Source organism: Hyaena hyaena, unplaced genomic scaffold (assembly GCF_003009895.1).
Source record: "Hyaena hyaena isolate Hyena2069 unplaced genomic scaffold, ASM300989v1 scaffold_165, whole genome shotgun sequence".
Lineage (NCBI taxonomy): Eukaryota > Metazoa > Chordata > Mammalia > Carnivora > Hyaenidae > Hyaena > Hyaena hyaena.
This window is the reverse complement of record NW_024080797.1, coordinates 280343-345516: the sequence shown is the minus strand read 5'-3', so window position 1 is coordinate 345516 and position 65174 is coordinate 280343. Positions and strand designations below refer to the sequence as shown.

The following is a 65174-nucleotide window of genomic DNA, read 5'->3' as shown; positions in this document are numbered from 1 at the left end:
CTTCAGCTCCAGTCATGATCTCATAGTTTGTGGATTTGAGGCCCACGTCAGGCTCTGTGCTGACAGTTGGGGGCCTGCTTGGGATTCTCTCTCCCTCTCTCTCTGTCCCTCCCCCGCTGGTTTTCTCTCTCTCTCTCTCCCTCTCTTCTTCACTTGAAATAAATTAATAAACTTTAAAACAACAACAACTAAAAACAACTTTTAAAAAAATGCTGGGAACAGAAAGGTAAACAAAGCATAGCATCTACCCTAACTTTCCTGGAATCTCCATATCATTTACCTGGTAACACAAACAGTACTTCTCATCTGCATTATCTGTTCTTCCTCTTAGTGTTACTAGTGTTCCACGGTCTCCCTTTGATGGCAAAACGTGGCCTGCGATCCCCACCGGCCTGCACTGGCCAGTCTACCTTGTGTTGCCATTTTCTCTTGCTTCAGAGGGGCATCTGATGGCCCCAGGCCAACTACTGAATTAGCTGGTGACAGTGCACCTCCTATTGGTAAAACTTCAAAAAGTTGCACTCGGGCGTGCCTGGGGGCTCAGGTGGTTAAACGTCCTACTTCGGCTCAGGTTATGATCTCATGGTTTGTAGGTTTGAACCCCGCATCGGGCTCTGTGCTGACAGCTCAGAGCCTGGAGTCTGCTCTGTATTCTGTGTCTCCCTCTCTCTGTTCCTCCCCTGCTCATGCTCTCGCACTCTCAAAAATAAATAAACATAAAAAAATTTTCTTAAAGGTGCATGCAGTTTACAAGTAATGTCCTGACATACGCTCCCAAGTGGCCCCCTATGTCGGCGCTGTGACGTCAGAGCAGCCAAGTCGGTGAAGAGGCTCCGCGAAGTCCCATCTGGGTCCCCCGCCAGCTGGGGCCCTGAGGCAGGCTGGCCAACAGCTCTGAGCCTCTCCCGGGTGACAGGGACTGTGGAGGGTCCCCACACAGCCATCGCGGGGTTCGTGGAAGCTTTCACTGAGCCATGGAATACAAATGTCCCGTGTACTACCTGACACACTGGGAGGGCTCAGCATTGCCGAGAGGGGTCATGACTCCTGCACTAAGGTGACAGTTTTGATACTGCTCTTTTAAAAAACAATTTAAGTTTATTTATTTTGAGAGAGAGCACGTGCACAGGCAGGAGAGGGGCAGAGAGAGAAGGAGAGAGAGACAATACCAAGAGGTGACGAGGGGCTCGAACCCACAAACTCTGAGATCATGACCTGAGCCGAAATCAAGAGTTGGATGCTCAACTGACTGAGCCACCCTGGTTTCCCTAAATTATTTTAAAATGTAAAGCTATCTTAACCATAAAATCCCACATAAGTAAAACGGAGCATGTGCTCAGGGTAAGGACCTTGAGCAAATCACCTTAACCCAAGAGTATTTTTCTCATGCCCAGAATGACGTGGTTGGGCTAAAAAGTCTACAGACTCCCAAGAGACAAAATAAGCACACGCGATGGGTGACCTTAATCAGATCCATGCTAAAAAACAAACAAACAAACAGACACATATCAGCGCGGCTGATAGGACTATCCACTAGATACTGTGGAATTATTACTGGTTTTCTTAGGTAGGGTTCGCGGCCCGTAGAGGAATGTTGTTACTCGTAGGAAATACACACTGAAGTATCAGGTCTGCAAATGTCTCAGGAAAAGAATATCTGAGGGGGTGTGTGTGTGCAGCTGTGCGTGTCCATATGTGTGTGTGCATGTGTGTACACGCATGTGGTGTGTGCACGCACGTGTGTGTACAGAGACAGAGATCGAGTTAAAGAAATAGAGCAAATACATTGTGTTTTTTAAAAAAATAATCTCTGAAATGCCATCATTTCAAATTTTTAAGAATGCACCAAACCCCATGACCAAATATTGAAAATTATTATTTTCTAAATCAACAGTTAGTCTAGCCGAACTAAAAAAAAAAAAACCCGTTTTTAAATCTTCTTTCTTACCTTTCGAGCTCTAATTTTGGCCTTTAAAATCTAAATATTCCGTCCCATCTGCCTCATCATAATAAAGTCCCCAAAACTTGAGCACTCTATTGTTATCTTCAAAAAACTCTTTTCTTCAGTATCATGTATCTGAATTTTTAATCAGCATTTTGACTTCCTTCCCTTCCCTCCACGGTCCTTCAGCCTTCAGGCTTTGATTCGGACCTGCCTTGCCTTTTCTCTTTAGATTTTACGCTGTGTGTGTGTGTGTGTGTGTGTGTGTGTGTGTGTCTCCCCGCTCCATCTCTGTCCTCATTTACATAGATGCCCCTCCTTCTTCCTCCCTGACAGTATCTCCCTGTAGATTTGTCTCCTGTTCTGTGCCGTAATTTAGCTCGCTGATTTGCCCTGTCTACACCGCACTTACTACCTCTCCATCTTTTTCATTATCTCCTCCGGCCCTAGACTCCGTGGAAGGAGGGGGGCCCTGGAAAGGGGGGCCGCGGGGAGCGCAGCCCTACCCCCTGCCTTCCTTTGTTCCACGCAGCCCTCCGAACGCCTTTTCTCAACAAGCGCGGTTTTGTGTAAAACGGAAGTGTGTGTGTGTTCACACGTCTCTGTGCACGTGCGTACGGGTGTGTATACGTGCAGTTCCTACATGTTGACACGTCCACATCTAGCACTTACACACTTTTTTTTTTTTTTTTTTGCCAACAGGAAAAACGGCAAGGCCACGCAGAAGGAATTTTCTGTGCAAGGGGGAGAAGGCAGCCGGCCCGCCTTGGCTCCCCCACCGTCCCCTCCAGCCTGGTCTTTTTCTAGGAGCCAATGTGGTCGGTGAGGCGCTTGGAGAGAAGCCGGCGGGCCCACCGCACCCGGCTTACCCGAGGCCGCCCGCCCGCCGGACCCCGGCTGCAAGCTGCACCTCCCGGCGGAGCTCCGCTCTCCGCCCCGCCCCCGCCCCCGGCCGCGCCCCGCCCCCGGCCACGCCCCGGCCCCGGCCACGCCCCGGCCCCGGCCGCGCCCCCGCCCCCGGCCGCGCCACGCCCCCGGCCACGCCACGCCCCCGGCCCCGGCCGCGCCCCCGCCCCTGGCCACGCCACGCCCCCGGCCACGCCCAGGGCTTCCGGGCATGTCACCTTCTCTTCGGTTCACAGAACCCTTGAACGATAATCCGCTTTTATTTGCCTGAACTTCTGAACTCCTCCGGCGTCTTTTTCCCTCTGGTCCCTGGCCATCGGCCTTGGAGTCCTTCGCGTGCCCTTGGCCTGGCCGAAACTTTTGCCCACAGAGAGTTAAAAATGACCAGTTTGGGGGCGCCTGGGTGGCTGAGTCGGTTAAGCGTCCGACTTCGGCTTGGGTCATGATCGCACGGTTTGTGGGTTCGAGCCCCGCGTCGGGCTCTGTGCTGACAGCTCAGAGCTGCTTCAGATTCTGTGTGTGTGTCTCTCTCTGACCCTCCCTGCTCACGCTCTCTCTCTCTCATAAATAAATAAAACATTAAATATTAAAAAAAAAAAAAAAAGAATGGCCAGTTTTCACTGATTCCGACCTCTGGCCACCATGACAGGCCACGCTGCGGATTTCGTTCCCCCTTTCTGCTCCTTCCTTTGTAGCTGACCAGACTTTCCCTGTCTGTGTCTGCACTCCTGATAGTGTTCTCTCCCCGCCCCCTGCGGGCCCCCCACGTCCCCCTCTTCCAGGCTGACCCTGGGCAAACTGACTGCAGGGACCTTTTGCCCACCCCGCCGGAGGACTACCCTACAGCCTGCATAGCCCAGCTGGTCAGCCTCGGGCTCTGCAGTAACGGGTCGCTGCTCTGCTCTCAAAGGGAAGGACTGTCCATCATCTCCCTGCCCTGTGCCGCTGGCCGTTCCTCTGTCCAGGCCCAGTGTGCCTCCGATTTTACGTGGCTGGCACAGTAGTGGCTTGCTAGCCATACTAAAATAGCAACCTTCTTAACCAGGTTATTTCTCACGTGAGACGTAAATGCGTTTGTTTCTTGTCCTGTCTGGTATGACGCAACGGGAAAGTTAAATCAGAAGCTCCTATTGTGACCCTTAAGTGTTTCTTTAAAAATTTTTTTAATGTTTTTTCTTTATTTCTGAGAGAGAGAGAGACAGCGTGAGCAGGGGAGGGTCAGAGAGAGAAAGGGAGACACAGAATCCAAAGACAGGCTCCAGGCTCTGAGGTAGCTGTCAGCACAGAGCCCGACGCGGGGCTCGAACCCATGAATGGTGAGATCATGACCTGAGCTGAAGTCCGACGCTTAACCGACTGAGCCACCCAGGCGCCCCGACCCAAATATTTTTAAAGATGAGTCCTGTGTTGCCCTTCTCCGGAGGCTCAACAACACTTATTCCAAGAGACTAAATTTCACCAACGTGTCTTTTGAGATTATAGTCAAGAAACTTTGTAATCTCCATTCTTGAAACAAAATTCCTGCCTTGGAATATTTTTCCGATGACGGACATCCTTTCTAAATGACTGGGTGGTCAATTCTTTTCACATCAGCCTGCAGTGTGTGCTCAGCCCCTATTACCATTGGTGAGTTGCCTTTTTATTATGGAAAATGACAGGAACTAACAACATTACCACTATGTGCCTCTGGTCCTTGTCAGCAAATACAAGTTTTCCTCTCTGCTTCCAAGCCCCCCTTACCATCTGACTGTTTTCTACTCCCCTTTCCATTGTGAGTCTGTGACTACAACTCATTAGAAGAGGGCTGTTCCCTGCTAATTCCAGTTACCATGTCCTTAGTCAATCAGTCAACAGGTATTTACCAAACAATTCTACTGGACAGCCATCACAAAAATAGCTTTGGCAAATTCCTACTGTGCCAAGGCATAGAATCAAGCTGTGAGGAGGCCCCCTCATCTCCAATGGCAAAATGCAGAGCACCCTTCAGAGTCGTTCACCCATGTTGTCTGGTGTATGATGTGAGGGAGGAAAAAGTTTACTTCTACACTCTTAAGTTTGTCAATGAGGGCCTGCAAACTAAACTAACAAAAGACACATTAACAAGAGAAAAGGCACACAAGGGTTATTAATATATCCTTTGATGAGAACTCACAGAAAGAAGTTAAACTCAAAGAGACAGATTTGGGGGCTTCTATACCATTTTAACAAAGGAAAAGTGGTTCAGGCTTCAATGGATGAATAATAACTTGCAGAGAAGTGACTAGGACATATATGGGGGAACGTATGCAAGGTAAGAGTTATTTTAGTAATATCTGTTTATGCAGACTCATATCTCAGTACTGACTCTGTCTCTAGTGATAAGTTGCTCTCCTCTTCCTGGACAAGAGAAGACATTGTCACAAAAGGAAATTTATGCCCTGCTTTTCAGCAGATTAAGGGCAGGCTAGAGAACTCTTCTTGCAGTTGCTGCTCCTCAATTGCCTTCAACTCAAAATAATGCTTGTGCCAAAGAAGTATGGTTTGGAGAGGCGTATCCTGGTCTCCTTCAAGGACATCACCAATACATACAACCGGTACTGACATTTTCTCCCGCCACGTTACCGTGGGGAGGGCTGGGTTGTTTCTTTTTTTTAATTGAAATATAATTAACATGTACTATTAAATGAATTTCAGGTATATAACCTAGTGGTTCAACAATTATATACATTGCAAAAGCCTCACGCCAGTATGGGTGTCCTGGTGGTCAGAATGGCAAGTATCCGAAAGACAAGAAATAACAAGTGTTGGCGTGGATGTCGAGAAAAGGGAACCCTTGTGCATTATTGGTGGGGAATATAAATTGGTGCAGCCACATGGACAACAGTATGAAGTTTCCTTAAAAAAAAAAGAAGAAGAAGAAGAAAAAAACAACAAAAAAAACCTAAGGAGCACCTGCCTGGGTGGCTCAGTCCGTCAAGCGTCCAACTCGGTTTCTGCTCAGGTCATGATCTCCTAGCTTTTGAGTTCAAACTCCACCCAGGGCTCTGTGTGGATGGTGCAGAGCCTGCTTGGGATTCTCTCTCTCTCTCTGCCCCTCCTGCTCTCTCTCTCTCTCTCAAATAAATAAAGGAGCACCTGACTTCAGCTCAGGTCATGATGTCACAGTGTGTGGATTCAAGTCCCACATCGGGCTCTGTGCTGGCAGCTCAAAGCCTGGAACCTGCTTCAGATTTTCTGTGTCTCTCTCTGCTCCTCCCCCGCTCACGCTCTGTCTCTCTCTATCTCTCAAAAATAAATAAGCGTTTATTTTTTTTAAAGCGTTTATTTAAAAAATATTTTAAACAAAATAAACAAACTTAACAAAACAAACAAAAACAAAAACCTAAAAGTAGCTCAAGCACCTGGCTGGCACAGTCAGTAGAGTATGCGACTCTTGATCCTGGAGTTTCTTGATTCCGGAGTTGTGAGTTCAAGCCCCACATTGGGGATAGAGTTTATTTTAAAAATTGGGGCACTTGGGTGGCTCAGTCGGTTAAGCATCCGACTTTGGCTCAGGTCATGATCTCCTGCTTCATGGGTTCGAGCCAACAGCTCAGGGCCTAGAGCCTGCTTCAGATTCTGTGTCTCCCTCTCTCTCTGCCCCTCCCCGCCTCGTGCTCTGTCTCTCTCTCAAAAATAAACATTAAATAAATAAAAATAAACAGGCCATTTTTTAAAAACCTAAGATAGAAGTACCATGGTATCCAGTAATTTCACTGCTGGACATCTACCTCAAGAAAATAAAAACACTAATTCAGAGAGATACATGCATCCCTATGTTTATAGCAGCGTTATTTACAATAGGCAAGTTATGGACGCAGCCCAGGTGTCCATCCACAGACGAACGGACAAAGAAGATGTGGTGTAAATATACAACGAAATATCCCTCAGCCATAAAAAGAATGAAATCTTGCCATTTGCGACAACAAATGGACACAGAGGACCCTCTGAACTAAGCCAGACAAAGCCAAATAGCCTTTGATTTCGCTTGTAAGTGGGAAGTGCTTTTTTATTATTGTTCGCATTTTTCAATTGAGTAAACTGTGGCTTTGAGAGCCTTTGTACATTTCCTTCTCTAACGTGATCTCCAAAGGACTCAGTTCAACCACCTCGTGCACTTCCATAGCCTCAGCCTTCTTCCCTACTCACCGTATTCATGCCACTGCTTTAAAACAGCTGTTCTGCCCCTTCCTTCCCAATGAAGGCCCCCTGGTTTCTCCCACAATTCCTGAGAAAGAATAAAAGAAATGGAAGGAGAGACCCAAAGAAAGCTCAGCTCTTGCAGCCGGTCACGAGAACCCATTCCCATGCCTCTCCGATCCCCGTATCCAGGGGCTTCAACGACAAGCCAGCTTCCATGACCGTCTGTTCCAGGTGTCAAGCATTCCTCGGAATCTAAACCCCTTCCTCACTGTCCTGAGTGGGTCCCCCCCTTCACAATGTTCCAGCCAACTTGTCGCATACACTCAAAGTTTCCCCCAAAGGTAGGGGCGCCTGGACAGTTAGTCAAGCGTCCAACTTGAGCTCAGGTCATGATCTCCCAGTTCGTGAGCTTGAGCCCTGCATTGGGCTCTGTGCTGTCAGCGCAGAGCCTGCTTCAGATCCTTAGTCCCCCGCTGTCTCTCTCTACCCCTCCCCCCTCAAGAAATTAAATTTAAATTTAAAAAAATTTAAACGTTTTCCCCAAATGTTCCTATGTGAAGAAATTTGAGCACTCGTGGGCAGCAGGAAACTAAGGACCCACTTTTTGGAATCGTGTATTTTTAGAGCTGGGATACCTTAGGGCAGAGTGCTCCTCCCCCCTGACTGCAGGCGTGGGAGTGTTCTCACTGGCGGAGGGTGGGCATGACGGCTGTGCACTATGACATGCCTCAAACAGGAATCCAACCCATTCAGAGGCTTTGATCATATTTATCTGTCTTCTTCTGCCAATAATCCCTGATAGTGCCCAGATGTCATGATGTTATTTGAGTGGAATTACATTGGAACGGCTTACATGATCTGATTAATTAGAGTCACTTTGAGTACAGTGACTAATAGGTCCAATCCTGTTAGTGCAGCCTTCTGCCCGGCAGGCTGTGGTTACGTAACGCTGGTGAAGGGCTGCCAGAGCCTGTTGGTCTGTTTCTGGGCAGTACTTAACTCTTATTTTGCTTAAAAAATATTAGCAGGGCAGGACGATGGAATATTACTCGGCCGTGAAAAGGAGTGGGGACCTGATACATCCTACCACATGGGTGAACCTCAGAGCATTATGCTGAGTGAAAAGAAGTCAGATACAAAGTCCCATGTTGTATAACTCCATTTACAGGAAATGTCCAGAATAGGGAAGCCCATAGAGGAGGCCAGGAGATGGGTGCTCGCCAGGGGCTGAGGGAGTGGGGGAAGGGAGAGTGACTGGTTAATGGGTGTGGGGGGGTCTTTTCAGGGTGATGAAAATGTTTTGGAATGAAAGGTAGTGTTTGCACAACATTGAGCATGTCTTGGCTGTCACAGAATTGTTTACTCTAAAACGGTTAGCATTATGTTACATGAATTTTCCTTTGATTAATATACATAGAGAGAGGGGCGCTTGGGCAGCTAAATCAGTTAAGCGTTCGACTCTTGATTTCAGCTCAGGTCACAATCTCACGGTTTGTGAGTTCGAGCCCCGCACTAGGCTCTCTGCTGTCAGTGCAGAGCGTGCTTCAGATTCTCCCTCACTCCCTCTCCTTCTGTCCCTCCCCTGCTCACGATCTCTCTCTCTCAAAAATAAATTAAAACTTTAAAAATAATAAATCTTTTGTTTAATTTTTTAGTGTTTTATTTATTTTTGAGAGAGAGAGAGAGACAGCACGAGCAGGGGAGGGTCAGAGAGAGAGGGAGACACAGAATCCGAAGACAGGCTCCAGGCTCTGAGCTAGCTGTCAGCATGGAGCCCAACACAGGGCTCAAACCCACTAACCGTGAGATCATGACCTGAGCCGAAGTCAGACGCTTAACTGACTGAGCCACTCAGGTGCCCCTAAAAATAATAAATCTTAAAAAAAATACACAGAGACACAGACAGACACACAGAGAGAGGAAGCAAGAGCAAATCTCCAGGTTCATGGTTTACATTCAGTCTGTGATCCACATGCCCAAAGTTAGGGGTCTACACCCAATCCCACATGCCATTACTAAGGAGGGGTGTGAGGGCTGGAGAGTATATATCCCAGCCAGGGTCACACAACCGAGCTTGGAGCCCTGGGCTCCCAGTGTCAGGGCTTGTCCCTTTCCACTACTTGAACCGAAATAATTGTTTTTCAGTTTTTGACGTCGTCTTCAGTAACTACTTACTGAGGGCTGACTACACGCCAGACGCCGCAAGCCAGTTCACCTGAGATCGTGGTCTCCCTGCTGGTACGGTTATCACGCTGGACCCGGTAACAGCCTGTTCTAATTGTGATCTGCAGTTTGTGTTAGCTTTCTAGCAGCTCCAACTGGCTTACGATTTGAAACTGTTGCCATATGATTTAAAAGCGTTTTGTGTGCCTGCCTATTTTTTTTAATAATCAGGAGGCGAGAGTAAACGCGTCTTTGACAAAAGTGTCAAGTGTATACGATCACCAAATGTTACACAAAGTGGCTCTAAACTCTGAGCCGCTCAGCAGACGACGTTTGGGTCAAGGCCACAAATACTAACGAGAACCCACAGTGTCCAAGGCCCCCGCCCAATGTTAACAGGGAGGCACAGATGACCCTGTCCCCCCCCCCACCCAGAGATGACATTCTCCAGGAGGGTGTGGGCACAGAAGGGCACAGGATGCAGTAAGTATGCAAACAAAGAATGTAAACACAGTCCCACCAAGAGTGTGGGCTTCAAGGGCCCTTTGCAGGCCGCGTGGGGAGGCAGGTGGGAGGACCCTTCGGAAAGGCTCCGGAGCAGGAGGCATGATCCATGTGGGGGATGGGGGAGCCCGGTGCAGGACGCGCCCTCCAGTCGGCCTGGGAAAGACCGGAGTTGCGTGAATGCTACAGGGGTGACAAGTGGGATTTTCAGTCTCAATTTCTACTCTAGTCTGTCAGTCCACTTTCTGTTTGGTCCTGTTGCACATTCGTCAGCCCCGGAGCAATGCCGATTTGCATGTACACACACACACACACACACACACACACACACACACGGGTGGCCGAGCTTAGGACAACACGGGTTTGAACTGCACGGGTCACTTAACGTGGATTTTTTCCAATAAATACAGTGCAGTACTGTAAGTCAGTGTTCTCTGCCTTATGATTTTCTTCCTTTCTTTCTTTCTTTTTTCAGTTTATTTATTTGTTTTGCGAGAGAAAGAGAGCTTGCACACAAGTTGGGGTGGGACAGAGAGGTGGGGAGAGAGAATCCCAAGAAGGCTGCGCACTGTCAGCAGAGCCAGATGTGGGGCTCAAACCCACAACCCGTGCGCTCATGACCTGATTCTAAGTTGGTGGCTGAGCCACCCAGGTGCCCCTGTCTTAAGATTTTTTTTTTATGTCATTTTCTTTTCTCTGGCTTACCTTAGCAAAAGAATACAGTATCTAATACACATAACACAAAATATGCGTGAATTCATTATTTATGATATTGATAAGGCTTCTGGCATCAGTAGGCTGTTAGCAGTTAAGTTCTGAAGGTGTCAAAAATTATACACAGATTTCTGACTGTGTGGAGGCACCTCCCCACCCCCTGTGATGTTCAAGGGTTGCCTGTACTAAGGTACCTATCTGACCACTGCTGTGATCCAGTGTTTTCTATCGTGCAGGTACTTTGGCTGCTCCCCCTGCTCCTCAAAATCTTTGCTGACTTGATCCTATCGCTTACAGGACTTTGACTGGAGAACCAGACTGTCATTCTATAAGTAAAGCTAAGATCTAAAACGTAAGTACTCTAAAAGAGGCAATGTAGCTTAAAAATACCCTAAACACAGGCAACCAAATAAAATATAGATAATGCAGGCTTCCTCAAAATTAAAAACTTTTCTGCTTCAAAGGATGCCATCAGGAAAGCAAAAAGGTAATTTGTAGAATGGGAAGAAGGGTCTACAAATCGTACAGTCTGATAAGGGTCTATCCGGAAAACACGAAGAACTCTTAACAACACAACAATGACAAGGCAAATAACCCAACTCAGAAATGAGCCAGAGATTTGAAGAGACTTTTCTCCAAAGAAGATGTTTCAATGCAACAGACACAAGAAAGGATGTTCAACGTCATGAGTTAGGGCGGAAATGCAAAGGGCAACCATGGGGGATATAGGCCTTCCCACCCATGAGGACGTCCATAACCCAGGGACAGACAATGATCAGGGTTGGTGAGGATGTGGAGAAACTGGAACGCTCAGACATTGTGGGTGGAAATGTAAAACGGGGCGGCCCCCTTCGGAGAAGAGAGCGTTACCATAGGACCCAGAAATGCCATACCGAAGTATATAACCAAGAGAAACGAAAACACAGGTCCACACAGCAACCTGTACAGGAAGAAACGTTTACAACAGCAAGGAAGAGTGACGGCTAATGTGCACAGAGTTTCCTTCTGAAGTGATGAAAATATTCTGGAACTACACAGAGTTGATGGTGGTACCATCTTGGAATGTACTACAAAAAGCACCTTAAAGAATTGAATTTTAGGATATGTGTATTATATCTAAAAAAGAAAAGGGGCGCCTGGGTGGATTAATCAGTTAAGTGTCCGACTTTAGGTCAGGTCACGATCTTGAGGTTTGTGGGTTTGAGCCCCGTATGGGGCTCTGTGCTGATGGCTCAGAGCCTGGAGACTGTTTCAGATTCTGTGTCTCCCTCTCTCTCTGACCCTCTCCCACTTGCTCTCTCTTTCTCTCTCAAAAATGAAAAGAATTGTTAAAAGGGGTGCCTGGGTGGCTCATCGGTTAAGTGTCCCACGTCAGCTCAGGTCTTGATCTCACAGTCTGTGGGTTTGAGCCCAACGTCGGACTCTGTGCTGACAGCTCAGAGCCTGGAGCCTGCTTCAGATTGTGTGTGTGTGTGTGTGTGTGTGTGTGTGTGTGTGTGTGTGTCTTTCTCTGCCCCTCCCCCGCTCTTGCTCTGTCTCTCTCTCAAAAAATAAATAAGCATTAAAAAAAATTTTTTAAACCTTTTTTTTTTAACGTTTTATTTATTTCTAGGAGAGAGAGAGAGAGACAGCATGAGCAGGGGAGGGTCAGAGAGAGAGGGAGACACAGAATCTGAAGCAGGCTCCAGGCTCTGAGCTGGCAGTCAGCACAGAGCCCGACGCGGGGCTCGAACCCACGAACTGCGAGATCATGACCTAAGCGAAAGTCGGCCGCTTAACCGACTAAGCCACCCAGGCGCCCCTAAAAAAATTTTTTTAAAGAAAAAAAATCCCAAGGTACAAATGACCTTTATCAGCTTTTGAGAGCAAACTGTCACTTGGTGTGGGGGGGGGAGGGTAAGGCTGGAACCGCAGAGAGTCCCAGTTAATGGCGCAAAGAGGCCAGGACAGGAGCAGGGGTGGGGGGGGGTATCTTGCCCCTAACCTACTCCCCCTCTTTCTCTGTGGGCCATTTTTTCCTGCCCACCTTTCTGTCCCCACTGTAGAAGAAAAGTAACTTCACCCCACATGAGGGAACGTCACCAAAACCAACGTCCTTTGCTGCGAAAGTTGTTTCAGACACCAAAAAACAGACAAGTGACTCTCCAAAAGTGCAATCGGCAAAACATGGATGTGTTTTTCTCAACAGCTACGAGAGGGAGAGGATAATGAGGAATCCTGGCTGCAGGAAGTGCTCACTTGCCAAAAAAATTATCCAGAGCATGTGGTCCTAACTCACTTGCCTGGATCCGCGCACCAGTCACAAGCTGACGGAGCTAAGCTGTGCGTGTTTGCATAACACAGGTTCCCCTGAGCCTGGCAGATGTTTGCTGCTTTCCAAGAGGGGCAAGCGTAGAGGGGGCATAGCTTCGTGGCACTGCCTGCTCGAGAAAGGGACGCGGGAAGTCAGTGCTTAAAGGAGCATCCTAGGGCGAGCTGCTGGCTTGGATCGGGTGTCTGAGCCTGGTCGGAATAATTACACACCTTCTTTCATAACAAAAGGAGATACCCATTCAGTAACCCTAGAGGAGGATTTGGCTCTTAAATTGTTAACAGACCGTGGATCAAGCCAAGTACCCGAGAAGGAAAAGCAAATATCCTTTGGATGAGTTTCAAGATAGGGTTGACGTTCTCTGAAAAGACTCCTCGTCTCTGATTCTACTGCCGTGTTCCTCCCACACAACAGTATCCACAGCAATCCCAGAGAGCTTTAGAGAAGGTCTTTTTTGTTTTTCAAGTTTATTTATTTATTCTGAGAGAGAGAAGGCAAGAGCAAGCAAGCACAAGCACCAGAAAGGCAGAGAGAGAGAGAGGGAGGGAGGGAGAGAGAATCCCAAGCAGGCTCTGTGCTGTCAGCTCAGAGCCCTACACGGGGCTGGAACTCACAAACCGTGAGATCACGACCTGAGCCAAAACCAAGAGTCGGGCGCTTAATCCACTGAGCCGCCCAGGCGCCTCTAGAGAAGGTCTTTTCACTCATGATCGCGGTTCATGGTACAATTATGCAGCCCCGATAAAGAACCACAGTGATTAATAGGTGGAATCATAAAATGCTTTTACAGAGCCATGTGAGAGGAAGTATCAGAGCAGGTCGGGAGGGGACCAAATACTTCAGGTGTGTCGCTTTTTCTGTCTGGGGGACCCTGACCCACAGATGAGACAAAGCAGGGGGCAGCAGTCGAGATGGGGAGAGAAGAGAATGTCTGCACGCACACACAGTGGAGAGTGTAGGCACCAGAAAACTGGGAAGAGACGGGGAAGTTAGCTCCCGTTGCTAAAGAGGTTGAGAAGTAGTTGTCCTAATTATACATGATCTGCAGATTGAAAAAAAAAAATGCCCAATACCTCACAGCCTCAACCTGTCGACACCCAGAAGCAGAAAAACACAAGATTAAACTAGAATCCCAAGCAGCGAACACAAGACCGTACAGCCTCCTGGCCTCGACCACAAGCACCGGCCTCATCTCTGCCTGAGGAATCATGGGAGATGCAGTTACAGGGCAAGAGTGTTTCATGTTAATTTAAGTCACTGGCATTTAAGTCTTTTCCTGGACAGGCTCTCTTCTAAGATCATGGCTTTTAAATTAACCTAAATTAACCTAAATGTGCCTTCGATTCTTTTCCGTTCTTTTCCCTGTAACTTCTCCGTGTGATGTTTCAGGTTTTACTTGGGATTCCCTCCAGGCGCAGAGCTTTAGAGAAGGTCTTTTTTGTTTTTTAAGTTTATTTATTTATTTTGAGAGAGAGAAGGACCCTGGGGCCCTCGGAACCCGGCGTGAACAACATGGTAGTCACCGGCCACATGTGGCCACGGAACCTTGAAGACTGAGATGTGGCTAATCCAAAGTGAGGTGTGATCTAGGTGTAAGATACACACCCCATTCCAAAGACTAAGTAAGATGCTTTAATTTTTAAAACCTTGGTTACACACTGAACTCATTCTGAGTATATTGGGTTCAATAAAATATGTTACTAAAATTAATTTCATATGTGGGGCACCTGGGTGGCTCAGTTGGTTAAGAGTCCAGCTTCGGCCCAGGTCATGATCTCACTGTTTATAAGTTCGAGCCTCACATCAGGCTCTCTGCTGTCAGCACAGAGCCCACTTCAGATCCTCTACCCACCCCTGCCCCTTCCCCATTCACATACACACACACACTCTCTCTCTCTCAAAAATCATTAAAATTAAAAAAAATTTTTTTAATTGATTTCATCATTCTTTTTTACTCTTTTAATACAGTTTATTTATTTATTTTGAGAGAGAGAGAGCGAGCGAGCATGTGTGCACATGAGCAGGGGAGGGGCAGAGAGAGAGGAAGAGAGGATCCCAAGCAGGCTCCGTGCTGTCAGCCCGGAGCCTGATGTGGGGCTCGAACTCACAAACTGTGAGATCACAAGAACTGTGAGATTTACTTTTTTAATATGGTTTGCTAGAAGATTTAAAACTACATCTGTGGCTCATATTCTATTTCTGCTGGGCAGAGCTACCCTGAGTTTTTAGCACACTAAAGTGCATGAATCTCTAAGGCAGGTTTCCAAACACATACACGACCGCACAGCCATTTTTCACATACCATAATTATTCTAGTTATTTATGTATTCTCCCTCCTGCTTTTCCATGTTTTCTACCTATAGGTGGAAGTTTGCTGAGATGTTTATTTTAGTTTAGTTACATCTACGATACCAGAGATCCACCAGGTGTCTTTCCAGAACTTTACATTCTACGTCTACTGTGAATTACATACCAGTTTCCATTTTCAGAAATGAGAACAAGACTCACTTGTAAAAAGCTTTGAGCTTTTCAGATTTCAGGGCCGAGGCAGAGCACCCCCACAGCATTTGATGCTTTGAAGATGTTGGCTATTAGTTAATTCCTACCTTTTCCAGGATACAGAGAAGAGAATATAAGCACAGAACTCACAGCTCCCCTTTTCCTGGGCCAGAGCTCAGACTCCGCCAACAGGGAGCCAGACGCAGAACATTAGGTTGTGCTGCCCTCTACTGGCCGCAACGAGACACTGCACAAAACCCACAGGCGGAAAACAATTCTATTTCAGTGCTTCATTGATGGACTCTTTTTTTTAAGGGAGAAAAATCTCTTTTAAATATATCTGCAGTCTGCAGATTGAAAAACACCATTCTAAACGATGCAAATGAAGAAGTTCAAACAGCAACAAAGCCTTAGAGCTCCATTCTTATAGAAGAACATACTCTTACCCTGGCTTCTGTGAAACTGAACTCAATTCTCTTCTTTGTCCCATATACCTTTCTGTTCACCGCCTCCCCCCACCTCCCCCCAAAATAGGGGAAGACGTCTGTGCCTGGTCTCAGCATTCCTCACTGACAGGCTCCAGTATCACCTTCTCGCTGAACTCTGCCCACCTCCATCCCTGCACCTCTTCCCAAACTGACTCAGTCTCTGTCCCTCAGCAAGCACACCGCCCAGTCAGCTCTGTCTCTCACCCTCCAGAACTCCAGCAATTTGAGGACAGACCGCGTCTTAGACATTGTTGAATAATACCTTATTTACACCTCTTGAACTTGAAAATAGGCTCAGCGTTACTAAAGGCTTTCACGTGACTGAGATATTTGAATAAAAGGTTTATGACCTAATAAGACGTATATGTAAACTGGAAAACCAGATGGAATGTGAGAGATAAATGGCAGGCTACAAAAGCTGATAAAACCCTCTACTAGGTGAACACAAAGGAAGAAGCCATTGCCTTTAGCCAGAGCAGGAGGAAATGGCATTTGAGACTGATCTGAAATGATAAGCTGGGGGGGGTGGAGTCCTAATACATGGAAACCCTTCCAGACAGAAGAAATACGAATACAAATGAAATCAAAACAAAATACAATACAATACAATATAAAATAAAATAAAGTAAAATTTAAAATACAATAAAATTTAAAATAAAGTAAAATTTAAAATACAATAAAACAAAATACAAGCCTCTGAGACAGACAGAAAAGTGTGAGTGTCTTCTCTGAGCAAGCACTGCTGTTTCTCCAGAGCCTATGGTGCTTTCACCGGAAAAAGAAAGGCAGATGGGGCCAGAGCTGTGAGGGTCTTAAAGGCCAAGCTAAGGAGGATGGAAGGGTAATTTGATCAGGCAGGAACTGGTGGGAAGGGGGAGTGGGGGTGGAGCACAGACCCCCCCCATCCAGTTTTCCTGCAGTATCCCACTTTTCTGTGGGAGCTGTAACACTTCGGGGAAACTTCTGGATGGACCCCTCCCTGGCTAGGATGGGGTGCTGAAAGGAGGCAGCGTTCTCCTCATTACAGAAGAGATCCTCCGATTGCCAAGTTTGTCCAAGTTTGTCCGTGCACCGGAATCACCCGGGGGGGTTCATCAAAGCACAGATTGCTGAGCCCCAGCGCCGCCCCAACTAACCCCTGCCGTGCCCTCCCATCCCCTGCCATGCACCAGGACTTACCGGGTCTCGGGGCCAGGTCCCCCAAATCTGCATTCCCAGTAAGTTCACTGGTGACATCAGCTTTTGAAAACCATTATCCAAGGTTTCTAGAAGGAAAACAGTAAGTGGTAAGTAGAAAGCCATTGCTCGTTCAAAACAAAGTACCCGGCACCTAGCAAAGTGCCTGAGGCATAAAACGCCCTTCAGAAATATAAAAACAGCTTTTAATGAACAACTGCACAGCCAGATAGCATGTCAGATAAAGCCCCACGTTACACGCATTCACAGGAGGGAGGGATTGCTCGGAGTTTCAGACAGAACGGTACACAGGCTAGTGCCACCTCCGCAGACTTTCCTCCTCTCTCCCTCCCAGAAGCCAGCATGTCTCAGACCTGCTGATTCCTTCTCCTTTCTTCATGTATTTACGCTTTATATGTATACGCATATCCGGTACGTATGTAGTAGTTGTACTTAATATTCTTAAATGTCACGAATGCATCCCATAACGCATCCCATGACACACCTGTTCTGTTCGTTACAGGTGTTTTGGTGTTGTGGGAAAATGTATGTAACATACAATTTACTACTAAACCATTTTAAGTGCACAGTTCAGTGGCATTAACCACATTTACGTTGCTGTCCAAACACCTCCACCCTTCATCTCCAGAACTTTATTTCATCTTTCTGAAACGAAACTCCCTTAACATTGTTTCAAAACACCTTCCATTAGAATTGTTTTAATCATTTTAACTGCTGTATAGTATTCCACGAAACAGTATGCCACATTTATTTTTCCACTCCCTTCTTGATGGAAATGTAACTTATTTCCAACTTTTGGCTCTCACAAGTACCTTCGCATGTGTCTCTTTGTGCGTATACCCACCTACGAGAGGAACTAATGAGTCAGAAGATAATATGCACCTCAGCTTTCCTACAGAGCACCCAATTGCTCTCCAAAATGGCTTTACTAATTTCTGTTCCAGCAGATCGGGATCCCAGACAGCCCCAGCTCCCCCACATTCCTGACCACATGTGGCCTTGCTAATTTTTACCAATGTAGCGACTATAAAATACTATCTTGCTTTCATTTGCATTCTCCTTACCGGTGAAGGTGAACGTCTTCTCAAGTACTGGCAACTCAGATGCCTCTTTTGTGAACTCCCCATTCAGATCTTTACCATTTTTGTTCTTTTGTATTTTTTTCTTCTTATTGATTTGCATGAATTCTTTACATATTCTGCAAAGTGTTCTTTTGTTGATTACTAGTTACAAATATGTACTCCCAGTCCCTGGCTAGTCTTTAACTTGGTTTACAGTACATTTTTTAATTAAACAAATGTGACTTAAGTCGGTTAAGCATCCAATTTCAGTTCAGGTCATGATCTCACAGTTCATGGGTTCGAGCCCCACGTTGCACTTTGTGCTGACAGCTCAGAGCCTAGAGCCTGTTTTGGAGTCTGTGTCTCCCTATCTCTGCCCCCTCTCCCGCTCATGCTCTGTCTCTCTTTCTCTCAAAAATAAACGTGAAAAAAAAAAAGAAAGAAATCCTTCTTGGGGTGCAGTCAGTAGAGCACGCACTCTTGATCTCAGGGTTGTGAGTTTGAGTCCCACATTGGGTATAGAGATTACCTAAAAATAAAATCTTTAACAACAACAGAAAAGAAATCCTTCTTCCTCAGAGGACATAAACTCTTAAACTTTCTTTTATAAGTGTAAAGATTTACTTTTCCTCAATAAAACATCTAATAGTCTTGCAACTTGCACAATTACATTGCACTGATTTTCTGTCTGTACCAAAAGCATTAATTTGTTAAATATATACATTTCAACTCTCTCACTTCTACTTACAATTTTTAGCATTTAAAATATATTTCTTCTGGGGTGCTTGGGTGGCTTAGTCAGCTAAGCGTCTGACTTTCGCTTAGGTCATGATCTCACGGTTCGTGGGTTCGAGCCCCGCGTCGGGCTCTGTGCCGACTGCCAGCTCAGAGCCTGGAGCCTGTTTCAGTCTGTGACTCCCTCTCTCTCTGACCCTCCCCTGCTCACGCTGTCTCTCTCTCTCCTAGAAATAAATAAAACATTAAAAAAAATTTTTTTTAAATACATAAAATATATTTCTTTTGTTTTTTAAAGTTTATTTTTGAGAGAGAGAGTGTGGGAGTAAGAGAGGCACAGAGAGAGAGGGGAATAGAGGATTCAAAGAGGGCCCTGCACTGACAGCAGTGAGCCCGATCCAAGGGCTCGAACCCGTGAACCGTGAGATCATGACCTGAGCTGAAGTCGGAGGCTCAACCGACTGAGTCCCCCAGGTACCCCGGCATATTTAATTTTTTAAGTTAAAACGCAAGCAATGGAAGACACGCTGGCCGCTATGCTCTCCTGACTTGCTCAGGTCTCCGGGACCTCCCTTCCACATTTCATGAGTGAGGACCAGTGCAGTGACACTGCAGGATGAGCCACAGTGGGAACAGTGATGGCTTGATTTGGGGGACAGAGAAGCACCTGGACATTTCCAGGAATTTCAGAGAGGAAGGCATCTTCTCTGAGGAGGACTTCCTTTATCAGGTGGGTGGGCTTTTAGCATTTTGACACTGAGTGTGGGTAATAATGGCACCGCTGAGGGCGCCTGGGTAGCCCAGCTGGTTAAACATCCGACTTCAGCTCGGGTCATGATCTCGCGGTTCGTGAGATCAAGCCCTGCATCCGGCTCTGCGCTGACAGCTGGGAGCCAGGAGCCTGCTTCAGATCCTGTGTCTCCCTCTCTCTCTGCCCCTCTCGGGCTCGCACTCTCTCTCTCTCTCTCAAAAATAAATAAACATTAAAAAAAATTTTTTTTTAAATAATGGGGCTGCTAAGTCCCTCACCACAGCTCAAGCATGGCTACTTGGATTAAAAGATGTGGACCTGGGGGCACCTGGGTGGCTTAGTCGGTTAAGCGTCCGACTTTTGTTTAGGTCATGATCTCGCGGTTCGTGGGTTCGAGCCCCGTGTCGGGCTCTGTGCTGACAGCCAGTTCAGAGCCTGGAGCCTGTTTCAGTCTGTGACTCCCTCTCTCTCTGACCCTCCCCTGCTCACACTGTCTCTCTCTCTCTCTCCTAGAAATAAATTAAAAAAAAAAAACATTAAAAAAAAAAGATGTGGACCTGACTCCACAGGCAGTGGGGGGCCCTCTAGGGTTTCAGGTTGGGATGTGGCCTTACCTGTGGCTGTGGACAGAAGTGGGAGATGTATTAGAAGGTGGAGACAAGAGTGTGGAAGCCTAGAGACGTGGTCAGCTCCGGTGGCTTTAACAAAATGCCACAGGCTGATGGGCTTTCACAGGAAACATCTCTCAATTCCAGAGGCTGGGAGTCCAACATCAAGACACCAGCACACAGGGCGCCTGGGTGGCTCAGGCGGTTAAGTGTCTGACGCCTGGGCTCTGGTCATGATCTCAAAGATTCACAGGTTCGAGCCCCGCATCCAGCTCTGTGCTGACAGTGTGAAATTTACTTGGGATTCTCTCTCTTTTTCTGCCCCTCCCCTGCTGTCTCTCTTCTCTCTCTCTCAAAATAAATGAACATTTAAAAAACAGACGAAAGAACAAGGGCACTAACCTCATCGTGGACCCCACCCTCCTCACTTCGTCTGAACCAAATTAAGACCCTCCCAAAGGCCCCACCCTCTACGCCCTTCGCACAGGGGTGAACCTGGACAGGTAACAAAGACCCAGTCCGTAGCCAGAGACCAGTGGGAGTCATCCAGGCAAACGCAAGGTGAATTTACGAAGAATCAGTAGAGAATCACAAAAGGGAACAGGTTTGAGTGATATTCAGAGCAGCAGAATCCACTGGGAGGAGGAAATCACCACCAACAAACTGCAGCGCCCCCTTCAGACGCTCATCTGGCACAACCACCCACGTGTTACATCCCCGCTTGCTGAACCTCGAAATGGAAACATTCTAGCTCTCTCTCTTTGAAGATCAGAACACCACAAAGGACAGAGGATTGGCTCTGCTCAGGGAAATTCGAGCCAAGGAGGGGCCAAACCTGAACAACAGCCAAAACCAGACATGGTCCCTGTATTCCAGATGTGGGTGCTCTGAGGGAGCTAAAATAAAAAACAATGTTTGCCTCCGCCTTTATTTATTGATTACTCTTCATCTTGTACCCTGTCTAATCTCTCATCTGGAGGCCCCAAAGCCATGTCAAAGCCGTGTCCGCTCAGCACAGCGCTGAGACAGAGTGCCAAGGAAGGACCTGTCGGTGGGAGGAACTTGATTTGTAATTATTCCCAAGCAGCCTCTGACCGGAGGAGATGATTAAGGAAGATGGTGCATTTGGGGGCAAAGGGTAAAGTCCACCATGGATTGAGCAGTGGGAACAAAGACTGTGAATAAATACCCACTCCTCTGCTTGGAGAACAATGAATTCTAGTTCGTTTAGGATTGAGCCCTGGGGCCAATTTTAACTGAACAAATTCGGAGAACAAGAAGTAGACAGTAAAGCCTGAGACATCCATCCACACATACATGGCTCCTCAACTTGGCTTCTCCACATCTCTCTCTTCCTTCCCTGCCCCCACCAAATTCTCAGGAGAATCTGGCTTCTAACAACCAGCATTCATTACAATCTGATCATGACTGGAGGAGAGAGGAGAGCCAGTTACATGGAAATCAGAAAAATGGGAAGGGATGTGCCCACACCAAGGTAATCAAGACTCTTCTTTTATTACATTGCACAATCCCCTCGGGACAGGAAGCTGGAAGTGCTGGAAATGGTTGGGATCGGCTACCTTTTTTTTTTTCCTTAAGTAATCTCGACACATAACGTAGGTCTCCAACTCACACCCCCAAAATCTAGAGTCCCCTGCTCTATTGACTGGGCCAGCCAGGCGCCCCAACAGCAGCTTTTTGTTCTTTCTTTTTAATGTTTATTTACGTATTTTGATGGGGGGGGGGGGGCAGGTGGAGAGAGAGAGGAAGAGAGAGAATCCCAGACAGGCTCCATGATGTGGGGTTCGATCCCACAACCCTGGGAGAATGATTTGAGCGGAAATCAAGAGTTGAAAGCTCAACTGACTGAGCCACCCAGGCTCCCCAGAGCAACTTTTCTTAGAGAACTGAATGTCTGACTGAAGAACTGAATAAGTAATCAAGAGGGGATGGCTACAAGGTCTCGGGACTTAGGACGGGTGGGGGAGGGGTCTCTGCATTTTTCGAAATCATATGCAAAACATCACTCCTCTGAATCCGTGGAGGCAGGAAGGGTGAAGGACAGAAAATGCAATAAAAGAAAATAACCCATTTCCCCCCCAGTGTTATCTTTTATCTTTCATGCATCAAAAGACAAAGGGAGACACTTAATGATGTCGCAGCCTTAGATACTCTCTGGGTGCAAACAATAAAATCTTCACTTTACAGCACCAAATTAATCACCTTTGTGCTCAGGAAAAACAGGATTTGCAGGGGAGAATACCAAGGCATGGGCGGATCTTGTGGGATGTGGCTACATTTGGGGAGGTGCAGAACGAGAACGTTGTAAAAACTGCCTTATTGTTAATTGCATTTCAGTGGAGAGTGCCCCCTGACCGATCACACTGGGGACAGCGTTTCTGTCCATCTTCGTCAGATAGATGCCCCCGTGCGTTGGTGCGTAGACTGAGTCAGAATTCTTCATCCTGCCACCAATCTGTCACCTCGAAATGGTTGCATGAGCCTTCCTGAGTCCAGCCACAGAGCCACACACAATGTGGGGGCTAGGCTGCTGGGGGAGGAGGTCTCAGGAGTCCCCAGCTCGGTGGGGAAAGGCACATGATGGGGGGGGCAGGTCTGGAGGGGGCTTCTCAACTTAGACTGACTCTATTAAGCGTCCTTCATTTAGAAATGATCGATTCACTGTTTCTGAAGTCAAACACAGAAGTGCCAAGGGCATGACTTAAATTTCTTGTGACCTTTTATTTCTTGCCAAAAAAACTATGGCTTTTACTGCAGATTATAAAAGACCACTGATGACAGTGAATGATGATTATTGAAATTACTGTAGCATTAACGAATTGTTGGAATAATAAAGTACTCCCCATATTCCAACTTGCCCCTCCAAATTCAAATTCTGCTCTCCCATAGCACCTGCCACCATATTACTCAATTTTGGGGTCAGAGACCTCTCTGAAGAGCTGGTGAAAGCTAGGCTCGCTTTTCCCAGAAATGCACAAGTAGACACAAATTTGCACATAAATCCAGGAAGCTTATAGATTCCCCCTCCAAAAACCAACAGAACTGTTAGGAGACCTCCACCTCGCTCTTGGGATTACACTAATTCTTTCATTGGGATTTTGACCTGTTCTTAGGGTCCCAATGCTGAGCACAGTGCCCCGTACACCAGTAACTGCTCAACGGTAAGACTTACTGGTAACCCACTTTTTAAGGCAAAGAATGGTGGAATGAGAGAAAGGATATTTAGACGTAGGGAGAACATGTATTTATGTTGTGGAGAAAAAATATTTTATTGGTCTTTCAGCTATTTCCATTTTTTATTGGGATTGGATCGCTAGGAAATTTCATAGCATGAAGGGAAAGAGCCAGATTGTTATACAGAGAGGGATCCAGAGCCTAAGGCCTTGGGAAAACTGATCGGGAAGAATGTATAGTTATCAGAATAAGCCTACGCTGGGGCCTCGGGGAAGACAGAGGGAACCCCCAAAAGATCAAAGTGCAGCCTTAAAGTCTGTTTTAGGGGGCTTGTTCCTTTCGGGAGTCCCGCCACCGGGCAATGCTGGCTGCAAGCACACCCACAATGAGTGATTCCAGCCACAGACTCATCGCTTTCCGACCTGACCTGCTAAGGCCTCATCTTGCCTTCCTAGGTTCTGGATCTGAACGTCTGCCTCCCCCACAGAACCCCACCTTCAGTAGGGTGCAGACTCTTGCCCTGACTGTAGGCCCTGCTATCAGACGATTCTAGGGCTGTGGAGCCAATCTGGCATGGGGTGACGTGCAAGGAATATTCCTGTAACCCGCTGGGAAGCAAGGGATGGCCTAGCGAACCCCAGTTCTGGCCTCAGTCCAGATGCAGGAGGAGGGGGGACGGGGTGTCTGGGAAGGTGTCATCCTAATGGAGCTGAGGGTGTGGGGTCCTACCTCTGGCTGGAGGTGAAGGGATAAGATCTCAGGCATCTCTGCCATGTCATCCCCGGTCCAGAAGAAGACAGCTGGACCTTCCGCCGAAGCCTCATCCGTGAGGGGACAGTGCTGATGGCCCCACTCGCGGGGAGGAGGGAAGAGAGACGCAGGAGAGCAAACTCATCCTGCTACTTCCTGGGTGGCATGAGAAGCTGGCGCCCTTCCCCATTCACTTGACAGTGACTTCCTGAGTGGCTCCATCTGCGAATGTGGACTTGGGGAAGAGGGCCTGGGTTCAAAGCCAAGTCCTCTACTTTCTGCCTTTGTGACCTCGGGCAAGCTACTTACCATCCCTGTGCCTTGATTTCCTCATCTATAAAATGGGGATAATACTGGTACCTACTTCATAGGATTGTCACGAGAACTGAATCAATTAATACAGGCTGAGCTCCAAGAGGAAGGCAGGCACCCAGCAAGCAATTTTAAGCGTCAATTGTTTTAACTGTGTCGAACACATAGCCATGATCCCTATGGAACTTAGAGTCTAGCGAGGAAAGCAGAAACTATTGTACAATCCACTGCCCAAAGTTGGCTCCCAGAGCGCCATGCTCGCTTCCTCTCCTGCCTCCATCCACGCCAGAATTCCTCTCCTGCTCCCTGCCGTTAGGATCTTATTCTACGAGCTACCCTCCTCATTCTCCTATTCGCAGTCTCTTCTGCTTTGACTGCTTCCGTTTGGCTCACGTGCCTGTCCAAAGGCTGTCAGGCTCTAAAACCCAAACCTCTCCTCCCCCCTCTCAAATGAATGCCCTCCTTCTTCCCCTTCTGCAACGTTCTTCTTAAAAGAGGTATCTAAACTCACTGTCTCCACAGCACACTCCACCCGCCTCCGACTCTGGCCCCAGCATGTAAGTATCTCCCGCCAAGGCCACCAGGGACCTCTTAAATCCAATGAGCTATTTCAGTCCTTATCTCACCTCGATTTTCTGTAGCCCTTGACAATGTCAACTCCTCCTGCCTTCTTAAAATTCTTTGTCTTCCAATTCCTCCACCGCTCTCCTGTCGTTCCACGCAGGCCAGGGAACGCGCTAGGCACTGGGAGGCAAAGATACTCAAGACAGTCGCCATGAGGAACTCAGGCCTGGGGGACGGGAGCGAGATTAGGTATATGAAGTAATTGCAAATCAGCAGGATAGGTTCCAAGATCAGGACCACAATGGGTGACTTGGCAAGGCTGTGTTCCTTCTGGAGGCTCTAGGGAAAAATCAACTTCCTTGCCTCCGGCAGCTTCTAGAAGCTTGTGGTCCCAGACCATTCTGACCCCAGTGGTTGCACTGGTCCATCCAGATAACCCAGGATAAGATCCTCATCAAAAAAAATCCTTGGGGCGCCTGGGTGGCTTAGTCGGTTAAGCGTCCGACTTTCGCTTAGGTCATGATCTCGCGGTTCGTGGGTTCGAGCCCCGCGTCGGGCCCTGTGCTGACTGCCAGCTCGGAGCCTGGAGCCTGTTTCAGTCTGTGACTCCCTCTCTCTCTGACCCTCCCCTGCTCACGCTGTCTCTCTCTCTCTCCTAGAAATAAATAAAAAGACATTAAAAAAAAATCCTTAACTGGGGCGCCTGGGTGGCTCAGTCAGTTGAGGATCCAACTTTGGCTCAGGTCATGATCCCACGGTATGTGGGTTCGAGCCCCACGTCAGGCTCTGTGCTGACAGCTGAGAGCCTGGAGTCTGCTTCAGATTCTGTGTCTCCCTCTCTCTCTGCCCCTCCCCGCTCGGGTGCTGTCTCTCTCTCAAAAATAAAATAAACATTAAAAATTTAAAAACCAAAACAAAAACTTAGGGACGCCTGGGTGACTCGGTTGGTTGAGCATCTGACTCTTGGTTTCGGCTCAGATGATTTCGCAGTTCACGAGTTCGGGCCCCAAGTTGGGCTCTGTGATGACAGTGGGGAACGGGCTTAGGATTTTTCTCTCTCCCTCTCTCTCTCTAAGAGGGGCGCCTGGGCGGCTCAGTCAGTTAAGCATCCGACTTCAACTCAGGTCATGATTTCACAGTTTGTGAGTTCGAGTCCCAAATCAGGCTCTGGGCTGGCAGCTGAGAGCCTGGAGCCTGCTTTGGATTCCGTGTCTCCCTTTCCCTCTGCCCCTCCTCTGCTTGTGCTCTCAAATAAATACATGTTAAAAAATAATGATAATAAACAAATAAAAACATAAAAAAAGAAAGATTAAGAAGTGGCCAAAGAGGTTAGGAGAATGAGGGAAGAGCTAACATTAACCCCCTGAGAATTTCAAGAAAAGGACTATGTACTTGCTGGCCTCAAACGCTGCATGGGATGCCCTCAGTGCCAGGCGTGTGGACTCCAGACTTAGCCCCAGTTTGAATCCTGGCTTGACTGCCCCCAGCTGGGTGCTGGGCAGAGGCTGTAGATGCCATCCACGCCCGGCCCACCTCAGAGCCCTCCTGTAGCCACGAGGACAGCGTCCAACCCCCGGACATCACACCCCCTCAGTCACCTGCCTACCCCACACCGCTGGGCTCTTCGCCAAGCTATAGGGGACCCACTGCCCACAGGGACAACCCGGAGCCAGTGAAGGGGGAGAGTCACTGGAGAAATGTGTCAGCCTCCCCTTCTGCCAGTGGAGTGATTTTTAGACAGTGTATTTGGGGGCACCTGGGTGGCTCAGTCGGTTAAGTGTCTGACGTCGGCTCAGGTCATGATCTCACAGTCCATGAGTTCGAGCCCTGCATCAGGCTCTGTGCTGACAGCCAGGAGCCTGGAACCTGCTTTCAGATTCTGTGTCTTGTTCTCTCTGCCCCGCCCCCACTCAGGATATCTCAGGATCTCTCTCTCTCTCTCTCTCAGGATATCTCAGGATCTCTCTCGCTCTCGCTCTCTCTCGCTCTCAAAAATAAATAAACATTAAAATAAAAATAAGAGGGTGTATTTGTTTTCTACTGCTGCTGTCACAAATTACACACACACATTTGTGATCTCACGGTTCTGAGGATAAGTTTGGCAAGGACCTTACTGAGCAAAGGTCACAGTGTCCGGCGAGGAGGGGCTTTCCGTTCTGAGGCTCTAGAGGAGACTGTCGTCTCCTTGCCTTTCCAGCTGCCAAAAGGCTCCTGTTTTCCCTCATTTGTGGTCCCTTCCTCTGTCATCACACCTGACAACACAGGGCTGAATCCTTGTCACAACGCCACGTCTCTGGGTCTCTCTTGATTCTTTCTTCCGCTTTTAAGGACCGGTAACTATATTAGAGCCACGCGGGTGATGCAGGATAACCTCCCTAAGGTCACACTTGATTCCATGTGCAGCCTGATTGCCCCTTTACCTGGTAACATAATGTGCCCAGTTTCCAGGGCCTGGGACACACACATCTTTGGGGGAGGGGCACTTGTCTGCCTACTGGGGGCGGTTCCATTCGGTTTCTCAGATAGATGCCAACAATGCTGAGCCCATGGGGGTAACCCGCTCACTTACATTCTTTATGGCTTTCTCTTCCTGCCCTCTTTCTGCCCATGCCTTGCCTTGTGCTCCCTGAGATCACCTTCGAAATAAACTCTCTTCCCCCAAATCCTCATCTCAAGATCTGCCTCAGAGGAACCTAAAGTTAGACAGGGATCTTGGGCCAGTTAGTCATTCAGTCTAAGCCCCGCTCACTTTTCCTTTTTTCCTTCCTTCCTTCCTTCCTTCCTTCCTTCCTTCCTTCCTTCCTTCCTTCCTTCCTTCCCTCCCTCCCCCTGGAGCGTACAGGGAATGCTCTTTCTATTTATTTATTTTGAGAGACAGAGATAGAGAGCAATCAAGGGAGGGGCAGAGAGAAAGAGGGAGAGAATCCCAAGCAGGCTCCACAGAGCCCGATGCGGGGCTCGATCTCATGAACCAGGAGGTCATGACCTGAGCCAAAACCAAGAGTTGGACGCTTAGCTCACTGAGCCACCCAGGCGCCCCCATCCGTTCTCTTCTTGGGCGGCATCTACTTCTGAGGGCAGTGCAGACATTGGGGAGAATAACGAACACTCAGAACAGCATGCCCAAGGGTTCCTGAGCTGTGGGGAAAGCCCAGTTTGCACCAGAGATCATAGATCCATCATGGCACAATCTCGGAGTTTTCTCCGTGTGGTGTAACGGGGCGGGAGATGGTGGATGGAAGGGACGGGAGGCTGGGCTGGACGTTTGTGGGTGGATATGGTCAAAGAAGGACACTGCAGGAGACAAGGCTGGCGAGCTTGATGAAGGCTCCGGGCTGGATGGATGGGAAAGGGGCCATTTGAGAGGCTGGTGGCCCCATGCGGTGGAAGTGCAGGCGGCCAGCTGTAAAGGAATGAGAAGGCTACAGGGTCGGAGATAGGATGTCGGTGCTTAGCTTACCAGGGAGGAGACAGTGTGTAGTGCAGACACAGAGGAGTGAAGGTAAAAGTCGTTAGGACTTGAGGTACCCATCACCTACCGGGCCTTAGTCATGACTGGATAGTCCTTCCTCCCTCCCCCCATGAGTACAAATCAGGGGTCACTTTTGAACAGGCAACAGGGTTCAAACAATGTACGGGAGGGACTATCCCAGCAACAGATGGGGGTAATGCTGGATAGCAAAACCCGAAATGAGACGGTCAAGACAAAAGGAACGTAAGGTGACGGGGGCTGCCTTCCAGCTAGCAGAATGCGGGAGGCAGGCAGCTGCCTATCCCTCTGGGCTTCTGAGAAAGCAGAATTCTTTAGGGCCGCATCCCCCAAGCATCCAAATCACCAGGGAGCCCATTAAAAGTAAGGATTCTTGGTGCATCTGGGTGGCTCAGTGGGCTAAGCATCCAACTCTTGCTTTCGGCTCAGGTCATGATCCCTGGATTGTTGGATCGCGTCCCACGTTGGGCTCTACGGTGAGCATGGACCCTGCTTAAGATTCTCTATTTCTCTTCCTCTACCCCTCCCCACCATGAAGAAAATAAAGAAAGAAAAGCACGGATTCTTAGCACCCCTTCCCCACACAACATATACTCCCCCCCCACCAGCTGTATCAGTGTCCTGGAGCTACTGTAACAAAGCCCACAAAACTCGGCGGCTCAGTACAGAATACAGAAGCATATTTGCTCACAGTGCTGGAGACCAGAAGTCTGGAATTAAGCTGTTGGCAGGGAATGCTCTCTCTGATGGCTCTAAGGAAGGGCCTTCCTTGCCGCTGGGAGTCAGCAGCAACCCTTGGCATTCGCTGGTTTGAAACTGGCTCACTCCAATCTGCCTCCCATGGCCTTTTTCCAGTGTCTCGGTCCCCACAGTTCCCTTTCCTCATAAGTCCTTGGGCTTAGGACCCACCCTAATCTACCTCGACCTCATCTTAAATCGATGACATGTGCAAAGACCCTTCCAAATAAAGCCACATTCATAGGTACCAGGAGCTAGGACTTCTCTACATCTTTTGGGGCAGGGGACACAATTATTAAAGAAAATATCGGTTTATGACACGTGTTGAACATGGTAAGGCAGACTTTACTCAGGGCTACTGTGATAGAATTTTGCAGTGAGGGAGGGAGATTGGGCTCAACTCTGAATATAGCATGGGCAAGAGGGAATTTATAGCCAAGGAGCAGGGTGGGAATCTGTGGGTGGAAAGTTACAAAGAGGAAATAACAGGGGCCTGGGGGGTTCTGGCCAAACCGACCTAACAGGATTCTTGCTAAAGGCAGGAGGACCAGCCATCACTTGCGGGACCGTGGGGGGTGGGGAACCTGATCAGATGCTGGAGGGGGCACAGATATTGCTAAAACGGGATTTTGCAAGGAAGTCCACAGCTGAGCCTAGAAAGTTCAGGAGCCCGACTCAAGTTTGGTCAAGCAAAGAATCTCTATCATAATTCAACTCATTTTGCCAGCTAGATACAATCTTGGGGGCCAGGGTGGTAAGTAGGTATTTTTTAACAAGGGTCCACTGGATAAAGGAGCCTAGGACAACCATCTTCCAGTCAGTGCCTGGAGGATACGAAAACTCAGGGAAGAGGGTTCTCTGAGGGCCCCAGTGGGGAAGACTCAGACAAAGGCTGGTGGGAGAAACGAGCCCAGGGAGGCACACATTCAGGGCAGAGAAGGAGGGTGGAGAGACGCAGTAGACTGCCTGGCCCCCAGGTTGGAGACTGACTCCATACGAATGAAGGCATCTGTGGCTCAGTCAAAAGTCTACCGCCTCTGCTCAGAAGGATTTGATTCCAGTTGCTGGGGGGGGCTGCAGGAGGAAGGAGCTGGTTTCGAGGATGCTGGCCTCCAGCAGACCCGGCAGGGATCACACGGCCGGCTGGGCATTCCACAAGGAAACCCCGCAGGGCTCTGTCCAAGGTCTCTTTCACTTTTCCTCCAGAACTCCCCTTCCCGGTGGATCCCACCTCTTTCCGAGGCTCCAAACTCCATTTACATGCTGATGGTCCCACATTTGCATCTCAGACTCCGAGCCCACCCCCACCCCAAGCCTCAGCCCTTGTGTGACCCACTGCATTCAGCCTGGACTATCTGGCAGGTGCCTGAAATTTAACATTTTCAAAGCTGAACTTACCCCTACACTTGTCTGCCTTCCCATAGTTTCTATTTCAGCTAGCATCACTACTCACCCGGTACCCCCAAACTAGAAATCTGCGCGCCGTCTTACGCTTCTTCCTACAACCACATGCCAAATCACCTCTGCTCCCCCTCTTTTGTCTACATTCCCGCTGCTTCATTTCAAATACCCTCAACTCCGTGCTTGGCTATTACAATGACCTCCTAATTAGAGATGTGGCCTCGCTTTCTCCCCCGGGAGAGGGCATCCTCTCAGATGAGGTGCAGCCTTTTTTTACAAGCTCAACTTGTCAAAAACCAAATCTGACAAACTCTACTGACTGTGGCATAAATACCAAACTCCTCAGCATGACACATCATCTTCACGTAGGGCCCTACTTACCTTACCACGAATCCCCCAAATCTTTTTTTTCTAGTTGTGAGTTTCCTGATTAAAAAACAATAATAATAATAAAACGCACAAACAAAACCCAAACCCCACAACAATTCACAGAATCAATCATAAAGGGGAGGTGATGTGAGGACTAAAGATCTCTGCATCCTCCGTCCCTGATTCTGGAGGTCTGGGGTATGTGTATTCAGGCGTCTTCCCAGGTGATTCAGACACTGATCCAGGTTTGCCAACCACAGGGTTGTGCCATTCTTTAAAAAAAGTCCAACACTTCACATTAGAGAATCCAGGCTACTATGCTTTTTTCCCCCCCTAACTTACTGTAGACGCACACACACACAAAACACAGAGCGGAAAAGCCTGCATCAGCCGGTCTGCTTCATTGCATCACTTCTGCATCCTCACCGAGATCAACACCCTGAGGTCTTGCCCAGCAGAAATTTTAAGAATGAAAAAAAGGCCTCTGCAAGGCCTGCAGATGTGACCCGCAGAAAGCACCTTTCCGATACCAAAAACATTCCTGCCCCCAAACCCATTTAGAAAATGCGGAACAACCCGAGAAAAGTTTGGCTGGCATCCCTCCACACTCCTTCGCTGGGAGGGAAGCCCCAGAAGACGTGGTGTTATGAAAGCACTTTGCTGTATTTTAACCAGCAGTGCCTTAGAGAGTGGAAATCCCGAAGAAAGCGCTCTCGCAGGCTGAAGCTGTCCTATCGGTGTTAATTCAAACGCGCACACACACTATTAGGCTGCCATGTTTACTTGGACGTGTGAAGTGCAAACAATGTAACCCAGGAACCTTGAGCTCCGACTCCCCACTAAGCACGCCGAACGTTCAAGAAACTTTGCAGGGCGTCTGCACATCCACTAAGGCTCGCGTGAACTCCGGAGCCAGGCTGAACAATAGAAGGGAGAGGCGACAGAAGCCAGTATTAACCAAACGCGCCGTTTTATGTTTTTAAATCTTCCCTCGTAGCAGAGGAGGCTTTTCCTCTGCTCCTACTCGCTTTCAAACTGTTTCCACGGTCATTGTCTCCCAGTACGGCGGCGCTGGGGAGCAGGTACAGCGTCCCGCAGGGTGTAGCGCGGTGGACCCGGGCCAGGGTTTTGGAAAACATTCCCGGCCCTTCCGGCGGGTCGAGGGAAAGTAGGTGGCCCGGGCGCCAAAGGCTGCTGCCAATGCAACTCGCAACTTTTGAAATCAATCCTTTTTGCATCATGCAACGGATGCCACCGCTCCTCGGGTTTGCAACCCCCCACCCCTCCCCCGAGACCAATCATTGCCGCGCTCGGGCCTGCACATCGCCCCCGCCCCCTTCCCGGGCCGCACGCAGCCACCGAGACGCTCCGGCCGCGGCCCGCCGCCTCTTAAAGGGCGGTAGCCGGCCCTTAAAGGCCCCTCGCGCGCGGCGCACGGCGGAGCGCGGCGGCCCGGTTCCCGGCAGGGGCCCGCCGCCGAGCCAGGCCGAGCCCCCGCGGCGCCCAGGCGCGGCCCGGGCCCTCCCGCCCTCCGCGCCGCCGCCGCCGCCGGGACCGGCATTTTTATTCAGGCGACGCTTAAGGGAGCCCGGCCGCGCCCGGTGCATTGTGGGAGCGCCGGAGTCCCGTTTTCGGGAGGAGGAGGAGGGCGCAAAGCGAACCGGTAAGCGCCTGGCTTGGGGAGGGGGGGGCGCGACGCCAGGCTTAAAGGGGAATATTCGTCCGCAGGCCCATGGCGGCCGTGCGGATCCCCCTCCGGGCCGCCCGGGCCCGCCGGGAGCCGTGCACGGCCGGCGCTCTCCAGCGCTGCCTGGAGAGGGGCAGAGCCAGGGCTTGGTGGGGCCGCTTTAAAAAAGAAGCACCGCCCGCGCCGCCGCCGCCGCCGCCGCGCGGAGCCGGGGAAGGAGGGAGGGAGGAGAGGGCGGGGGAGGAGTGGAGGGGGAGGGCGGCGGCGGCGACGCAGGGGTTAATTTTTTCGCCCGCCGACATTTTTGCGCGGCGGCGGCGGCGGCCCGCGCGCGCGGCGGGAGAACCCAGCCCGGTCCCCGGGCGCTGCGCGCGGCGCCTCCGGGGCCCTCCCCGCCCCCACGCGCGCGGCCTCCGGCCCGCGGGCGCCGCCTGACCCCGGGCGCCCCGGCCGGGCCGGCCCCGCGGGCCGGGGTCCCGCCGCGCTCGCGCCCGCCCCGCCGCGGCCGGTTGGCCGCGCGCGCCTCGCGCCTTCCCTGCGGTTCCCGCCGGGGCGATCGGGCTGGCATGGCCCGGCCGCCGCGCTGCCTCCGCCCGGCCGCGGCCAGCCCGCCGCGCCGCGCCGCACATCGCGCCCAGGCCCCGTCTGCCTTAAAAGGCGGCAGCCTGCGATTTAAGGTGTCCCCGCGTGCCGGCGTCGGCGCGCCGGCTGCCTCCTGGACGCGGGCTGCATGGAGAGCGCCCGGCCCCCGCGCGCCGGGCCGGGAGGCCACCCCATTGTTTCTTTCCGGGGCTTAGGAGCTTGGGGGTAGGGAGGTAGGTATGGGGCTGCGGTTGCACGGTCTCCCGTCCGCGCTTACCGTGCTCCCCGAGCTGTACGGCCCGCTTGGCGCTTTCGGTTAAAAAAAAAAAAAAAAAAAAAAATTCAGAGGTGGCCGAGAAGGAAAGGGTTAACCGTTGTCTTTACATATTCATATCATTGTTTTAAAGGTGTAAACATGCAGCTTTGGGGTTGGAGTTGAAGACCTCTTATTATGCAAATATACTCCCCTCCGTTAATTGCGATTTTCCCCCAAGCACACCCCCCTCCCCCCGTTTTTTCCACCCCCACCCTCCAAGTTTGCAAGGTTCGGATGTATGATGTGTGTCCCTCATTCCATTTGGAATTTTTAAAACTTAAGAGTGCTTTCTGGACTTAAGCTGTTGTAGACATTTATCCTCTTAAAAATCTGGGGAAATAGAAGTTATGTTTGAAAGGAAGTTAGTCCGCCCCCCCCCAGTTCCCCGCCTCTTTTGGGGGGGGTAGTGTTGGAGGTAGGAAAATAACTGGATGCCTCGTGAGTTGGATTTTTTTTCCCCCCTGGTAGGAGTGAGGCGGTGTTAAATACGAGGCGTTTTGCGAGGAAACGACTGTTTTGTTCCAAACTCTAGCTAAAGTCGGGGTGTTCTGGGTCTTTTCCTAACTCTAAAATGGCTTCAGAATTCGCCTCTAGGTAATTTGCTTTGCTCTCCTGCCACCTTCCTCCTGGAAAGGCGGTGTTCTTGGAATTTTGGAAGATTTAGTTCTGTTCAGTTGTAGGCTTCAAACTGAAATGATTGCTCACCCCAGACATGTTTTTTGTGAGGACAGTTTGGATTACCGCCCAAACTCGGGCTTTGTGAGATTTATTTTATTTATTTATTTTGTGTGTATGAGAGAGATTAATTTTAAATGAGTGATGTGGTTCCCAGGGGATAGAAAACTCTATAAAGGGGAATTATGTTCTTAATCATAAATTTTATAGGGGAAACTGACCCTAAAACTTGGGGTGTCTGTAATTCTGTGCCCAATAAAGTATCAATCTGGAGGCTGGTCAACCCTGGGAGCCCATGTAAGACTTCAGACTTAAAAGGGCTTGCTCTAGAAACTTCCAGGGGTACCGAGTACTGTAAGTGCTAGTGATTTAGTACAGTTAACGTTCTCATTTTAGTTCGGCAACCAAACGGAGCAAGCATATTTTGCCCATGATGTGTGTGTACTGGTTTTTTGGGCGGGATGTTTGCTTTCTAGGAAAGAGTACTGCGTTAAACGTTAGAAAACTTTCCACCGCGCGCTCTCTTGGAGAAAATTAATCGTGGTGTGTTAAACAGCCGTTCCACTTTTCTTTCAAGTTCTGTTCTTTAGTCAGGCTTCCTTAGTTTTGGGTCACGTTGTACTTCTGGCTCAGAATGAAAACCTGCTTTTTTCTAAAATTGAATTGAGCATCACGAAGAATTTCATCAAATGCGTTTCCGTCCGCGTCCTTTGCCCGCACCGTGGCTAATGGGCGTTTTATTTTTCTGTGTGAGACAGCAGAAGATACTGAAAGGTTTTCCAGAAAAGTCACTTTAGCCAAGACTTGATTTCTAAACCGTTGCGCTTCTCGGTTGACAGATGAAGTGACTAGAAGTTTTCTCGTGATGCTGGCCGTCAGAAGAGCCTCTGGGACTTACTGCTCAAGATGGCCTTGTGTCGTGTGCCAGCTGGCCCGCGGTGCCTTCTTGGGGGCGGGGGTGGGGTGGGGTGGGGGGGCGGCGTCCTGGCTGCCCATCAGAGCCACAGTCCCAGCAACAGACATCAGAGCTTCCCTAGAAGATGTCTGTGATGGTACAGTTTTTTCAATGATGTGTTCTGGCTTCTGCATCGCTATAAGGAGCTGTTGTGGCCTCAGATCGGCATATCCCTGTGGCCTGGATGGTTTCAGCTCTTTTCCTACTTCCTGGGCGCTGTGTTGTATTTACTCACTTGATTCTTAGGCACATACTGGTGAGCATTCTTGTAATGGTGTCCGTATGTTTCCATGATGCCTAGGTGGATCTGTAAAGAAACCAGCCGGCTAGGAGAGGGAGGGGAGGAGCCCAGGCGTGAGGTGTGTGCGCCCAAGAACCATGTCTACGCGGGAGTCCTTTAACCCGGAAAGTTATGAATTGGACAAGAGCTTCCGGCTAACCAGATTCACTGAACTGAAGGGCACCGGCTGCAAAGTGCCCCAAGATGTCCTGCAGAAACTGCTGGAATCCTTACAAGAGAACCACTTCCAAGAAGATGAGCAATTTCTGGGAGCCGTGATGCCAAGACTTGGTACGTGAGCCGTTCTTCCTTTCCTCCTTCCCCAAGTACGGCGTCTTGGCTGCAGTTGTAGCCAGTGAGCCAAAAGCCAAATTTCTGTCCTACCCTGTTGCCTTTTTTTTTTTTCTTCTTACATCTAATTTCTGTAAGGATTCAAAGAGCAGAGCAGAGCAATGATAGCTATGACATTATCGTAACTTGTTTGGAGGAAATACTTGAAAAGCACCAAGGAATGTGCTGTAGCCATTTTTAGGCTCCTAAGCATGCAATTGACACAGTTCTATTACAGTAAAAGCATTTCTTGCTAAATCGAATTTTGTAGTTAGCTGAGGAGTAAGCAGAAACTCCTTCAGGCCTCTGTCCTAAAAGTTTCCTTGTAAAGCCTGCGTTCTCTTCTTTGCCTTAGGGAAAGGTGGTGTCTGGGTGTCGCTGTGCGGGGCTTTGAGGGCAGTGACTGGGCTTGGGAGGACTCCCGAGGCTCCTTTGCACTGTGCATTGTTTTGCCTGAGCTCCTGTGGGGAGGAGGGAGAAGACTGCACTGAGGCTGTGCTCGACCCTGGATGTCGTCTGGCATCGAGAGTGTGGTGGTGTTGTCTTTACCGAGTTCCTGCTGTTTTCGTGGTTTGCCTCTTCCCAGACACAGAGCTCAGGAATGAATTCTGGGCTACCGGGTATCGTTTGTGAGTTTTTATCGCGTGGTGGGTTAAGGACGCGGCGAAAGCCCGTGATCGCTTTGCCTTTTGAGCGCTCGGCGCGTGTTCCGGGAGTCTGAATGCTTGGTGGTCGTGGCGTGTGACTTGATCCGCTTTCTTACAGAAGGTTTTCATTTCGTTTACTTCCACCCGTTGTTTTATTGTGTAGTTCTGTCTTCCCACCCAGCATCCCCCTTTCTTCCCCAAAGAACGCATCAAAGCAGAGCCGCTTTGGGGGGAGGGAGGAAAACCCACACCCCACGCTCTAGGGGCCGCGGGCCGCCTCCCAGGGGTTCGGTGTGAAAGCCGCTCTCGTCTGGCTGATGTCGAAGCACGGAGAAAGCCCACGTGAGGGAGTTGGATCGGCCGTTGGCGTACTTGTCAAGCAGGAAGAATGTACTGAGAAAGCTGTCACATAACTTGGTCGAGGGACAGAAGCTGCCAAATGGGCGAGAAGAAGTGCGGTGAAAACCTCCGTGTGGAGTGGTAATTCCTCTTTCTCACTTCACTGCGGACCTGGCCGAGCGAGCCGCGCACGGCGGAGCCTTGTGAAAATGGGTCAGATCATTCGCTCCTTCTCTCAGCCCCGTGACGCTCAGGAAGGTCGAGTGAGTCATTCTCTGCCACTTGGTGACGGTCAGGACCTGGAGTCCGTGTCCTCTGGTTCCTCCGCCCACTGTACTGTTTGGCATCGGGTCTGTGAGACGAGCACGCTTGAAGTGAGGAGAGGGGCTGCACCAGCTACAACCTAGCAGTGGCAGAGGGGACAGATGTCAGCAGCGAGGCGAGCGGTAGAAAAAAGCTGTTACAAGGACACAATAGCAAAGGAGTCTAGTCACACAGGGCTTTTGAGAAGTAATTAGAAGCCGTGACCCCTTTCCCAGAGAAATGCACACCCACAAAATTTAGCATTCATGGCATTCTCTAGGGGTAGACGGACCCCACGTTACCAGCAAATGGATGCTGAAAAGAGCGTAGTGTTAAAACCTCGTGTGGAAGTGGTATGTCTAGATAGCCACGACTTTGCTTTGGAATCAGATGTGGATTCGTATCGTGACAACAGTCACTAGTCACTAGTGTTAATCTATGCACGGTCTTACCCCTTCTGAGCGACAGTTTCCCAGTGTGTAAGATGAGATAATGATACTGGGGCACCTGGGGGGCTCAGTCGGTTAAGCATCCGACTTCAGCTCAGGTCATGATCTCACGGTTCATGGGTTCGAGCCCCATGTCGGGCTCTGTGCTGACAGCTCAGAGCCTGGAGCCTGCTTCTGATTCTGTGTCTCCCTCTCTCTCTGACCCTCCCCTGCTCACGCTGTCTCTCTCTCTCTCAGAAATAAATAAAACATTTTTAAAAAAATTTCTTTGAATGAGATAATGATACTTAACTGTTTGGAGTTGTTGGAAGTGCCAGAAGTTATCAGTGTATGTATATGTACCATGTGGATCTGATTTTAGATATACACATGACATATATGCACACAAGTGTATCTACCTGTTTCTAATTTTTTAAAAATGTTTTATTTAGTTTCAAAATAAAGAGCATGAGAGAGAGAGAGAGAGAGAGGAGAATCTGAAGCAGGCTGCAGGCTCTGAACTGCCAGCACAGAGCCCGATGCGGGACTCAAGACTCACAAACTGAGATTATGACCTGAGCCGAAGTCGGTTGCTTAACCGACTGAGCCACCCAGGAGCCCCTATCTGTTTTTAAACTAGAGTGTCCTACCTCCTGGATTCTAAGATGTAACAATTGTTAAATGTACAGTTGTTTATTTAGATGTATGCTAACTAAAGAAGTGTTAAAATCAGTGTTTCTTGCCTGGTACTTAAGAGCTATCAAGTATTGATCACTGCCGGCAGTGGTGGTGGTGTGATCATTGGGGTTATTTTTCTCAATGCAAAGAATTTTCAGTCAGTCTTGCTGAAAGCTTAGAATTCCCCACCACCCACTGATAAGTAAATATACACGGCTCAGTCTGGTTCAGTCTGGTACGTGAGACCTCCACTCTGGCACTTTCCTCTGTTAGCACTTGCCTTTCCCTGGATGTCCCTCTCTCCCCCAGTCACCACGCTGCCGTTCCAGAAGAAACGGGATGTGAGCCACGTGTGTAATTTCAAATTTCCGAATCTTTAAAAAAAAAAAAAAAAATAGCATCAGAAGAAGTTAATTCTAACATATTTGATTTAAACCAATGCATTGTATATGAAAAAACATCACTTAAACCCCATTGATGTAAAACATTCCCAATGAAGTGTTGGGTTTTTTGGTAAATAGGCTGCAGTCATCAGTCAGAACGCTCTGGTGCTGCAGAAGTCCTTCACGAATCTAATTTATTATTTAATTTTTTTAATGTTTGTTTATTTTTGAGAGACAGTGTGAGCAGGGGAGGGGAAGAGAGAGGGCGACACAGAATCCAAAACAGGCTCCAGGCTCTGAGCCGTTAGCACAGAGCCTGACGTGGGGCTCGAACCCACCAACCGCAAGACCATGGCCTGAGCCGAAGGTGGACGCTCAACCGACTGAGCCACCCAGGCGCCCCTCAAATTCATTCAATTCAAATTTAGGATTAACCATATGAGAAACATTTAAAGCCAACGTTCAGCAACTGTGTTCAGCCGGTTTCAGGAGTCCTGCAGTTCACATGAAAACCCCAAAGAAAACCGTGTTGCACTCTTTTCTAAAGCAGATAGCAACATCCTCAGAAGAACTTGGTGGTGTTACCTATTTAGGGAGAGCCCAACAGCGGCCCTCAGGCGGAATTGCCGGGGGGCGCCGCGCATCCCCGTCGTGGAGAAGGCTCTCCGCGCACGGTCCCCTCGCTCGCCACCTGGGCAGCGCGCTCCGCTGCCACGGACCCCCGAGACTCGCCCTCCGGACCCTGCCTGGCCATCTAGTGTAGCGGGAACTCGGCCCGACTTCGCAGAGCCTGTGACTCTTTTTTAAACGTGGTTTTTGTTTCTGCATTAGTAATAACGCGTCGGGCCTGTGACTCTGCCTCTGTCGCGTGTTTTCTCGTTGTGCCGCAGCGCTGTTACTCAAGCGACGTGTGAAGGGTGCTCGCGTGTTCATCAGGGTGATGCAGAGAGGACTTGCTCTCGTTCCATTTGGAATTGGGAATGAAGAGGGCACCCCGCTCTTACTTCCTGTGCTGTTCCATCCTGATTTTTTCTCGGCCTTCCGCTGTTCACTGCGAAGTTGAAATAATCCCAAGGGGGCAGGGCCGGAGGGCATGCTCTGAGGAAAGGCGCAGGAAGGCACTCTGTATGCAGCTTACTTATTGGGAGGGCCGTCTGGATTTGAGAATACCTGCCTATTATCTTTCTAAATGTTTAGGGGCGCCTGGTGACTCAGGCGGTTGAGCATCCGACTTCGGCTCAGGTCATGATCTCACAGTTTGTGGGTTCAAGCCCTGCGTCGGGCTCTGTGCCGACAGCTCGGAGCCTGGAGTCTGCTTTAGATTCTGTGTCTCCCGCTCTTTGACCCTTCCCTGCTCAAGCTCGCTCGCTCGCTCGCTCTCAGAAATAAATAAAAAACATTTAAAAAAATTTTAATGTTTAGATACAGTTTTTTTAAATTAGTTTTATGTTTTGAGAGAGGCTGGGGAAGAGGGAGGAAGAGAATCTGAAGCAAGCTTCGCACTCAGTGCAGAGTCCCGCACTCACTGGGTCTGACCATGGCCTGAGCTGAAATCCAGAGTCGGATGCTTAACTGACTGAGCCACTCAGGTGCCCCTAGAAACAATTTTTAATAAATTGAAATGCTTCCTACAGGTTTGTTTAGCAAAATATTTTTCCCTGTTGATAATGCAACTTAGTAAAGGTGACATTTACAAGTTTTCCACAAGAGGAATAACGTGAAATGTTAAACTTTCCTCTTAAAAAATGCCTTTGGGAACCTGTGTAATAGATCGCGTAGGTACCACAGGATGTACTTGCGTGACTGGAAACATTGAATACCTGTTCCAGATTTGTCCTTCTCCTTGGCTCTTTTTTAAAAATTATTTATTTGAATAATTTTACACCCACATGGAGCTTGAACTCATGACCCTGAACTGAAGAGTCTCATGCTTTTCTGACTGAGCCAGCTGGGCACCCCCTTTCTCTCTCTCTCTCTCTCTTTTTTTTTTTTTGGTCATTATTGTTTATTGACTAAGATGGAGAAGGTAATAGTAACAATAAATAGTAACATTTATTTTTGGGACAGCGCAAGCAGGGGAAGGGGGAAGGAAATGAGGAGGACAGAGGATCCCAAGCGGGCTCTGCACTGATAAGTTGACAGCAGTGAGCGTGACAGGGGCCTCGAACTCACGAACCGCAAAATCATTACCTGAGCTGAAGTCAGATGTTTAGCTGACTGGGCCACCCAGGTGCCCCATGACATTTTTTTTTATACGTATAAAAGATTTTACCGATTTTCTGTTGGGGAAGATGGAGTAATTGCCTGAAGATGGACTCAAGAAAGCGCCTATGGATTAGACACCCCAAGTTCCACTTATGCTTTCTCATCTTTACAGAAGTTCTCTGTGGTGCCAGTCACGTGACACAGTGATAGGAAGGGAAAATTTCCATTCGAAGTATCATTAAAGTCTAAAAATTGTACCACATAGAAGACGAGTCTTCATGACTAACAAATTTTATTCTCACTTTCTATCTTAAGCTAGTGATGCTTCACGTTTATTTCAGTTAATGCTTCTTGATAGGAAACATGCTGCGTTATACCCGCCCGTTCTCCTCAGAGCACAAGTGGTGCGAACTGAAACGGCTTTTCCATTGGATTTTTTGGGTGACGGTAACTTTCATCTTCGCAGGCATCGGAATGGATACTTGTGTCATTCCTTTGAGGCACGGCGGTCTTTCTTTGGTTCAAACCACGGATTACATTTATCCCATCGTCGATGACCCTTACATGATGGTGAGTTTGACCCCGGTGCGTTGTCACACCGGGCACTGCTTGTTGGTTGGGTTTGGGGCTGTGGCTGGGGTTGTTTTTGTCACACCCAGACTGTGGTCGTCCTGCCCTGCCTGGACTCCTGCGCTTGGAGCCAGCGGGTCTGTGCCCTGCTAACACTTGCGGCAGACGTGGGAGCCCCTCTCTGTGTATCTGCGCGAACACGTGGTCTCAGCGCGTCTGGGGACTGACCTGTTTGTGGTTTTCTTCTTTCTTTCTTTCTCTCTCTGACATTTACCGACTCCACCCCTGTGTTTCAGGCTTTGAGGTGTTACCATACCCTGTAGGAGGACTGATCCTAGATGGTTCCTTCTGGAAGTAAACAGCTTAGCATTTCCCCACAGTTAAGCGTCTTGACCCTTCATTCTGATTCTGGTCACTGTCCACCTCGGTGTGTTAGGTGCCGCCGTGTAGAACACATACCCGAACTGCTGCGTTGAAGCTTGTAGCTACTGATGGTGGCCCACCCAGATGTACTATCCACTGGTTCTGTGCGTGCTTACGCCGGCAACCCCGTGGTCCAACCAACTTGAACCCCCTACCCTCCCGGACAAGGAGCTGATGAAGCAACCGGAAACGTCCCATTGTTAGGAAATGGTCCTCCCTGTGTGCCGTGGTCACTGGAATCAAGCCACACACATAATGACTTAGGCCATGAGACAGCTAAGTGGCAGAAGAGGAAGGTCACCTCAGGTGCCAATGACAAGCATACAGTTTTCTGGAAACCAGGTCCGGCCTCTGCATGTCTGTCTGTTCTCCTGAGCAGTATTCCTGAGCCTGAACCATGGCAGCCCCAGGCGCCCCACCTCGCCAGAGCACAGGTGGCTAGGACCAGAATTCATCCTTTATCCATCATCTCTAACAGCAAGTGTGAGAGCCCAGGACAGAAGGGACAGATTGCCGCAGCTCTGAGCACTGGCAGACACCCCAGGGTGCAAAACACCTGTGGCCCTTGCTGTTGTCACTTCCGAGCTCACTGCCGATGGGCCAGGAAGTTGTAAGAAAACTTCAACAAGCCATGAACCAGCTGCTGAAAATGATAATACTTGGGAGTTTGATTATCCTTATCTCAGAAGAAAATTTTGTTATTTTTTTCCTTCATTGTCTAGAAATGACAATTTAACATTTATGTATTTTTTAAAATTTTATTTCCAAGTCATCTCTATACCCATCGTGAGGGTCAGACTCACAACTTTGAGATCAAGAATTGCATGCTCTACCAGCTGAGCCACCCAGGCGCCCTGACAACTGCTATTTAAAAAACCTCCAGTGGTGATAAAAAAAAATCTTAATACATTTCTATTGAATTATTTTAAAGTCCTTATTAAATAATTTAGTTCACTGGAAACACTTTTTTTTAATCTCTTCTGTTTTTTGATTTCTCAACCAACATGTTTTTCCTGTTTACCTTCTATAGCCTTGAAAAGAAACTACCAGAATTTCTCCCTCCCTGTATTATAAAAAAAGTCTTCTCTATAACCAGTAAAGTCAACATATTTTTAGCGTCTGTTTAGGACACATGGCCGTTTCCAAGATTGCTTTAGGACAGCTGTTCTCAGACTTTCTCGTTCTGCAGCTCTCCTTCCAGACCCCGCAGCTCCAGCCTTCCTCGCCCCAGCCCCTGCCCCCAGCCCCCCGTTCCCATCTACAGACACGGCAGACTTCTCCCAGTATTTTAGAACAGGGAAGAACATGGAAGTTACTTGTTCTGTAGGAATGTCTGAGAAAGACTGAAGGAATGGCCTCGTGGCTCTGTGACTGAATGAAGGACACAGAAGACGGGGACCACATCGCTGGAAAGTCCCTGGGTTCTGGGACGTGCTCTGTAGGCACACACGGAAAGTCCCTTGCGTGTCCCTTCTCATGCCTCCCCTCTCTTCCAGGGCAGGATAGCATGTGCCAATGTCCTCAGCGACCTCTACGCGATGGGGGTCACGGAATGTGACAATATGCTGATGCTCCTTGGAATCAGTAACAAGATGACGGACAGGGTAAGTAGCGTGTTGTGTCAGGGGCGTCACTTGACTGGCTAGCCCTTCGTCCCCCGTCCGTAAGCGAGGCGGCCAGGCAGCACGGCTTTCGTGCTCTGTCAGGCTCCCCGTTTATTTTTTGGCAGCTATCCGTGAATTAAAATAGAGAGTCTGGCCTGTTCTTATTTTCATTTCCACCACCTGCTTCCCGTTCTCTTCCAGGTAGACCGAAGCCAAGGCAGTCATATGTGTTTGCTTTGATAGAGTCTAGGCCACAGTCGTGGCAGCTCTGTGCCGGGCGTGTGGACCGGGCCAGCCTTACAGCCCCTGCCGCGGCTTGCTGGTCAGGTCGCTGATGTGGACGGGGAAGAGACGGGCGTCATGTGTCTCTGTGGCTCACTCAGCAGTGTCTGTGGCCTTGCCGCCAGTGCCTGTTGTTTGACACAGAGAGGGTTTTGCTTAGATCGTTTCTGTCCCCTCAGGAGAAGTTTTGCTCTCCTCCTATAAACTAAAGTTTTCAGGAGGTCCTTTTCTGCCCCCATGGCATGCACTTGGGTCCTGACGTAACAGGCTCTGGAGAAAGGCCTGTGGGTGCATATTAAGCTGGTTTTGGGGGTTTTTTAAATTTTATTTTTATTTTTTTATTTTTTATTTTTTTAAATATTTTTATTTATTTCTAGGAGAGAGAGAGAGACAGCATGAGCAGGGGAGGGTCAGAGAGAGAGGGAGATATACAGACTCTGAAACAGGCTCCAGGCTCTGAGCTGACAGTCAGCACAGAGCCCGACGCGGGGCTCGAACCCACGAACCGCGAGATCATGACCTAAGCGAAAGTCAGACGCTCAACCGACTAAGCCACCCAGGCGCCCCTAATTATATTTTTAAAGCTAGTCTTGGAATTCTTTGGGACCATGTAAGGAGCTGGCTCAGATTTAGGGCAGACCTCTGTAAGGAGTCCTATTCCAGTTTTTAATTCTCTGCTGTCCAGGCTTCATTCACATTGTATCCTAGAACAACTTCTAACTTTTGATAAAATGGCTACAATGTAAATTCTTCCTACTTCTTTCTGTTACTCTCCAGGACTTCTTTTAGGGTTTTATAATCTTTTATTATTTTTTTAAAAAACGTTTTAATGTTTTTATTTATTTGAGAGAGAGAGAGACTGAGCACGAGCAGGGGAGGGGCAAAGAGAGGGAGACAGAATCTGAAGCAGGCTCCAGGCTCCGAGCTGCCAGCACAGAGCCCGATGACGGGCTCAGACTCGTGAACCACGAGATCACGACCTGAGCCGAAGTTGAACACTTAACCGACTGAGCCACCAAGGCGCTCCTAAATCTTTTATAATAACTACAAGGATAGATTTTCTTAATTGGGTTTTGAACTGAATTATGTGACGTTTAATTTGTGTTCTTTTAAACCGTAGGAAAGGGATAAAGTGATGCCCCTAATTATACAGGGTTTTAAAGACGCAGCTGAGGAGGCAGGGACGTCTGTGACAGGCGGCCAAACAGTGTTAAACCCCTGGATTGTTTTGGGAGGAGTGGCTACAACTGTCTGCCAGCCCAACGAATTTATCATGTAAGTTGATTTTTGTTTCACGTCACCTGCCTGCTTCCCCTTTTTCATTTTTTGATAAAGGTGTATTGAGATACGAATTCACACCCTATACAGCTCACGCGCTTAGAGCACAGAGATCCGTGGTCGTTGGTATACTCACAGGGGTTGCGCTTCCATCACCAGAGTTGATTTTAGGACATTTCGTCAGGCCAGCTAGAAACCCGGCCTCCTTCAGTGTCCCGTCTCATTCCCCTGCCCCTCCCCCTGGCTTCTGTCATTTCACATAACGGTAGCATGATAGTTTTGAGGTTCATCCATCTTGTAGCATGTATCAGTCCCTTATTCCTGTTTTCTTAAGAGTTCTAGATTTTTTTAAAGACATATTTAAGTAATCTCTATACCCAGTGCGGGGCTCGAATTCGTGACCCCGAGATCAGAAGTCACTCACCGTTCTGACTGAGCCAGCCAGGCACCCCTTAGGTTTTATTTATTAAAGGACAGTTTATTTAACAGAATTTCACATCACATAAAATTGAACTTTTTTAACATATGTACTTCATTGGTTTTCATTTCCACAAGGTTGTGCGCCCATCGCGACTGTCCAGTACCAGAACATGTTGATCACTGCAGAAAGAAACCCTGTGCCTTTAAGTGGTCTCGCTCAGTTCCCTCCCAGCCCTGGGGCCCGGAAACCACTGACCTCCTTTCTGTTTTGTGAATTTGCCCATTGTAGACATTTGTTTGTTCACAGTTGATGGACCTTTGGGTTGTTACCACCTGTTAACAAATGATGCGGCCTTGAACTTTTGTGTGGACGTGCACTCCACTTCCCACGGCCACACACCTGAGAGTTGCCGGGTCCGGTGGCAGCTGTGTGTTGTGAGCACCCACCCCACTGGTTTCCCAGCAGAGACGTGGGTTTACACTGAAGGCGGCAGCTTGGGAGAACGTCCACGTGCTCGCGGGGCCTGGTTCTTGTCTGCACACGATGGGAGGCGCCTCCTGGGTGGGAGGTGCTGTGTCCCTGGGTGACATTGGCGGTTCCTTGGAAGCTAATGATACGAGCGTCTTTTCACGCGTTTTCTGGCCATTTCTAGATCTTGGGGAAGATTCTCTCCCCTTCTCTCTCTCTTTCTCTCAGATTCTCTCTTAATACAAAGTGTTAACTTTTCACGTTTGACACCTTGTTAAGAAAAGCCACTGTGTCCTGTTTTATGAAGGATTCGAAACTCCATTTGTTGACCTTTTTATGAGTAAGTACTGTTAGGCACTGCGTTTGCATGGTTCAGAATTCAAGAGATCTAGAAAGATGTACAGTGCAGAGCCCCTCCCCCATTCCTTATCACCAGTTTCCCTTCCTGAACGAAGCAACCACTTTTTCCCATTTTTAACCAGTTTACTATGGACGTTTAGATTATTTTCAGGTATTGTGAATTGTAAATGGTACTTCAGCGTGTAACCTTATACATAGAGCATTTTGCATGTGTGTAGCTCTTGGTAAGAAATTTTTCAAAATAGAATTGCCAGGTCCAGTGTGTGTGCAGAGCGGCTACAGGGGGTCTCCCCAGGCCGCCCTCGGCTCTGCCGGCAGTGAACGGGGCGCCACGTTCCCCGAATCCTCACCGGCGGTGGCGTCACAGACCTCTTGTTCTTTGCCAGTCCGTTTGGTGGCTTAAACCTTAATTCTTCGTGAGTAAAGTTGAGCATATTTTTCATATATTCATGTCTTTTGCCCATTTTTTAATTGATGGGAGCTCCTTTTAGAGACATTATCTGACGGCTTTCATGTTAAGGGTCTTGCCTTTTACTTCTATCAGGGTTTTATTTTCCTGTCTTTTTTATTGGCAGTTCTCAGACTTTCCCCATAGAGAGGACAGAAGACCCTGAAAGTCCATCTGCCTCACACATTGCAGCTTTTCGGTAGAAAAAGCACTAAGCCATTGCAGAAATGAGAGAGGGAAAATAATAAAACAAGTTTCAACGGATTTTCTTGGTCAACAGCATGTATGTTTAGTTTGTAAAATAGGAATGAGCATCTACATATGATTATATTTTATAAAATAGTGCCCATAAACTTAAAAATAACCCATTAGTTTTATTGCGTGTAACTTGTTGATAGTAATTTTTATAGGTTGCACATGATCTGGGATGTGCAAGTACGTATAAGGGTTGAGGTGTGGCTGAGTCAGAATTGAAGACTCTTTATGTCTTAAGGTCTAGTGTTTGGAAAATGAGTTTCTTGTAAACTGTTAGAGAATTAACAGTTTTCAGACTTAGCAGCGGATAGAAACCTAGGAGGAGTTGGGGAGCCATTTGGTGATTTTAAGTCTGTGCCTCAGGCTTTGTCATCGACGTGGGTGAGTGAGTGGGTCGTCTGTCGTGGGAGGAGAGAGCAGCTGGGTGAGCCGGGACGGGACGGGAGCCTCCCGCAGTGAGGCTGCAGCAGAGTGGGGGCTGGCTTGGGAGATCGCTCTTCGTGCTTTCAGTGTTTGCCTTCTGAAAGACGGAACCATCGGACGCCCGGGTACCTCGGTCACTGAAGGGTCCGGCTCTTGATTTCCGCCCAGGTCATGACCTCACGGTTCATGAGTTTAGCCCTGCTGACAGCACGGAGCCTGCCTGGGTCTCTCTCCCGGTCGCGAGCACTCTCTAAATAAACTTAAAAAAAAAAAAAAAGCCCAGGCACAGCCAAGGATTGTGTCTGGGGCCAGGTAGGAAACTTAACTGTTGAACAGTGTGGGTTTGAGAACCCCCAGATTTGAGCCATGTCCCACTGCGGCTCTGCCTTACTAAGTGCTTGCGAAACTCAGCCCTGGTGAAGAAGTCTTGCGGCCCCAGAACCACGGTGGGTCTGTGCTGAGATTCACACACGAGCGGGGCTGAAGCCTGAGTGATTTGCTTCTTCGTACACTTTTCGAGGGTGGAGGGGCGGCCCTGTGGGTAACAGGCACACTCCTCGCGCCTCGGTTCGGCAGCGTTTCTGGCCCAGCCGTCGCCTCCGCGCTGAGTTGTGAGGTTCTGCCCCCTGCTGCTGTGTGTCTTAAGTTAGAGGAAGCGCCGCACAGATACATCATTACCAGTCTCTTCTTGCTCCGCTTCTGCCGATAGTGAGTCATAGTGAGTCTGTCTCTTCCGTGACCCAGACTAGAACCTGCCCTGTTCTCTTCTCCAGGCCAGATAACGCGGTACCGGGGGACGTGCTTGTGCTGACGAAGCCCCTGGGGACGCAGGTGGCCGTGGCCGTGCACCAGTGGCTCGATATCGTGAGTGAAACGCCGCCTGCCATCGCGGTGGGGGGGGTGTTGCAGCGCGTGTTGGGGACTGTGGCAGTTGTCGGGGTGGAGACCAGGGCACTCACCTCGCACCTCCTGTCGGTCGGTTGCACGTCTCCCTATCTGCTAGCCCCCGAGTTCGCTTCTCGAGAAGCTGTGCCTGGTCCAGAGCGAGCACGGCGTCTCGCCCAGGAGTGAGCCCACCCCCTTGCACGTGTTTGCACACATCGCAGACCCAGATCCTCCGCACGGCTTCAGTCTGTCTTCTCGAAGTAGTCGCACTGCCAGCGAGTGTGTTATCACCCACATCCTTACGGAAATTCTAGGAACTATCTGTTGTCCTTTAGTAAGGACTGTTCCTCGTATTAAATGCTTTACCCTTTGTGTCTGAAGCATCACTAAAAAAATAGGAGAATGTATGGAAAGTGTTGTGTTTAGGGTATAAATATGGGCACGGTTGTTGACAATTTAAATTATTTTAGTCTTGAGGTTTCTGGTTGTTTGGATTATTGTGTCTTTTTAAAACTAATTAGTAACTCAAAACATTTTGATAAATGTTTATGTCATGGAGGAAGCATCTAGAATATGAAGATATTTATCCTGAGTTACTTTTCCACGGAGCTATAATCATACTTCATTTAAGAATTTTCTCCTTGCCGTAACAGTTCAAAAATTAATATGGTTGTGGCCTGGCCTCACATATCATGCTGCTTTTCATTTCTGCAACTGTCATCTGAACTACCATTCTTGAGAAACAGTTGAAAAAGAATAATAATTTTATGTTATTTATCAACCAGCTATATCTTCCGTGACCTAGCAGAGTACAGAAACTCTCTAAGCCACATTCTTTAGTTCTGTTTCCCTTCCGTCCTGATGAGGGGAGGTCTCCCGCCAGGTGTGGTCACCTGTACTTCGGGTTGGAAAGCCATCACAGTCCAGTGACCCACAGTGACTTTCCATACGGCCACCCGGGTCTGAGTAATTCAGCGAGGTTGCTGGGAGCAGGTGAGGCCAAGGAGCCTGCAGGATGCGGGGTTTGGGACCCCGCTCCCTCCCCCCTAACCTGACATCCCCTGTCCTTTTTTTTTTTTTTAATGTGCAGAATTGACAAAAGCAGGATATAAAGATTATGTAACAGCATAGTACCCTCTCAAGGTCAGAAGCAACCCAAGCTTATACTGTCCTGTGTCTGTGTGTATGAGAATACTCTATTTTGTGCAGCAAGAGAATGAGGAGTAGAAAACCCTGAGTAGTTGTTAGCTCTGGGTGGGGGGTCGGGGGGGCGGGGAGCTGGGGGCCGAGGGCAGATCACAGAAGCGGACTTCAGTTACTGCACTGGGGGGTAGCTTATCGGGTATTATGAAAACCAAATGAATGCCTGAATGATGGCTGCTAACAGAGTATGATGATAGTGTGTCATGAGCCCAGGTTGTGATGCTAGATTCTTTGGAAACCAGACGGAGGAGAAAAGGGAAGTCTCTTTTCCCCTGACCTTTGTGACCTCCCCTGTGGTCACCCAAGGCCGTCCTTGGGGTATGTGCAGTCGAAGCTGTTTTTTTTCTTTCATTTTAAGTTTATTTTTGAGAGAGAGAGAGCGAGCAAGAGAGAGTGCTCAGATGCATGCACGAATGATGTAGGGGCAGAGAGAGGGAGACAGAATCCCAAGTAGGCTCGATCCCAAGAACTGTGAGACCACGACCCAAGCCAAAAGCAGGAGTGGGTCACTCAGCTGACAGAGCCACCCCGGCGCCCCGAAGCTGTTTTCGTATTTGATTGTCCATCCAGATGGCTTCATGCAGAGTTTAGGTAAAGTCAATAAAAGTATAATTTATGAAAATGAAAGCCATCGGCTTAGGAGAGGAGGTGGGGAGGAGGAGCAGAGGACCCCTGGGCCTGTTCACCGTGTGGCCTGTGCGCCGGCGCAGGCAAGAACAGCACCGGTGTCAGCACAGCCTCACTCCGCGCGCTGCGGCCACGGGTCCTGCTGGCTTTCCGTGGCCAGCCAACTGCAGTCCCGGACCACGGAAGCGGGGAGTCGAGAACAGGAAAGACTGCATGAGTCCCTGCCTGACGGGGCACCTGAGCCACTAGTCACAAGAGGAAGTTGGGAAACGTAAGCTTTGTGTACAAAATTAGATCAGTGAACCCTCCAGAAGATGACAAAGGGAAAAACACACTCCTCCAGTGGCTGGAAGCTTACTCACATTCTTTCCCTCTCTTTTCCTCCCGACCTCTGTTCCCGTTACTAGCCTGAAAAATGGAATAAGATCAAACTAGTGGTCACGCAGGAGGATGTAGAGCTGGCGTACCAGGAGGCAATGATGAACATGGCGAGGCTCAACAGAACAGGTAGGGCCGGAGGCCTGTCTCTGGCGGGGTCGGCGGGGGGGCGTTTCGGCCACACGGCCGCGTACGGACTCGGCCAGAGCCGCAGACCCTGCTGTGGGCGCCTGGTTTAGTGCCGTGGGTCACTAGCGGGAATCCAGGCGCACTGTGTGTCCCTGACAGATCGCATTTTATACGTGACTTGCCTTCGAGGAAATGGATGACTGAGGACAGGGCGAAACAGGACGTCAGACGAGGTCGTGAGTGCACAGCTCTCCCTGCAGCCCGCCTTCCTCTGTGCCGGGGGCGCCAGGGCGCTGTGGCTGCACCAGCACCTCTGTTCCCCCGAGTCCTTAGACCCCCTCAGGGTGACAGCGGTGCCGGGTGCAGAGAAGAGCTGAGGCCATATTTTCTCTCTATTCCTTCCAGTCCTAAATTTCTGTGATTATGGGCAGCATTGACTTCCTCTGTACCCCAGTTAAATGGAAATTAAATTTAGATAGTGTTTTTTAAAACTATTTTGACTTATCGGGGTGCCTGGGCGCCTCCATCTGTTAAGAGTCTGACTCGATTGCAGCTCAGGTCATGATCCCAGGGTCAAAGGGTCGAGCCCCATGTCTGGCTCCGTACTAAGCATGGAGCCTGCTTAAGATATTCTCTCTCTCTCTCTCTCTCTCTCTCTCTCTCTCTCTCTCTCTCTCTCTCTCTCCCTCTCTCCCTCCCTCCAAAAAAAAAAAAAAAAANGAAATTAAATTTAGATAGTGTTTTTTAAAACTATTTTGACTTATCGGGGTGCCTGGGCGCCTCCATCTGTTAAGAGTCTGACTCGATTGCAGCTCAGGTCATTCTCCTGGTTTGTTGAGTTTGAACCCAGCATCAGGCTCTCTGCTAAGCACGGAAAGTCCGCTTCAGATTCTCTCTCCCTCTCTCTCTCCCCCTCTCCCTCTCTCTCTCTCTCCCTCTCTCTCCCTCTCTCCCTCCCTCCAAAAAAAAAAAAAAAAAGTATTTGGCTTATTATTTCAAGGTGTTCTCGTTATTTAATTACCACATTTGTGTGTATAAACAAGTAATGGTATGCATAATTTTTTGTCTACATTTCTTATCTAGCTTCCTAATACTGACAAAATGTAATAATAACGGTTACCATTTATTTAGTAATTATTGTGTATCAGGAACTTGACCTACTTTCCTGTTTAATTCTTAGGACAACCTTATAAGGCAGCTACTAACTTCTTCAGGGTCACATAGCTAATCCGTGGGGACCTAGGATGTGAAACTACTGCTTATAACGCTTTTTAGTATTATCGTCTATTCTGTTCTAACCAATTTAGTAAGAAATTGAGGTTATTTCACAGTCTCGGCATGGTAATTGAGTGAATACTTTGGTACTACACTAAGTTTTAAAAACAGATTAAAAGAGGAAAGGGGCACCTGGGTGACTGAGTTGGCTAAGCGTCCTATTTGGCTCCAGTCATGATCTCACAGTTCGTGGGTTCAAGCCCCACTTTAGGCTCTGTGCTGACAGCTCAGAGCCTGGAGCCTGCGTCGGACTCTGTGTCTCCCTCTCTCTCCCTCCCCCCTGCTCATGCTGTCTCTCTCCATCTCTCAAAAATAAATGGTTAAAACAATTTAAAAAATAAAGTAAAACAAGAAAGTTCCAGAAGCAGAATTCATCTTCCGCAGAGCAGCAAGGCTTGCCGAAGGAATTCATAGAGTTCAAGCATCTTATACTCCCCTTTTTCCTGCCTTTCACGTGTAGATAGAAAATACCAGGCGTAGTGGATAATTAAGAAGGAAGCTCTTCTCGTGGGTCTTTGCAGTCCTAACCCCTCACGTGCCAGAGGCACTCTCTTTAGCAAAGCATCTGTGCAGATGATTTGGAGGCAGAGCAGCATTTAGAACGTCAGCTCCAGGAGGGCACAGAGACTTACTTGTTGGGTTCACCGTGGTGTCCCCGGAGCTTGGAGGAGCGTGTGAGAGGTACTCGCTACAGTGAACGAGCTAACTTTGCCACCTGCTAGCTTTCTTTTTGGTACTTCATGGATATTTTCTTTCACAATTCTGTGACTTGGATCCAGTTTCTTCCCTTTGACCGAAAGGAAGCACCTAAGTACAGGCAGATCCTGTTCTCAATCCCAAATCTGCCTAACTACAAAAATTGCCCTTTCTCCAGAACCACAAATTCCATCAACATAAACCATTGATGGAAATGTATACTAGTGATCTTGCTCCTCCTTAATTGCATGCTGTAAGGACTTGGGTTGTGGGGAGTCTCATCCTGGAACTTTGAAGATGAAGTTCAAAAATCTTTTCCTTAAAAATCACTCTTCATTCAGTTTTTCTGAGTTCCCTGAGCAAGCGGCCAGAAGCCGATTTGCATGAATGTTCTTGTCCTGTCCCCTCTCTCCTTCAGTTTCCCCCAAATGACTGAATCAAATAGATGTGATACATAAGCCAACGAACTCTTCAGTTATTTAAAAAAAGAAGAAGAAATGGTGGGGTTAACCAGGGGGTCTTAAAACATCTTGTCTGAAACTCTGAGTTACTTCAAAATGTGACAGTATGGGGCACCTGAGTGGCTCCGTTAAGGGTCCAACTCTTGATTTCTGCTCCAGTCATGACCTCACAGTTCCAAGATGGAGCCTTGCACTCGAAGTGCAGAGCTCAGTTGGGATTCTCCCTCTGCCCCTCCCCAGCTCGCATGCAAGGGCACGTGCCCTCTCTCTCTCTCTCTCTCTCTCTCTCTCTCTCTCTCTCTCTTTCTCTCTCTTAAAAATAAATAAACTTTGGGCGCCTGGGTGGCTCAGCTGGTTGAACATCCAACTGTGGCTCAGGTCATGATCTCATGGTGCCTGAGTTTGAGCTCCATATCGGGCTCTGTGCTGACAGCTTAGAGCCCGCTTTGGATCCTCTGTCTGTCTGTCTCTCTCTCTCTTCCCCCAAAAATAAATAAACAAGTAAATAAACTAACTTAGAAAACTGTGAAAACACACTATTTTTTTTTCAACATTTGCCATTCTACCCTTCTTTTAAAAGTTAAAAATTTTATGAGATGTTGGCACCTGGGTGGCTCAATTCGTTGAGCGTCTGACTTCAGCTCAGGTCATGATCTCACAGTTGGTGAGTTTGAGTCCCTCATCGGGCTCTTTGCTGTTAGCACAGAGCCAGCTTCAGATCTTCTGTGTCTCTCTTTTATCTTTACCCCTACCCTGCTCATGCACACATATGCACACGCGCATACACACACATATACCCACACGCGGTCTCTCAAAGATAAATAAATATTAGAAGAAATTTTTATGAGATGTCCAGTTGATACAAAAGAATTCTATAAAATATGTACAGGGCTTAAAGAACAGCACCCATGCATCCACCATCTTGTATGAGAAACGACATGGCCGTGGAAAGCCCAGAGGTGTCCCTCCCACACTCTGCTCCTGGATTCCTGTGTAGGACCAGCTCCTGCTCTGAATCTCCTGTTTATTCTCATGTATTTTACTATTATTATTATTATTAATTTTAGAGCAAGAGAGGGAGAGAGATAATGTTAAGAAGGCTCCATGCTCAGTGTGGAGCCCAACCTGGGGCTTGGTCCCACAACGCTGGGATCATGACCTAAGACGAGATCAAGAGTCAGAGGCCCAACAGATTGAGCCGCCCAGGTGCCCCCTCATGTATTTTTAAATATTTTTTTCACAAAGATTTGTATCTTTAAGCAGTTAGTTGGGTTTTTTTATTTTTTGCTTCACAGAATCGTACCTCTTTTGCTTGCTGTTTTGTGGATACTTAACATTCCTGAGTGTTATTATTAGGTGTATATAGTGGTACTTAATTCATTTTCATCGCTGTACAATTGTCCACTTGGTCACTGACTTAGCCGGTCCAGTGCTGCTGGGCAGTCGGGTCCCTGCTGAGAACTTCCTCAGCCCAGGCTCGTGGTTCACACATACCAGAAGTCAGTGCTGCCTCAGCGTTTCTAGATGGTGCTGATCACTTCTGAGGGTGCTTGCTCGCCACAGTTTACAGTGATCTGCTACATTAAAAATTTTCTGTGATATGTTTTCCCATTTATCTTACATATATTTTTTACTATAAGAAATGATATGCTTATTATAGAAGTTTTTAGAAAATGAAAAAAGGAGAGAAAAAACATTGTCCATAGTCCCACCACCCAAGACAGCTTCTGTTAATATATTTATGTTTTCTTCCAGGATTTTTTTCAGTGATTGGTTGGTGGTTTACTGTTGTTTTATTGTTCGTGTTTTCAACTAGTGGTTATCATGCATTTTATTTGCATTTGTTGTCTGTTTTTATTTACTTAACATTACTGAATTCTTTTTTTTTTTTTCCACATTATATCATCTTAGAACACATAATTCTTTTAAGTGCCTGGATGGTCTACCAGAGATACACCCTAATTAATTTACCTTGTGCCCACTCCTGAATTTGGGGTTGGGAGGGTATCAGATTTTTTCCATAGTTTGTTTCTGTGTTCCAAGAATGTTTCTTTGGCAATATTCCAAAGTCAAATTGTAATTATTTAATTCTTTGTACTCAGTTGCTCTCCTCATGTGCCACTCAAACTATTTAAGGAGTCTTTCTTCTTTTTTGGTCCTTCAAATTAAGTCATTAAACAGTAAGAAAGTGATTTTTACAGATTTGCATTTGTATGCATTTTCAGTTTGCTTGTATTTGAGCATTCAAGATTCCAGTCCTTACTGTTTGTATGTTGTTGGGAGGAGTACAATATGGCAGAATCTTATGGGGGAGTATGTGATTATATCTAACAAAATTGTGTGTACATTTAGAACTAGTGGTCCCGCTTCTATAACTCGTGAAATGACATGCGTGCAAGGCTGATACTCATTGAATCCTGTTTATAATTGCAAAAGAAGGAAACAACCTAGATGTTTGTCAGTAAGTTACTGAGTGTTCTAGTCTATGTGCTGACAGTGGAATACTATACAGCCATTAAAAGGAGTGAAAGATCTTTATTCTTGGAAGCTCTCTCTTTGTTTTTTAAGAGTTGCCTAATATAGGGGCACCTGGGTGGCTCCATTGGTTGGGCGTCCAACTTCAGCTCAGGTCATCATCTTACTGTTCATAGGTTCAAGCCCCATGTCAGGCTATCTGCTGACAGCTCGCAGAGCCTGGAGCCTGCTTCAGATTCTATGCCTCTGTCTCTCTCTACCCTTCCCCCACTCATGCTTTGTCTCTCTCTCATTCTCTCAAAGATAAATATTAACATTAAAAAAAATTTTTTTTAAGTTGCCTAATATAAAGTTAAATAGTAGCAAAACCACATGGGGAAGAATTATTTCAATTCACTTTGAGCCTGGTATTTTCAGTATATATCCTCAGGACAAAAATCCACAAAGATATGTCATTGTGTTTGGTGTATTTGTGTTTAGGAAAATATTAGTACAGTATGATAAAACAAATAGTATAGTAGGGAACAAATTTTAAGAATAAAAAGGAATAAGAAGCAGAATTATAAACTAATTTTAGGATGCCTGGGGGTTCAGTCAGGTAGGCACGCAACTCTTGATTTTGGCTCAGGTCATGATCTCATGGTTCGTGAATTTGAGCCCTGCATCGGGCTCTGTGCTGGCAGTGAGGATACTGCTTGGGATTCTCTCTCTCCCACTTTCTCTGCCCCTCCCCCACTAGTGTTTTCTCTCTCTCTCTCTGTCTCTCAAAATAAATAAATAAACATTAAAATTAAACTATAATCTTTACTTTGGAATGAGCAGTATGAACTCAGAAATTTTTTTCCCCCTAAAAATGCTTCTTTCCAAGCCAGCTGAAAAGCCTGGGAGCAGTGGTAACCCGGCAGTAAGGGCCACCCAGGGCCCAGATTGTGATCTGAAAATGAACATTTCCCATGAAGAAGTGCCAGGACTCCTCGGGGAAACAGCTGATTTGAACTCTGGGAAAGGAAATGCAGAAGATAAGCCTGGGACCTCCTATGCCTGAAAGTAGCGGAGCTGTCAGCAGCTCTTGGGGCCCTGTCACTGCACTTGGCCAGCACACCCCGTCACACTGGGAAAGGGCAGTGTGAATATCGTAAGGAAGAGTGACTGAGGTCAGCCGACACATATCAAATATCTAAACTCCAGTGAGATCATGATGAGAGTTGAAACTTATGGCCACCTTTGGAAGTTGCTAGAGCACTGATACTTTATGAAAGCAAAGGAATCAGTCACACATTTTACCTTTCTTGTATGGACTGTATTTTGGGAAATCCAAATAAATTGGTTTTTTTAATTCTGTAGAATAGTCGCTTCTAATAGCTGCTGGAGGAATGAATCACACCTTTGCCATTTTTGCTGCCCCCTTGATTTAATGAACCTCAACAACAAACATCAACGGCTGCTAAAAACCATGATAAGTGCTGCCCCCCACACACCATCAATGAAGTACTCTTACCAGAGAAACTGAACTTGAATCTCATCCGGCCTTGGACCTGGCTGCCAACGTGGTAGAACCTGTCAGCATCAGGGAAGACCACCGAATCCAGAATGTAGGAACCGCCACAGAACAAGGGACTGTCTCCACAATAGACAAATGGCATGGGGGAGAAAAAGAGGAAACTGTTAGAAACTGAGAGGTTTAGGAGACCTGACACATCCAATATTGTGTTGGAATGATCATGGTATTGTACTTAACAAGATTTTTAAAAATCTTATATTTATTTTTAAAAAGATTTTTAACATTTACTTTGGGGCGGGGCGTGGGTAGGGAAAGGGATGTTATCAGCTCAGAGCCCAATGCAGGGCTTTATCCCACAAACTCAGGTTGTGACTTGAGCTGAAATCAAGATTCAGATGCTTAACTGAGCCACCCAGGTCGCGCGCGCCCCCCCCCCCCTTTTTTTAATCTTTTAGAGTTAGATGCTGAAATATTTACAGATGCAGTAGTCTGACTGGGGTTTGCTTTAACGTTACCCACGCCACCCACATCCCCCAACAAGTAGGTGGGAATAGGTAAGACCCCAGCAGAAAGGTGGTAGTGGTTGAAGCTGGGTTTTGTTGGGTACACAGGAAGGAGTTCCTTGTGATTCATTAAAATTCCCATAGTAACATTAGCAGCAGTAATTCCCTGTGCAGGGATAAAATGGTGATCAGTACCTTAAAAATGGAACCCTGATTACTGGCTGGGATTTGCTGTGTCCTCTTGAATACTCTGGTCCTCTAAGCTCATCCAGGAGGGCACTGGGAAGAGCTGCTGAACTGCATGTCTTCGCTGATGGAAATGTCATTGGCTGCCCCGCTGTCCTGGGTGCAGATGTGTTCAGAGAATGGATGTCTAGTTGCTTAACCACCACAAGGGACTAGAAATTCTCCTCTCCACCTGTGTTGTTGAGGATGCACTTAAAGTAAAAGAGATCTTGGTCTAAAAAGAAAATATACCAAAAAACACATTCATTCCAGAGTACTCCTATAAACATGGAGTGTATTTCATATCATGAGAAAGAAGTATTTTTTAAAAATTAGTTAACTTCCCCCCCCCCCCAAATGAACTACTTCAGTATGAATGTAGCAAAGGACTGCATGCTGTATATGAAGAAAACTCTAAAACTGATGACAGAAGTCAAAGAAGATGTAAATGAGAAGTATTCCAGGTACAGAGATAGACTCAGCATCATCAAGATGTCAGTTCTTCCCATCCTGATGTGTGAATGGAACTCCATGCAGCCCCATTCACAATCCTAGCCAGTTATTTTGTGGATATTGACAAACTGGTTGTGAGTTTATATGGAGGCAGAGGCCCCAGCGCAGCCGACACGGTGCTGAAGGAGGAGAGCCGGAGGAATGACGCCACCCAGCTCCAAGGTAGTTTAGTTACAGTCGTCACCACAGTGTGACACCAGTATTAGTAGTAGACAGAATGCAGAGTCCAGAAAGGGGCGGGGATGATTCAATGAAGACAGCATGGAGCCTGCTTGGGATTCTCTCTCCCTCTCTCTGCTCCTCCCCTGCTTATGCTCCCTCTCTCTCAAAATAAATAAACATTTTTAAAAAATAAAATGAGCTATCAAGCCGTATAAGACACGGAGAAAACTTAGAAGCGTATTTCTGAGTGAGAAGACCATCTGAAAAGACCAAAGAATCCAACTCCGACATTCTGGAAAAAGCGAAACTATGGAGACAGTGAAAAGAGCAGTGGTTGCCAGGAGTTGGGGAGCGGGTGGGATGAATGGGTGGAGCACAGAAATTTTAGGTCAGTGAAAATACTCTATGGTACTAATGATGCATATGAGGCCTACATTTGTCAACACATACACTGTACAACGTCAAAGGTGAGCCCTGATGTAAACTGAACTTGAGTCAATAATAATGTGTCAGCAATGGCTCATCACTTGTAACAAGTGTACCACCCAATGCTAGATGTTAATAATTTAAGAGAAGGGGGCAGGGAGTATATAGGAACCTCCTGTACTTTCTGCTCCTTTCTTCAAACCTCAAAGTACTTTGAAACCTTTTTTTTAATTAAAAAATTAACCTTAATTTAGGCAATGCACTTGTAGTGAGAATGTCTTGAATTTAGGTCCATCTTAAAAAGTCTTGTTCTTTGATTTTTAGGATGCCTTAGACCGGTTTACCTTTTGTTGAGGTAGTAATTCTTTTTTCGTTCACTGGAGAATTATTGTGGACTGAAGCTGCTGATAGTTCTAAATGGTTCAAGTGGAATAAGAAATTAACTCTCAGGGGCATCTGGATGGTTCAGTGGGTTTGGCTTAGGTCATGATCTCCCAGTCTATGAGGTCTAGCCCCGCATCAGGCTCTGTGCTGACAGCTCAGAGACCAGATCCTGCTTCAGATTTTGGGGTCTGTCTCCCTGCCCCTCCCCCATTTATGTGCATGTGCACGCTTTCTCTCGCTCAAAAATAAAAATTTTAAAAAACTAAAGAAAAAAGAAAGCAACTTTCAGAATTTCACTCTGGTTTTTGTTGGGGTTTTTTTGAGAAACTACTTTTTCCTTATTCCAGTAATGTCATCTTCCTGACGAATTAGGAGTATTGAGATCATAGTTTATTTAAAATTTTTAGATGAGGAAAGGTATTTTTTTTTTTAATGTGTATTCAGAACATGAGCGGGGGAGGGGCAGAGCGAGAGAGGGACACAGAATCCGAAGCAGGCTCCAGACTCTGAGCTGTCAGCACAGAGCCCGATGCGGAGCTCGAACCCACAAACCACGAGATCGTAACCTGAGCTGAAGTCCGACGCTCAACCGACTGAACCACCCAGGTGTCCTGAGGAAAGGTGGCTTTTTATTCTCAGTCTTCATTTATTTCACCAGATAATAAATGGGTCCTCTGTCCTCTCTTAGCTGCAGGACTCATGCACACGTTCAATGCCCACGCTGCCACTGACATCACGGGCTTTGGAATTTTGGGCCACGCACAGAACCTGGCCAAACAGCAGAGGAATGAGGTGTCCTTTGTGATTCACAACCTTCCCGTCCTGGCCAAGATGGCTGCTGTGAGCAAGGCCTGTGGAAACATGTTCGGCCTCATGCATGGGACCTGCCCGGAGACCTCAGGTACAAGGATACTGGGCCCAGATCTGAGGACTAAACTAGTGAGGCTAACGGAAATTTCCCTGACAGGAAAGCAGCCAGGTACTTGGGCATGACCCCACTTAGCGTGAGGTCGGTGCTGGTAGATAACCGTGGCCTTCTTAGCACGAACGTTCTCAGGCCCCTCGGATGCTGTAGGTCACCCGTCTCCTGCCATTCTGTGTGTGACGAGAGGAGCATTAAATTCCGTGTTTCTGTTTGGTGACAGGATGGAAGGTGGGGAGAATGTGGGAAAAGGAGTCATTACTCAGCTGTCTTTGAAACTTAGCATTTGCATTAACTGTGATACATACAGGTTACGTTGAACAGGCTATATTTTTCCTTGAAGAAAAAGTCTAAAATTGGAATTTTAGGAATAAGAGTATTTTATGTCTCCCGGTGCCCCTTACCTTGATGCCTGCATTTCATCCTATACGTCCTGTCTTTTTTCAGCTTTTCTTATTTCTTTCTTATTGCTAACTCAGGAGTTTCCCTACCCTGCGAAAAGGGTCAGATTCTCTGGGCATTTAAAAATACCAATGGCTTCTGGTGCTCCTTGGCTCAGTCGGTTAAGGGTCTCTTGGTTTTGGCTCACGTCCATGATCTCATGGTTCATGGGTCTGAGCCACATCGGGCTCTTCGTTGACAGTGTGGAGCCTGCTTGGGCTTCTCTCTCTCTCTCTCTCTCTCTCTCTCTCTCTCTCTCTCTCTCTCAAAATAAGTAAATAAAAACTTAACGAAAAAATACCAGTGCATACACCTGACCCCCCCAGTAAGCCTGATTAAGCCAGTCTGCGGGTAGGCCTGGTCAGCAGTAATTCTAACAGTGCACCCAGAGGATTGCGGGGTGCAGCCAGCGGCGAGGACCCCAGAGCCTGCCCATGTGTCAGCTCTGTAAGAGGACTTGCAGTTCTCTGGTAGGCCTCCCACAGCCTCTATAGAGGACTTTCAGTTTCCTGTCTAAATCCATTTTCTAGAAAAAAAATTCCAAGAGCGCAAGTGAACTGTTGGTTCAGTGTCTGGCCAGAATAGTGCCTGGCATCTAGCGGGCCACTTAGTGCCAGCGGATGAGCCACTGATGCCACCTGGTGGGCCTGGAGTAAGTGTTGAATGAATTTCTATCTTCGCTACTGACCTATTGATGAAGGTTTTTATAACATATTTTATGCTTTTTTTATTTTGAAGATGACAGAGCCCGGGACAGGACCTAGATGCTCTGAGGCATACACTCCCTTCATGATCTTAAGTTTTAAGTTAAAAAAAAAAGCTTAAAAAGCGCTTTTTGTAAAATGAGGAAATCCACGTAGAAAAGAAAAAAAGGAAAAGTTCTCTTTTGGTTTTAAATATTTCAGTGTAGCAAGAAAAAAGTAGCTGCCACATATATTATTGAGGCCTCAAATACCTTACTTCTATGCTACCCAGTGTTAAAGGAGTCACACGCAGCTCATTTTCACTGTTTAAAGTTTGTTGTGTGCTTTTAATATAGTAGTTTACTAAGAAGTCGCTAATTGCTTGGCAGTTTAATCTGTGGGATTCCCAGTTGACTGGAAAGGGCGGCTCTTGTAGAGACAGAAGAGAGTTGGTGGCTGAACGGCATCTTGGTGGAAGCGTAGTGGAAGACCGGAAGCGCTGTGGAAACACGGGAAGCGCAGTAGAAAGACCGTGGCAGAGCCCTGAAGATAATCCTTTTTTTTTTTTTCTTTTTTTTTTTCTCTTTGCCAGGAGGCCTCCTAATCTGTTTACCGCGTGAGCAAGCTGCTCGATTCTGTGCAGAGATAAAGTCTCCCAAATACGGGGAAGGTCACCAAGCATGGATTATTGGGATCGTAGAGAAGGGCAACCGCACGGCCAGAATCATAGACAAGCCCCGGATCATCGAAGTCGCACCACAGGTGGCCACTCAGAACGTGAACCCCACCCCGGGGGCCACCTCTTAATCTAGACCCAACTAGCTATTTGGTTTTGTTTTTAAATAGATCTATTTCATTTTTCATCATTTCAATTAAAGACTATAAACAACTACAAAAATCTCATTGTGTCTACACATCTGGTGACCTTAGGTCGATTTGTGAGTGGATGCAATTAATAAAATAAAATCCATTGCCTTTTTTTCCTGTTACATTAACTGAAGATGCACCTAATCTTGAGGCAGCTTCTGAGTTGAGAATTATATTGTTATCCAATACTGTTGATTCATTTTGAATCTTTAGACACTTATCTCTTGCCGCATAGGCTCTTTTTAAAGGTGCTTTCACGTAGCACAGACATTACCAGTCGTGGTGTCAAATAGCAGTTGGTGTCTTTTCATTTTGTGTGTATTTATCGTTCTCGGTCTGGTCTTTTTTTAAGTGTCTTGAATGGGATTCTGGAAAGATGGAATTGGTAAGTGACACAGTGGTAGCCCGGTAGCGAGAGGATTGCGTGGTTCCTTCCAGTCTTTGATTTTTAAAGCCCGGTCTCCTCATTCGAGAGCATCTCTTTGACCCAGGACATTTTCCCAATAGTGCATTCAGTTAAACAAGGCAAGTGCTTAACTCTGCATGGAAAGCACTTTGAAGACAAAAAAGAAATCTGATTTCTTTTTTGTAGCCTTCCTAATATTTACAGTAATACCATTAACTGTCTTCTTTATTGACAGCAAAAAAGGATTCTTTTTGCAATGTAATTAGATGTTCTATAGAGCAACAAGGAATTGCCTCCCTAAAGGGGGTTCATGTATAATACTCATTTACAATTCAATATATAATTAACTACACAAATAATTTTTAAATATAATCCATAATAAAGACTGTTCTGTGGATGGTAGTGTTTAATACATTTTATATTTTGTATAGTGATTCAGGCCTCTTGTTTTCTTAAAATCAGCAGTTATTCAGCCTAATTCTTAGCATTATTTTGTCCTTGGCGCCAGTATATTTTCGTGCACGCTTTCTGTGATCTGTGTTAAAAACCTGCATTGCCAACATTGCAGCTTGAACTTAAACTTGTTATTCAAATAAATATTTAATTTTTTTTTTATTGCTCTTGTATAATCAGATGCCCCCTTTAGTATTATTTTAGAAGCGTTGGGAGGGTTTTGGCTAAAAGTACAATTTATTGGGGAAAACTAGATTTTAGTTTTATAAAACTTTTAAGTCTTTCATGGGACCTATATTTTCTTGAATTAAATTTTGTAGTTCTAGAACAAATAGGTGATCTAAAAAGGTGTTTATCTGTGTTACTTAAAAACAGAGGCTTCCTTCTGTCTTAACCCACCAAACAGTAAGGAGGGGATTGCTCTCATTAAGCACAAGTGCACTGACGGCTCAAGTGTCTGCCTAAGAGAAAAAGCACCCCCGTCCCTGCAAGTTTCTGAATGCCTCCTGCTTACAGGCACCCAAGCCGTGAGAACAGCCCCTCTTCTTGCCAAAGGAAACCACCCCTCAAGAGAGGACGCCCCCGGAAGAGGCTTCACCGTGGATGCGCCCTCCGCCCGGAGCCAGAGGGCAGCCGTTTTGCGGGCATGACTGGAACTCAAGCCATACGTGCGGGTGTGCGGGACCTCAAGGGCCGCTAAGGAACTGACACTGATTGGACGTTTTCTAGGGATTTATACAGATGTTGGTCCTCAAAAGCTACAAACCAGTGGTCTACAAAATAAAATGTGTTGGAAACCTCTGAGTAAGGTGAACATACTGTTGAGCTTTTTTTTTTTTTTTTTTTTGATAGACCAGTGATCACTAAATCTGAATTCTTTTTAAAGTTGATCATGTCTTGAATGCTTATGATTTCCTTGGTGGTGGGCCTACTGAGAGGAAGTGAGCTAATCGGATTATATACCTGAGGATATCTTCATGGAGGAGACTCATGGTTAGAAAATGCTGGGTACAAGGAGGTCCATGTAATTCATGTGATCTTGGGGAGGAAGGACTGGTAAAAAAGCTGGGTTTCCGAGAGAACATTCCAGATAACCTGCACTAGGATCACTTGGAGATGCTTGTCACATGCCCTACCCCAGATTCTGGTGGACTAGGGAATCTATCTTTCATAGGCACCCCCAAGTGGCCACTTACAGGGAGGTTAGATCTAAAGGGGTGTCAGGAAGGGCCGGGGGAGGCGAAGGAAGGAAGGAAAGGAGCTGCTTTCACAATATGCTCTTAAAGGAATTTTTCTTCCACTTTTGGCCACTCTGTTTTTTGCCATCTGGGCCCCGCAAAACCCAGACCAACCCAAATATTTTGAAATTTCCTTGAAGGACCAAGTGATTGGATTTTTGACTTCTTAGCAAAATCTATGTAAATAATCTTCAAATTTGGTGAAGAGTTAACAGACAATACTTTGGCTTCCTGGTAGCCCTTTAACACTTCACATTGACCTTGGGTACAGTGATTTATTTTCCTTAAATCCTACGACGCAGTTGCATCCAAAACTACAGCTTGTTAAAATACACAGGATTGTTTCATACAGCCTGGAGAGGCTGGGCCCTGGTGAGGTAGGTCAGTTATTCCCTCGGGCAACAGGAGTCACTTGCCCGGGAATATCAAAGCCTCGCTTGTTATTTGCACAGGCTGTGTTGAAACATTTACTGTAATTCTGTCCAGGAAGAGAAACTGAAATATTGTGTAAGCAATATGTACTTTTCGGCTAAATGTTTTTTAAATCGCTTAGTATATTGTAGTCTCCAAGTTCTGCATGCCTTCTGATGAATAAACACGAGTGTTTTAAGTTGTTCTCATTTTAGACGTATGAGCCTGCGGTTTCTGCCTGAATTTAGTGTTGCCTTTAAAAGAGTTCTATCTGAATTCTAAGTCTTACAGTCTTGCTTTGTAAAGAGAGACCAGAATAGCTATATGATACTATACTTTTTTTTTTTTTTTCAGAATAAAGCAAGCATAGATAATGATGGTTCAGATACTTAAATATCTTGTGTGTGAGTGTGTGTAGAGAGATCTCTCTCTACCTCCTTGTGCTCATTTCCCATACTCAACACCCTTATTCTCTAGATGAGGTAATGGTTACATAGACAATATAACTTAGTTTCAATAGTAATTTGTACCTTTTCTCATTAAATGTCTCCATGAGTGATGCAATTTAAAAAAAAATTGTTTACTTTTGAGAGAGAGAGTAAGCAGGGGAGGGGCAGAGAGGGACGGAGACCCAGAATCCCAAGCAGGCTCCAGGCTCTGAGCTGTCAGCACAGAGCCCCAAGCAGGGCTTCAGCTCACAAGCCATGGGGA

At 47.5% G+C, this 65174-nt stretch overlaps 1 protein-coding gene and 1 long non-coding RNA gene across 8 annotated transcripts in view; one reads left to right on the top strand and one right to left on the bottom strand.

Moving 5' to 3' along the window:
* LOC120236915 overlaps positions 1-16998 on the bottom strand; it is a 56351-nt gene extending 39353 nt beyond the window's left edge. For all 3 annotated transcript variants that reach the window (XR_005529805.1, XR_005529803.1, XR_005529804.1), the window contains exon 1: positions 16868-16998. This is a non-coding gene — a long non-coding RNA (uncharacterized LOC120236915). The remainder of the gene's footprint in view (positions 1-16867) is intronic.
* A 15206-nt stretch (positions 16999-32204) lies between these two features.
* Positions 32205-64665, top strand: SEPHS1 (selenophosphate synthetase 1). 5 transcript variants are annotated; one of them, XM_039239978.1, is made up of 10 exons: positions 32205-32522; positions 35376-35645; positions 41134-41237; positions 43157-43264; positions 44667-44821; positions 47973-48063; positions 50322-50421; positions 59731-59943; positions 61681-61850; positions 63190-64665. In XM_039239978.1, exons 2-10 carry the CDS (start codon positions 35453-35455, stop codon positions 63277-63279), a joined length of 1224 nt encoding a protein of 407 aa, XP_039095909.1. In that variant the 5' UTR covers positions 32205-32522; positions 35376-35452; the 3' UTR covers positions 63280-64665. The 5 variants fall into 5 exon arrangements, with proteins under 5 accessions (XP_039095909.1, XP_039095913.1, XP_039095912.1 ...); XM_039239982.1 differs by having other exon boundaries at positions 32206-32522; positions 63331-64665; XM_039239979.1 differs by lacking the exon at positions 32205-32522 and adding an exon at positions 33095-33361.
* The last annotated feature ends 509 nt before the right edge of the window (positions 64666-65174 follow it).

Coding starts and splice junctions, on each gene's coding strand:
- SEPHS1 (XM_039239978.1), top strand. CDS start 35,453: ATGTCTACGCGGGAGTCCTTTAACCCGGAAAGTTATGAATTGGACAAG. Junction 43,265..44,666: donor GTAACAAGATGACGGACAGG/GTAAGTAGCGTG, acceptor TTTAAACCGTAG/GAAAGGGATAAAGTGATGCC. Junction 61,851..63,189: donor TCATCGAAGTCGCACCACAG/GTGGCCACTCAG, acceptor ACTTAAAAACAG/AGGCTTCCTTCTGTCTTAAC.